We start from the raw sequence: 72089 nt of genomic DNA, 5'->3' as shown, positions 1-72089 counted from the left end.
AGTTGGCATATTTTAATTTTCATGGTTCCCCTATCCAGTTTCTCCATCATAATTTATTTTACTATGATGAATATTATAAGTAATGGTTATTTGTGCCTTGTGTGGCTTCAAAGACAGCAGTATCCTTCTAGCTTCTCTCTGCAAATTTCCTTATACTTTCATATACTTAGATATTAAAGCCACCACCATTTTTTCCCTTCATCCAGATGGAGGCGAAACTAAGGATTTTTTAATTCACACAGCATTTTTCTTTAGGGATCTCACTTCTGCGCCTTTGTTTCTGAAAAAGCAAACTGCAGTGTAATGTTCGGTAGTAAGCAGAACATCAGGGGAAAAGACTTGACTGGGGTATGAGTAGAAGGATGGCATTAGATATTTTTATTTTAATCAGTTATATTGTGCAGGATGATATTTCCACATCTGCTGTGATATCTGCTGTTCAATCACAGCCTGTCATAATCAACTCTTGCATACAAAACAACAGGGACAACCTTATTCCGGATGGCTCAGAGACAGAATTTAGCTGAGATCAGAATTTAACAGAGGGAAAAAGAAAAATGTAGTAGAAATTACACCATTTATAATAGCTGTCACCCTCCCCAATTTCAATTTAAATATAGGGGATTAGTTTGTAACAGCTTTAAACTCCATGTTTATTCTTTTGTATTATTAGCCTTTGTCCTTTACTTAGTTTTTCTGTTTTATTTCATTTAACACTTGTTATTTCAGGGTTTTTAAAACATTTTTATAAGATATACAATGTGTTATTATTTCATAAGGAGTATACATTTAAAAAAGCTCTTCAAAGCCCTTCTCCCAAAATGCACTGAGAAGCTTGTGACATATACAGCCTTCTTCTCTTAAAAGCTAAGTACAGTCAAGCTACATTTGTGCATTTTCATGAAAACAAAGCAATGGTTAGTTCATTCTGCCCAAGGCATATTTCTGGAAAGACCATACTGTTATGGAAACACCAAATGTAGTAATGAACTAGTTATTGAAGATCTTATTTAGGCCTAGAAATTAGGTATAGCTCTCAGGCTGGACTGGTCCTCCATGAGTGCTCAAAATGTCTGTGCCTAACACCACTGACTTCTCCCTTCGCCAGTCCCCAGGCTTTTGTTGCAAAGATAATTTCTGTGATTATTTTCAGTGATAAAGTTAAAGGCACCTGACTTTAAACAAAGCTTGCTCTTTTCACTAATTCTTCCCTCCTGCAGTGTATGAGTGGCAGTTACTATGGTAATTGCTTTGTATTAAGTAACAGTGAAAGTACATGCATTAAACTGATACTACTTATAAGTGGCTGTTGTGGTTTAACCCCAGCCAGCAACTAAGCACCACGCAGCTGCTCACTCACTGCCCCCCTGCCCAGTGGGATGGGGGAGAGAATCGGGAAAAAAAAAAGTAAAACTCGTGGGTTGAGACAAGAACAGTTTAGTAGGACAGAAAGGAAGAAACTAATAATGATAATAATAACAATAACAACATTACAATAATAATAAAAAAAGAATGGGAATACACAAAACAAGTGATGCACAATGCAATTGCCCACTACTTGCTGACTGATGCCCACTTAGTTCCTAAGCGGCAATTCCCTCAGCCCCACTCCTCCCAGTTTAGATATTAGACATGATGTCACACGGTATGGAATACCCCTTTGGGCAGTTTGGGTCAGCTGTCCTGGCTGTGTCCCCTCCCAACTTCTTGTGCCCCTCCAGCCTTCTTGCTGGCTGGGCATGAGAAGCTGAAAAAGCCTTGACTGAGTCTAAACACTACGTAGCAACAACTGAAAATATCAGTGTGTTATCAACATTCTGCTCATCCTGAATCCAACACATAACACTGTACCAGCTACTAGAAAGAAAATTAACTCTATCCCAGCTGAAACCAGGACAATGGTTAAGTTACCTAGGCCCTGATTGTGGTAAACTAAGTGGTTACATTGGGACAATAATTACAGTCTTGAATGAATAAATGCATTTAGTGTATTAGGTGATTTCTCATCTAAAGGTGTTCCTTGATAAGGAACCACCTTAAATTCACCCCTTTGCAAGACAGGGAAAGAAAAGATTTAAGGGTCTAATAAGGCAGTTTTCTCTGGGATGGAATTTAGAAACATCATAAAAACACCATGTAATCTCCACCAAGCCTGAATAAGCAGAGAAATAACTAAGTATTTGAGTTCCTACATGAAAAGGCAGAATTAATCTTACAGATAGACTAGCAAAGTGAATTTCTTCAGAGGACATGCATCTTCCTATTTACAGACACTAGTGGCACCAAGCACACTTCTAGAACTGGGAGAGTATTGAGTTAGGGTTAGAAGGAGACACATGAAAGCAGTAACAAAGCTTGTTCTCTTTCAAGTAGAAACAAAAGGGAGTCTAGGCTTGAACCATCCTTCAGGTTTCTGAACAGTGGTTTGGACCAACAGAGACGTTTATGTAAAAAGGAAGATCATAGAGAGGTGTTACACTCAAAATCTTTCTGTAGGCTGAAAACATACCTTACATGTAAAGCCAAGAATTTACTGTTATTATGCCTGAAATGTTAATAGTTCAATCAATGAATTATTATTAATTCACACCTAATTATTACAGAAACAGAAAAGGAGAGAATACTATTATGGAAAAAAGTCTTAATAATAGAATTAAAATTGCTACATGCACATGCCTAGTATCTATGCTTTTTTTCTGGTGTCCTTCATTACCCCTCTGGATACTAAAATTAATCACTTCGATTTGTCAGGCGGGAGGCATACTGTGCCTCCTCAGCATCCTGAGTCCCCTTCTCTGGGAGGAGTACGATGTCAATGACTTCTTCTTCCTCCTCAATCTAGGATATGCTTAGGGTCATTTGGGGGTATTTGCTAACACATTTTTACACCTCGATCTTTCTTCATTGGTATGCAAGGTGACATTACATCCAAATGTACTATATAAGTCAGCTTTACATAAGTTGGATGGTAGTCTTTGTTTTCTTTGTTGTCCTAAAACTGATGCTACTCGATTCCATATCTGTATTTCTTTACCTGACCATCGCTAACTACAGTGCCAGCCCGTTCCCTTTTCCTACCATCCTATGTCTGTACTCCTCTACACTGTATCTTATATCCCCACTTGAAAGGAGTTGGCTATAATATCAGAACTGTATTCCTCCAAACTATGTCATTATCATACAACCATAAATATTTCACTCTACACAGAATAACTACTTATTGCTACTATCTAAGTAAAAATCATGGCTATACCACACTAAAACAAGCAAAAGGAAATGCAAAGTCCTGCATCGTGGGAGGAAAAAAACCAGGCACCAGTACATGCTGTGGGCTGACCAGCTAGAAAGCAGCTCTGCAGAGAAGGACCTGGGGGTCCTGGTGGACACCAAGCTGACCATGAGCCAGCAGTGCACCCTTGCAGCAAAGAAGGCCAACAGCCCCCTGGGCAGCACTAGAAAGAGCATTGCCAGCAGGTCGAGGGAGGTGAACCTTCCCCTCTGCTCAGCACTGGTGAGCTCATGTCTAGAGTGCTGGGTCCAGCTCTTAGCTCCCCAGTGCAAGAGAGATACAGACATACCAAGAGAGTCCAGGGACAAAAAGATGATGAAGGGACTGAAGCATCTGTCATACAAGGAGAGGCTGAAAGACCTCGGACTGTCTAGCCTACAGAAGAGAAGGCTCAGAGGGGGATCTTATCAATGTACATAAACATCTACTGAGAGGTGTAAAGAGTCAGAGCCAGACTCTTCTCAGAGGTATCCAGTGAATAGACAAGAGGCAATGGGAACAAAATGAAATACAGGAAATTCCATTTAAACGTAAACCAAAACTTTTTACTGTAAGGGTGGTGAAACATTGAAGCAAGTTCCCCAGAGCAGCTGTGGAGTTTCCATCCTTGGAGATATTAAAAACTTGACTGGACACTGTCCTAAGCAACCTGCTCTAGCTGACTCTGCTTGAGCAGGGCGTTGGACTAGGCCACCCTCTTCCAATCTTTATGAGTCTGTGATTCTGTGAAAAGTAAAACAAATCAGGCATAGCCTGCTGACTGTTAGGAAAATTGCTATGACACCTTAACAAGCCAAAACAAAACTCCAGGCAGTTGAAGACAAGTTCAAAGTAAGCTTGACAAACTCCAGTTTGGACGGTCTGTGACTTCAGTACAAAGCCTATGGTCTGTTCCTAGTATAGGCAATACTGCATTTACTGGGCTACTGAGGTGTTCCTTTGCTGTCACAAAAAACCCAAAAATTGCTGGTGTAGGTGAATATATGAAACTCAACTCACAAATTTAATTTCCTATGTATTTATCTTCACTGTACCTGTAGGATGCTACACAAAATGACCTTTGCGTCTTTTTAATTAGTTTGTTTATTGCCACGTGTTTATCCTATAACTTATCCATTGTCAGGAATTATCTGTTTGCATTGGATAAACTCTCCTTGGAACAGCAAGAGGAGTGTAAAAGATTTGGATATTAACATATCAGTATTTTTTTATTTATAGTTGTTATTTAGCATTCAGGCATTGCCCTCTTCTAGGGCTTTTTACCCACTTACTCCAAATCAAACAAAATCAGACTTCTGAATAAGGAAGAACTGATGGATGACTGTCCTGTTGTTCTTTAGGGCAGTGTCTTTCTATCTGTTTAACAAAAGAAACCTAACACTGAGACATGCTAAAGGTCAAAAAACCACTTGTACAAAACAGAGCTGGAGCAGAGTTCTGACCACAAGCACAAACCCACCCATTTTTCTCCTCAGTTACCCTTTGCCTAACTTGTACACTACTACCACAAAATGGAGAGGCTAATTTATTGCGACAGGTATGTATGGGGCAGACACTTGCTTATGACCATTGTCCAGCTGTGTGGGGCCTTCTTCCTTGCACTGCAGAAGGCCAGAAATCATTTACTGTAAACTAGACAAGGGATGGGTAACTAAAAAACCAGTGTTAACACAATCATATGAGATCATCTTACCACACCATTAGAAAGTTCTCCAGTATGCATATCATAATCCTGTGAGCATTACAGTTTGATAATGGAATGCCTCCTGCAAGATTAGCTTTTTCATGCTGTTTTACAGTATAAAAAAATGAATTATCTTAAAATAATTTAAAATTAATAAAATATTGACCCCAAAGTACTGAGTTTCACAGTCCTCAAGAATTTCACCGTGGTTTGCATTTCATTTAATTCTGGAAAGTGAGCATTTCTTTCAGTGAATTTAAGCTGTTTCACTATATGTAAAAGCTTAAACCTACTATGTATTTTTAATGTCTACCTTCTAAACAGGAAATGGTCTAATTAATTGTTTGCTCCAAAGTACCCACATTAAATAGCTTTTTGAAATCTTCATGTATCCCTAAGCAACTCTAAGTAAATAATCCTGAGATGCATGTAGCAAGTTAACTACAATTTCTCTCTGTGGTTAGAGGCAAAGCAATGAAAAGATGTAATGATATTCACCAATTTGCTTTTTTCCCCCATTAGACTGAGATAAGGTAATCTGAACTTGCAGATAATGAAAACACCCCTTGCCATTTGTCATCATTAACGGAACCAACATTCTAAACACACATTATTAAAATTTGTTATTCCTGCACTAACCTTAATTTCCCTTCTTATTATTTTTTCATTTTTCAGTTTAACCTACACATCCCCATTAGCTGATGCACATACTGCCCATCTGAAATGTGCTTTTGTCGCTTTTTTCCCCAGTCTTTAATTTACATATGTGATAAAAATGTGTTCAGTTGATAGACATGCACCTACCAAATCCATTTGGAAAAATATGCTTACAGCTCTCTTATGACAATGACAATATAAAATTTGTGTTTTCTTGTTTTGTTTTGGTTTTTTTTTCAAAATGAATACTGTATGCACCTGATAAGCAGTGTATCATAAAAGCTCATGCCTTTTGCTAAAATAGGATATATTCGGAGAGCATAACAGAATTCACGAAGTCCATATTTCTGACTTAAGTATAGCAGTTGCTAGAGGTCATTGAATAATTTTAAATGCAAACTTGTAGCTTCTACAAGAGAATGCGGCATATCTAATATGTACCTTATCTAAATATTCACAGTCACTTTCTAATTATTTTCAGGATCTTTTCTGGCATGACAGATCATGCTAACAGCTTCATTAACTCTGCTGTGCAGTACCACTGTATGAATAGTATGCACAGCCTAATCTATTCAAGAAAACTATGCAACTTCCTAACTTCAACAGAATAACTATTATTCTCTTTCAGTATGTTAATGAGATTGGAAGATCATTTCATGTGAAGCCTTGAGAACACTAATACAAACTGTACTGGTTCTTTATAGGGTTACTTTTTAGTGGTTGTGTTTGTGCACAGTACTGCTGTTTAATTAAAGAAGACAGATAATTATGCCCTTGATAGGGTTCCTTCATCTACAGATTACACAACAATGGAGCTTGGTGGTCTCTGCTGGTAGCCATAAAAATTTCATTCAATTCATGTTAGCTGTGAAATATCTGATTTTTGAAGAAAAATTTTACCTAAACATTCACTGAAAGATGTACTAGATAGCATACAGATAGCATATTACTTTCTTCCAGGAACCTTTGAATTTCGAGTAAACTCATTCATATAGTGAGACCTTTCCAAAGCTGAACTTCCGTGGCTATGGTTTATCACATCAGTAATAGCTGTTGGAAGGAGCCACAGTTACTCCTAAGTCTAAAAAAGCCTTATCAAATACTGGTAGCAGGTAATGGAAAGACTCCCTGTGATGAAGAACAATGAATCTTGGAACACAGCCAAATCGAAGAGTTAGAAAACGTGTAACAGGCCTGCCAACAGCAATACAGAGCAGCAATCCTCAATTCCAAATGCTCCCTGCTCCTTTAAAGTCACAGAGGATTCTCAATTTCCTCCATACTACCAGAGAAATTTGTACTGCAAATAAACATGAAGGATCTTCACTAAAATCTTCAAAATGCATTTCCATTCTCTCACTACATTAAAAAAGTATCCAAATTATACATGGGATAGAAAAAAGGGAAAAGCACAAATCCTGAGAAAACCAGAGTTGAGCATGGGGGACTCTTAGAGGGCACTCAGGTATCATTTGCTGAAATTCCACAGTCACATGAAATGAAGGCTTGGGACAATATGTTTCCTACTACACAGGGTCAGTTCCTTCACTCAGTCTTCCTGAATCATTACCCTTGCTGGTGATTTTGTCTGGATTCACAATAAATGTGTATTTCAGAGCTAATTTTATTTTTATCTATCTTTAAGTATGGCCAAAAAGTCACCATAAAAGACTGCACTCAACATCCCTCAAAACCAGTTTTTTGACCAAAAATTACGCAACTAGTTGCATTAAAAAGCCCTTAACAATTTATTGGAAAGTAAAATTAAATGCATAATTCTGCTCTGTTATTAAGTGCTAAACACAGAAGTTGTGCTTTTTACATTTATAAACAAAATTCACCATAGAAAAGTATTGCTGAACCACCAGTATATCTTCCTTCTCCCTATCCAAGTTGGATTTGGGACTATGATTCCAAGTTTGAAGAGTTTCCTTCTTTCCTATTTTCAAGAGAGGTAATTGTATCTACATTTGAGTGTCTTAACTGATCATGCAGATCTTCCCTTAGGGAATGGGGTGGGCAAGTTTAGCATATGTCAATCTCCCCAGTATTACTTTTTTGTGGGGAGGTGGAGGGACAAGGAGGAGATCTACATTCAGAGAGTGACAATAATGCCATAAAAGCTCCTTGATCTGAAGTCTAACCCGTATGCCTGCTGTTTACAGCTGCAAAATGCAGGACATATAAGACAGCTTGTCAAAAATTGGAAACATCTTTTGTGATAATAGGTTGACAAAACGTCAGTTTTTCTGAACACACCAGTGCCAGCCAGTTTGGCTTGTACAACAAACTGTCTGTCCTTCCCTTACCTCCACTTTTCCCTTCACTATATGACCTAGATTAGTTTGCCTGGAATTGTTTTGTCTGTAAAATGGTAATAAATAGTGTCCCTAAATAGCAGCAATCTATATTTCATGCTTTAAAATCATCAGTGGGTGCCCATCTGTATTAAAGTGTTTTAACCCAAGTGATGAGTTGTTCAAATGTTCAATAAAATTAGCAATTTAACAAGATTAAAAAAAAAAAAACAAACCCACAAACAAGCCATTAGACATTTGCCTTGATAAACTACTTAAAATCCATAATACTACGGAAAAAGCAACACAACACAAAGCTACCCGTTCCATGAAAAAATGTTTATATTCACACACCTTTTAAGAATAAAGTTGATATCTGAGCTGATCGCTTCTCCAAAGCAGTTGTTTTTTGCCAGCTGCTAGCAAAGTGCTATGTCAGACTTAATTATCTAGGAAAGTTTACAAAACCTCGGCTCGACTCAGTTCATTTTGTGTGCAGTCTATGTATTGATGCATTGCATAATCAAACTGGGACCTTTGTGGCAATGTCAAAGGGGAATCACCTTCTGGCCAAGCCTGGGAGAACTCTCTTCGGTTGTCTCAATCTAAAGTCACAGAACCAAATTTAGCTCTGGCAGAAACAGGCACAGCTCCACTAAATCAATAAGATAATCAAAGCTTTATAATTAGATCAATGCAAAGAACAGCAACAAGCCCTGGCAAAAATCTGCAGTGGACCTAGGTCCAGATACATCCAGGGCTGAGTTCATCCTAGGAAATTTTCATACCTCTGAACAGTGGTACTGAAGCAGAAATTCAGATCATCTATGAATCCTGCTGTTCCCAGCCAAAGAATATCAAGAGAGGCAGGTATATCTATAAAAAGGAACATACTTCATCGTTACCTGATACTTCAGCCTTCTCTGTCTAATGAGAAGCATAGAAACCATGCAGCCCATTTCAAGGCTAAGGAACTCGCTAGGTGTACAATGTTATTTTATTTGCAGACAGGTAATAACTATTCGAAATTCAGTCTATCAAGACATATCCATCAGACAATCCCCAATGTCTGCAGGTTGGACACCCTTTTAAGGAAATGCTATACAGCTCAGCCACAGCTTCTAAATTGTGAGGGTTTGTGCAGAAATTCTGAAACCTTGTCAAAGGACTGTATGTTGTTTTGTTTTGTGTTTCTTTTGGAGACTGAGGGAGAAGGAAAACAGTGACAATACTAAGCATGCTGCTTTAGCCCCAGTTTAATTCCCCCAGGAAAAAAAAACAAAACCCAAAAGGAGTCTGACTTCAGAGAAGCCTTCACCAGAAAAAGTAGGAAATTATATACAGAACTGTACATTCTGCCCAGTATATACGCTTGTGCTCTCTTTCTCTGTCAGGAAATATTCTTTGAATCACAAAGGCATCTATCTTCCCCAGAATCAGAGTCCCATCGTGCTGGGACCTATGTATTAATGGGAAATTGCACATTCCTTGATGTGCAGAACTACGTATGAGAAGACCAACTTCCAGAGTTACAAAATGACTCAGCGGCCTGTGCATAGATCTGGGATGCCTTCACCTGCTATAACCAAATACAAGTTCCATACGGCAAATCTCACCTGCACCATGGCAGAGCAAGTGCCTTGGGAGCCTTGTGAAGGCTCTGTATTCAAGGAGTCAGTCATCTCCAACATAGATCGTCTGCCAGTATGTTATTAATATAATCTGTAACTTATAGTATCTTTGGGAAAGGTAAACTGCGGGCTAATCAAGCGGTGGAATGTGTCGATCCTGACCAGGAGAGTGTGGCACATGGGGGAGTTAGTGCTCCAAGAAGTTTTAACCTGAGCATGCCCAGGCCCGTGCTGTGCTGCGCTGCACAAACCTCGTGGCTGCAGGATAAGCCCAGTGAGCTCGCTGTAGCTGAGGGGCCTGTGGGCAGCTCCCCCTCGCTGCTGGTGGCCATGTCACCCACATGGCCTTGCTTTTGTCTAAAAGTGCAGCAAGAAGTCCTCATGCAAACATCATTTACAAACAGAGTTGCCTTCTTGTAAGAAAATGACTTAATAGCTCAAATGACCAAAACGGAGGAGCTTCTCCCCACAGAGATTTTCTGCGCAGCGTGCTGTGGGAAGAGATCGATCCAGGGGCCGTCCGATGCTGTGCGAATGTAGGGTGCCCAAAGTCTGAAGGGACATAAGATTTACTTGCTCTCTGTATTTCTCTTCTTATTCTGTCTTATTAAAACAGCTGTTTTAGTAAGATGTTTTTTGTCAGGCCTTTCTTACTGAGATCCAGAAAGAAACACTGCACCGCCTCCCTCTCTCTCTCTCTCATGTCCCTGAACTCTCCCGTGCAGAATACCAAGTTCTCCTGCAATGTATCTATACTGCTTAGTACTCTGTATACATATGTACATATTTAAGTTCTAGAAACAACTGTATATAAAAATAGTAAGAACAAGTATTTAATTCATATTCCTAGAATTTGCTTGAATTAATTTTCTTGAAGGATGAATTGGAACATCCTTTGGCATCTGTGTTGGCAGTGAAATGCGGAAAGGGAGACTTTGATCAGCAAAGCTTCCGCAGGCTCAAAACAATGCACCATAATGGATATAACAGAAAATCTCACTAGAAGCAAAACATTTCACATTAGAATATTACTTAAGTATTATTTCTGCTACAAAAAGAATACTTATCAATAAGAAAACAAACAGCAGCAAGTTGTACTATGTTGATCATCTCATCTGAAAGTTATTGTAAGCATGTTGATTATTCAGCTCAAATTTCCTCAAAATCAAAAAAGAATAGTGTTAGGAGTTTCACTCCATTTTGTATTCCTAACCAGTGAAAAACGTTATGTAAGTTATAAAGTATGATGTCTATTTGGTCATTTAGGCTGAATAAGGGAATCATGTTGATAGCACGTGGAATCTGCAAATCACGTTACATACAAAGTATTCATACCACAAAATGTTATTATACTTAAAAGCAACTTTTTCTGTTTCCCAGGTGTGAAAATATCAATGCTACTAATGTACTTATACTCTAATATCAGGAAAAGTCAAGACAGAAAATTAGTCACCTTGTGTGGAAACCTGAATAAGCCCAAGGTATATGATTTTGCTGGGTTACTGTAGAATTTGAAGCTTTCAAGGTTTGGCTTAAGAACTGTTGCTTGAAGGAAATTGAGACAAATGGGCTGCTCTGCCAATACTATTAAGATAAAAGGAGGCTTGTATTAAACAAGAGTGTTCCACTTAAATCAGGCATCCAGTTAAAGTGGGTCGTCTTAACCTACCCATCTAGCAAAAAGGCCACCCTGATCCTTTTCTCAGAAGTCTGGCTGATTTGAACTGTAGCAATTTCTGTACTACAAATGTTCTGAGTTGATTTGGGCCAGCTGCACTGTAATCAAGGCCAAGAGGCATTAACTACTTCACTGCTGCTTCACCAACTTCTTACACTGTGCACATTCATCTCAAGTATGCCACCTCTTGTGACAAGATACAGTGGACCTGAAGTGCTAATGTTCCAGTGGAAAATTGGCCTAATCAGCTATTATACAGAAACACCAGTAAAAGCCATTAAAAGTAAAGGCTAATAAACAGAAGGAAAAAAGCAACCACATGCATTTTTTTCCCCTTTGAACAGAAAAAAATGTTTACAGCTTTTTCAAAGTGCTAAGTTACATACTGAGACATATCAAGCCAAGCCTTTTATAAGCCTTTTAATTTAGGACGTGTAAGTGACGATACATGGAGTCACAGTGAGTGGTAGCAATTCAGTTCAGTGGGGCTTCTCATATGATTAAGAACTTATCAGTGGGCTCAGCTCTGATCACTGTTTCATGTTCCAGTCAAAGGAATCAAGAGAGCAAGAGATGGCTCTGGCACAATGTACTTGTACAGCTAGATACTGTTTGGAGATCAGCATGACAGGTCACCTGCTGTGAGGATTATACTTCCCCATATGAGTGGGCAATCGCAGTGAGGCAGGGATAGAGAAAAGGAGAAAGTGAGAAAGCTTCTTCAATGAACCAGCCAGCCTAGGAAGGGCAGGGTGAAAAACAAGGCTGCTCATTTAGTTAGGTAACTCGTCATTAAAGTGACACAGTTTAAGTTTTTATGAAGGTCTGTATGTGTCCAATCAATATACATCTTCAATGTGCACTGTCAGCTCACGCCTTCCCACAGTCCCACCCCACTGAGCCCTCTTTCTGCTGTCATCCTACAAAGGAAGAAGCTCCCCTAGGTATCGTAACATCCCCCAAATATATCTGGAATATGAAGAAAGAGACTCAAAGATATACACTTGGGAGCATACTGAATCCCAAATATTTTTGCCTTTTGAAAAGATAGAATTTTTCTTCTAAGTTTTATCAGTGGAAAAGGAAACAGGTCATGTGAAGATTGCCTGAGGAATCTAAAACTTTTAAGAGGAAGCTGGCAAAGGTGTCAACAAAGGGATTACGATGGATTAACCTCACAAGATTTCATTCTTCTCAGGTATATGTGTGTTCATAGTTAGGTATCACAGATTATCTATTAATAGATGTACAGTAAAGCCAGAGAATACAGTAGTAGATTTTTCAAGATACGTGGTTATTCTTGGCCATCTATCTAAGAGGAGAATCAATCCACTTTTTGTATTAACCTTCCTTTCCTAGGAAGATAAACTTCCCTTTAGCTCTCCTTCCCACATCGTTAAAAAACATGGAAGGAACACATAGCAAGAAGTCTTTTAGCATACCTATATGCACACACACAAACACATAGGCACACACACAAACACACACCCTTCATACTGGCTTTCCACAGCATACGTTGAATTCTACTGCTATAACTGAGAGGATACACTGCTACAGCAACCATTGACTATATAACTTCACACATCTTTAATTATTATCCTGGGCTTCTAGGAGATTGTCAAGCAGAGTACATCAGTGGAATAATGATTTATTCTAAGCAGACCCAAGTGTGTAAGATGTTATCAGATTTGAAATTTCAGTCCTTCCTCTCTGTATGAACCAAAGCTTTTAAAAAATTTTTTCATTAGCAGAAATAATTTGCTCAGTTATTTCTACAAATGAACCTTGGCTATACTTTTAGGTTATGTATAATTAGTTTGTCTTACATATTCAACATTCAAAACCAAACCTGTTTTGACAAAACACAATGTAGAGGTTCATGGAGGCCTGAAACACTCCCCAGAACCTGCCGATTGTTAGTATCTCCACTGAACACGGTGACCCTGACACACATTTTAACTCATAACCTCAAGTGTTCAAATTCAAATATTTTGTTGAGTGACGACAGAAAAGGAATGCCTTTATGCAAGAAAGTGTTTATGAAACATGTTCACAAAATTTTCAAAATACCGCCTTGCATTAGTCAATCCCATGAATGTTCTTGCCAATAAACTCATTCAGGAGACTACTCACTGATAAAAGCTGCATGAATACAAGAGAAGAAAATGTAATTAGAATTTGGAGCAACTGTTTATTATATTACCTTCAATCACTTTATAATACACATCCGGCTCTTGCTAATAAGCCCATGAAAAACAATCATGGTGAAGAGAAATGAAAACACCATTTTAAAGCATTGCAATTTTATCACTTGGAATTAAAATCCACATGAATGTGAGGTCAGCAGTGAATGCAGAATGAGAAACCTGCAAAAATGCTTCTTGGCCTACGTGAGAAACAAGAGGTATATGCAGTGAGCCCTGTAATAGCAGACTGTCTGCTGCCATGTGTCTGTAGGGTTTGTTCTCATTATTTCACCTGCCCTTTCAGTGCAAGTACTCTAACAGACATTGCAGCTAATTCTGAGTGCAGCTGTTGAAGTCAGGTTCCTGTGCTCTAAACAGACCTTGTCAGATGAAGAAACCCCTGCCTTCTCCCATACACATTGCCATTTGTTACAGTGAATCTACAGAAGCCTCTTATATTCTCAGCACCAGAATTTAATTTCTTCAGTTTTCTGATACCCTTGTTAAGTTTTACTAGCCAGCAGAATTGAAATTTAAGCTTTTTCTAACAACTGGCACAACATATAGATGAAGATAAAAATATTCGGCCCCCCCTCCCCACTCCCAGCCAAGCAGATTGGTTGCTAAAAGAATTTAAAATCTTGTTAAGAGGAATTTATGCATGCAAAAATACAACTGTTATGTGCAGTTTAATTAATCACCTACATAAAGCTCAAGGCCATCTGTTCAATATAGGGGGAGGAAAAAAAGATGAGATGAGATAAGATGAGATGAGACAAGATGAGATGAGACAAGACAGCAGAAGACAATTATTGTGATAGTGCTTAAGTATACTTAGTGTGGCCACTGCAATACAAAGATACATGGTTAGTACTACTTTGCAGAACATTTAGGAGAATATCCCCATAATTAAAAGGGAGCCTCACAGAGAATATGAACATTTTTAGGGGACTAAATTCCTACAGGAATAGTAGGCTCTGTTGCAGCTGCAATCAAATTCTATTTCTATTTGAAATGCTGACAAAACTTTGAGTCCTAAATTCAGCTCTGACAGTGAACACCTAACCACTGAACCTGTGCCTGACACCAGAAACTGTCTCTTGAAACCTGCATTTTCTTCCAGTTTGACAAACTCTTTGCAGGTAAGTACAAAAGCACAAAAACCAGTCCAGGTAGATACAAAGTACAAAATGTCACCAGGTGAGAGCCCTCAATCCCACCTGAAGTAGTATATTACATGCATTTAACAGAGGGGTAACATTTGGATTATATAGTTGCATCCATTTGTGAAGGCTACTAATTCCAGCAGCAAGCACAGACATATTATCTTAGGGATTTTTATTTGTTTGTTTGTTTGAGGAACAGAGCTACAGAAAACATAAAGAAACTGAGAATCCAGTCTTATCTTACCTTCTTCCAAAATGGTTAACTCATACCCTGAATAAAATTTGTCATAATAAATTAATTCATCCACCAAGATTATATTTAGAGACTTGTTACTTAAAACACAGTTTCTCAAAAATAACTGTATACAGCCAAACTGCTATTCCCATTACATAATTTGTTATTTCAAAGCATGTATTATTCTTTTTTTTTAATCCTTTACAAAAAAAAAGAGTGCTCTACTGCACTTTGCTGGCAAAATTGTTAGTGTACATATTAATGTAATTGACACGTTGAATTGATACTTGAGACAGCTCACGGCTGGTAGCTTGCCTAATTTTTTTTTTTTTTTTTTTCATATCACACGATGCCTTCTCAGAAAGACTATTTTCTTCATATGTGCATTTTTGTTGTTGAAAAACTAACAACTGGTAGGTTTTTTAAGTTTTCCACGATAATTAATGACACTGATTTACATGTCTACAGTATCTCACACAGACACATGTCAGGCTGTAGTGCTGCTGAGCACTTAAAAGCTGTGATTCCCCCATCAATAGTATTGGATTTGCACATAACAGACACCAGCAGTAGAAATTTTTACCCAGCTCAGTGATGGCAGGCAACATGACAGACTTTCTACCAAAATATCTCCTACACATGATAGGGAATCAGCCAACTTACTGCTTGTAGTGGGAAGTCAGACACCACCTGATGCATTTTTAGAACAAAACCAAACTGACAGAGGGTGCTTACTGCAGATCAACGCTTTTGCACTGTGTGGTTCCAGTACCTGTCACTTGGTACCAGGAACTTGAAAGGCCAAACTCCCTGTATTGTTGAGCCACAGCCTGACTTCAGCTGACAAAGCATTCCAACACTGAAAATCTCCTCTAACTTTAGTTTTGAGGTAAAGCCACAAATGCATTAATTTTATTCTTTCCTATTTCACTGTTTTTTTGTTGTTTGTTTGTTTCAACTCCTCCCTTACATCTGGCCTTTATTCCTTTCTCTTTTCTAAACAAATGGAATAAACTTAGGACTTACTTACCAAACCAGCTTGACAGACTTTTTTTCCTCAGGACAGTTCTTTCCCATCTTGCAGCAAATTCATCCCAGTTTGGAGCAGTCCTAACTCTTTATTCAGCTTTCTTGCGTAAGATTTTAATACCTTTTACCTGAAAATAAAAGAGGGTGAAAATATCAAAATTGGGCAGTCATCTTCAAGCTTGTATTTTAGAAATAGCAATCAGAACTTGTGGGATTTTTGTGTATCTCTCCTCAGAAATGTCAGATTCCTTTTTTGCTTAAGAGGCAGCTTGGGAAAAACAGAGTGTACTGGGTAAAGCACCCCTGAAGTCTTGCAGTTTTTCCACACATCTACTCCTTTTAGGAATGCACTTTCTCATCTATACTATTAACAATATACTTTGAGTTGCAAATGCTACTGTGAAATATTCACTTTTTAAAAGGAAAAATTATTTTCAAAGAAATTTGAGGAAAATCAAGCATTTTAAATATTGCATTTCAAGTAAGAGTTTTTCCGAAAGGTATTTGCCATTTCACAAATAAAACAGTATCCCTAAAAGCATGCAAACTAAATCTGGTGGGTGAGTCACAAAAAGCTTACAAAAGTGTGTTTTTACAGGTCTATATTTGAGATGAAATTAAACTTGACAGTTTCCTTTAAATTAAATTACTAAATTAGAGATCATAGATAGTGCTTGATAAAAAATAGCTTTCTTGTCCCCTTGAAATGTTCAAAATTAGGGAAAAGAGATCTTATTCTGCAGCTGAATGAAATAGATCTATCAACATATTTTCCCTACCTCTACTGCTCCAATGTTATGTGGAGCAGAGCACTTGACGGGGTTTCTGTATCCCATGCTCATGGCCAACTAACTCTGAATGTGTAGCTAACAATTGGCTTTATTACTAAAACAGGTGAGAAAGCAGAAGTTGATACAATATGAAAGCACAGCTATGTATTGATTTACATGCGACTTTCTAGGAAGGTAAAGCCAGAGACTAGCCACCATGAAGGTGTTTGTGAGCTACTTGTGCAAAGTAGCCTTCAAGACACTTGGGGCAGGTATGAAAGGATCTGAGGGCACAGGGGCAGGTCCCCCAAAGGCAGACAGATTCTCTCTTACCCCATGGTCAGACACCTCCATGGGCTGACAAAGCCTTGTTTCTGGTCTGCCAAGGTGACTCCTTGGTGTGCACTAGGGCTGCCATGAAACAGTAGCCTTTGGGCTGAGCAGTCATGATGCAATGAGCCACTGGGGAATTGCTCCGCAAAGAGCCCTTCTGCCTATCTGGCTTTTCCTTGACTTTCTCTTGTGCTATACAGGCCAGTTCTAAGGCTCTCTCCCGCTACATGTACCAATTTATTTTTTGCAATAACATGCAAAGGAAAAAGACACACTTGATAAGAAAAGGGGAGCAACAAAACCCTACGACATCAACACTGTTTCAGAACCAAGGACAAGAAGCAAATTATCGACAAAGAATCATATAGCAGGTTTTCTCACAATCTCTTCCTCAGTAAACACCTGCACAAACTCCTTGCTTAAAGCAAAATCAATTGAGCTGTGCTTATCTCTCAACATAATTATCAATTAATGAGTTCTATGTGTTTATAAGATTCATTATTAGCATGATATTCTTCATTGTATTAACTTCTTTCCTAATAATTAAATGTTTGTGTATGTCCTCAAGGCTATTAAAAAGATACCCACAAAAGTAATTATGTGGCCATTCACAGTCCCTTTTACCTCAGAATAGATAAGAGATTTTCATGAAAGTGTCTTTAAGTTCACGATTTCAGTGCTCACAGACTTTCAATTAAAAAAAGAAAATTATTACAGCTAAATGGGCATTCCAGTTCTAGATGTTTTAAGATTTTAAAAAAAGTAAAACAGGAGAGAATGAGATCCCTAAGATCATGTGAAATACTGAAAGAGACAACAGCAGATACTTTTTTAAGCCAGGTGTCATGATGACAGGAAAGCTAAAATCAGTCATAAAACGTTGTAATGAGACAGAGAGGACTTCTTGACCTTAGTACTGGGTTGTAAACAAGAAACGAGTCACTCTTGCAGGGAGCTCCTCTAAGCAGGGTCTATATCACCTCCTGGAATAGTTGGATAACATTGATGATATACTAGAAAGCCTGCCTATCAGGATTTCAAGATGCCCAGTTTCAGCTTCGCGATATAAAATGGGACTTCAATTCTTTTGGTTTTTGTGTAACATTATCCGGCAGGCATAGTATTTACTTATGTCAGCCCCTTAACAGTTGCTTTCAAGACACTACTGGAAGGGAGGATGCAGTAAGGGAGACTGCCCAGAGGCATGGTTGTGGTTGGGCTGGGGGTTTTCTCTTGCCTTTGCGTGTGTTTTAAACATTCCTGGCTCTTTGTTAGCTCCAGCAGAGAGATTAGTTGCCATTAGTTGATATTAGTGTTTTTTGCCATCGGTCTGTGGGGCAGAGCTGCAGAACACGGGACAGGAGGTCTCCTCTCCCAGTGCTTGCCTGTTCTTACAAGAACCCTGGGAGAGGTCACTTACTCCTCTCACTAGTAAGACCTTTTCCTATTTAGTTACAGCAAAGTCAGCGCAAATGTCCTGGCAGTCCAGTGACAATACAGTAGCTGACAGGCTGAAGATATCTTTTGGGAATGGCACTTGGACTTGCACTTCCTCTACAAAGGCTGATTAATATGGAAAGTGAGGGAGGAAACAAATCCATTTTCAATAACTCTCCCAGTTCTAAATCACTTGTCTGAAACCTGGAAACTGTAATGTGTAATTCTGACACTGGAAGCCTCCTTTTATTGTAAATTGAGGGCAAGGTGGACAGCTCTGGAAGTGTGATGACTTAACTAATCCTTGCTGTCCTACAAACCCCAAGGGATCTGTGATACTGGAAGCAGATTCTACTGCCTTCCTTTAGGAGTCAAATCCTTTTAGTCTTAGAAAATACCCACGCAGCATGTCAGCAAGGGGACTGTTCACGAGATGCAGTGATGAGTGAGTGGTTCCAGTCTGTCGTCCCTTCATGCTGTTCATTTGGGGGCATATTCTGTTCTCGGTCTTTTCAGTTAAACAATAGCCTATCTTCTTGAAATTAGCATTGAAATGTCATTCCCCCCCCCCCCCCAAATACTTACTGATTTTTAAAATACATCACTTTCAGTTTCATCCCCAAAATTAATTTAATTAATTTATGTTATAAATAAACATATATTTACATTATATGTTCTTATATTCTGGTGCCTTTTCCATAACAACTTGAGTTATTTAGTACTTGTGGTACAGTACATAATGTGTTGCATGAAACAGAATTTCACATCAAAATAGGGAAGTAGATACAAGTCTTTTATTAACAATCTAACCATTGGATTGTTCCATCAAAAATAAGTATACAAGTGACAGCATGAAAATTACATGAGCCTATATAAAAGAAGAGAATTAACGCATATTAGACAAATAAGAGACTAACATATCATAGTAAAACAGATGTAAAGGAAGATCTCTATTATTAAAAGCTTTTCAACTTAAAGAGGATGCTGTTGTCATTGCCTGTTGACCTTATAGTCCCTGTGAAGCAGTGAGATGTTGCAAGGTCAGAAGATCAAATGCTTTAAGTGACTGGTCTTCTCTGTATTAACGGATACTTAGAAAATAAAACTCAGGGTTTATATTCAAGAATATCTCTATTTATGCAAGTATTACTAAATAAGAAGACAAGAAGACAAATAGCAGGACAAAAAAGCCATTATCAGAACTAATTCTATTTCTTACTGTAAATCAATTAGGTAACGAGTTATCTAAAGATCAGATAAAGAACCAAGCTGAAATGCTGTGATTATAATCACGTGGCCCGACTAAAGCATGTACACATGGCAGCCATACAGAAGAGAGGTAGACCCATTCTCCCTGTCCGTATCCTCTATACCTGAAGGTCAAACTTACAACATGGAACAACCCTGTGGGATCTTCTTCTTCACCTTCTTACTTCTTCCTACCAAATATTCTTAGCAAAATACTTCTCTGAAGAGTTGTTCTCTGATCATTTCTGCTTTCATCCACTTAGAAAGAACCCTGTAAATAACATACAAAACTTCCTCCCCGCCCCCAATTAAGAAACAACAAATGCATGTTATTCCTAAGCAAATATATTCCCTGATTAAAAGCAGAGCAACTCCATCTGCTCCATCTATGTGTAGTTACTGCATTCAGATAGAATATATATGAGAAACCTGTCAACACTCAGAAAGAGTGGGAGGCATATGGTATTATCACACAATTTCACTAAATTTCATAACTAGGCATACACAACTGAGTCTAATGTCAATAGTAAAGACAACATTACACTTTTATTGGGTATCTGTTTCGGCACAGAAGCACCCACAACAGGAAGCACAGCTGAACAACAGGAAATAAACTAGGATGAGTAAATTTTAAAGATGTCATCTCTCGCCTGAAGTATCAGATGCCGCACAAAACCAGAATATCAGACTTGAATAATGCTGTACGTGCTTCTCATTAAGCTACTTCTGCAGCCAGAAGCTTTGAACTATGTAGACCAGAGTCTGTTCTTCTACTCCAGCAATTCTGTGTTAAAAACTGTGTCCTTATAAACTCAGGAGGGAAGAAGCACAGCTACTCAAAGTCAACCAATCCAGGACGACAGCTGGGCAAGGACACTGGAAGATAACAGTCAAAATTATATACACTGGTGATATGGTAACTAAACAAAAAGGTGAAATAAAGCAGTAGGAATTCCCACATTGAGTTACCCTGTTTCTCTTGGATTTAAAATGCCTTTTAAAAAAGATTATCACAAGGTTGCCACATTCTTCAAAGTTTCATTTCTTCTGAAGGAAAAGCTTATGAAGGGTCAAATGGTCATTTACCTGGCAGTCCTTAAGCCAAATACTTTTTTACACTTCATGGTGTAGAAAAAAATATGGGTTGTCCCATGTACAAAATACTTTATCTGTTTGAACGGGAGTGGGAAGGAGGGAGATGTTATAGCTTCACCTTTCATTACCCTAGGGAGCATGAAAAAAACATGTAATCAATGACACACTTGCTCTGCTGTTATCTATTCTACATTACACATACAAGGTTTCTACTGAAAATATACGAGGGAAACAAAGGAGTTGGATGTAACAGAAACCACTGCTTGGGATATGACAAAAGAAATGCCTAATTCTTGAGTGTATGATGTAAAATTTTCTACTGGTTGAATGGTTCCATGAACCCTGGTCTGCTCTGAGTTTTTCTTATGATACTTTAGGATGATAAATATTTAAATTGATATAAACTTCTTGTTCTCAAGTTATGGAAATTAGGCTTACAATATTAGGTAGTCTGATTTTCACACGTTCTCAGTACCTGAAGCCCTCTCTTCACTTTTCTGTAAAAGTATTTACAGAGCATTGTACTTTCCCAGTATTTTCACAACATTTTTTAATTATGAACATCCTGTAATTCTTTTGATCAGAGATACCGTACAATAGACTAACAGTCATATTAAGCTACACTAACCTCCATTACAGCAAGAAAGAAAGCATGCTGTACATCGCCAGCTTTCAAGGACAAATCTTCAAGGCTTCTATCTGTCCTGCTTTGAGCCCTCAACTTATCATTCATAATGAACTTTTCTGCCAACAGGCACAACTGTCAACAGGTGACAAATCATTGTATCAAGTGGCAATTTTTCACTTTTGTTGCTCCACTTTCCTTTCTGGCATCCTCTTATAGGATATATATTTGTTATGGAAATGAATGCACTGTGCATTACCAGCCTTTTGTTTCTCCAAATTCACTCTCCAAATGAACACAACGAACTTTAGATTTTTGCTATTGCTTAACTACATTTTAACCACAGACCGAGATAAGCAGTTTCTTCCAGATCAGACAAATACAGTGGGCATATATTGTGCAGGCACACAATTAACTAATTCAAGACCTCAAAAAACATACACATTTTGAAAGGCACAGGGTTGCCTTCTTCAGAAAAGGCTGTGAGGTGGGGCAGGAGATGGGTAACATTGGTGTTCCTTATAGAAAGGCTGCTGACATTGGCTTCCAGGATGATCACGGATAATATCCCAGAAGAAGAAAACTCATGGTGTTTCCTTATACTTGTTTGGTGTTGTTTTTTTTTTTTTGAAACAATGCTACCAGAATCTCAGCGCAGTTGCCTAGCATGAAGGCACAGCTCTGGAGTAGTAAATCACCTGGACTCTCTGGTAAGCCTCAGGCCTACTGGTGCAACTGAGGGAATGAAGAAGTATACAGGAAGGCTGATGACAGTCGCTCAAGATCAATAAGTCAGCTGAAAATATTTCAAAAGGCAATGGCACTCAGGTCACACACCCAGGAAGACCTTAACACAAAAAGATGGGTGCATATGTGTTTGGCCATGACAGCACTTGGTTCCTAATGCTTTTGTTTGGCTTTTTTAGACCAAAGTGACACAGCACTCTCTGGGCCCTTTGAATTCCTATATCCCAGAACCTGCCATTCTTCCAGTCTGCCCCATATTGTATAGGGGAAATCCCCCCCAAATTTTGAGCTGTACGAACACTAAGTGGCCTCCACCCATCCACTAACATGCATGAAATTTCATACCCTCTAAACCTCTGCTTTCTGTTGAAGTGGAAATCTGTCAAAAGGTTCAATGTGTATTGGGAACATAAAAGAACTAGCAGACAGACGGACAAAGACAGCACATTCATACACGACTACTCTCCTTAGAAACCAAGTTAAAAATATTTCTCTTAAAGGTAGAATGAAATTCATATTTGGGAGCAAATAAAATGGTTTAATAATTCTCAGTCAGTTTTTCTAATCAATTCACCCCACCTACTTTACTTTTCCTTACTAATTTGTGTGTTTACATAGTACAGGCAGAAAGTCTTCCAAATTCTTAGTTACTTTAGCCACCTACGTTCTCACCATACGTATTTCCTTTCTGCTGTTAGAGTGACCTGTAGACTGGCTACACTTAGGAGGATCATTAAAGACCACATTTTACCTAACTCTTCCACAGGTATGAGAGAATTTAGGGGGGTAAGCATAGTGCAAGAAGATGTTCTTCCTTTTCACCCAAGTGAGGCAGTGACTGGGACACAGCTGTCCTTTTCAGCACTTCAGAAATGCAAGGGTGCAAAGGTGGCCTCAAATGCCTGTCCAAAGAAATGGAGATGGCATGGTAGTGCCACATAGATGTGACGGTTGCACATTTAGCAATTCTGTTGAGCATTCCTCTGCCCGTATGTAGCTAAGCTTTGGGGAAACAGCAAGCAAATATCTAGAATGCACGTTGTTCCCAGAAACGAACAAAGAAGGTGCACAAGGACCTTTTGAGTATGTACCCTATTATGCCTTCCCTTTCCACTGAATTCTCATTGTCAAAACACAGCAACCTACCTGCTCTGACCATTTCTCTCACAATTTTTGCAACTTCCTGGTCATACTACCAACATAATTTGAGGAAGCAAAACTGAAAGGCACCTGACATCATTTTAAGAGATAGGACAAGAGATGAATAAGGAACACATCCAGAGCTACTCAGCTGCATGGATAGTAGCACTTGTACAGACTATCTTAAACTATCATGAACAAACAAGCCCAGAAGTGCTAGTTGTTTGTGCTTAATTTTTATGTCTTGTCATTAACAGTGTTTTTAAGTGGGACTTCTTTTTTGATGTAAAGATTCATACATCAAGAAATATAGTTAAGCAATACTGCAGTGTCCTTCAAATGCACTGGGCCATTATGCTTGCTGAGAAGACAGATAGGCAAACTGTTTCAGTGGAATTAAATACTAAATTTTCCACACTAAAGGACTTGCTGCTATCTTGCAATGAAGGGAAGCAAGAGAGGAATGGAGGACTCAATCAGAAGAGAATTCCACATATGATTTACTAACATAATCACAGTGCATTTGCAGCCATTAAGGCAATCCTTCCTCCACAGGTACCCAAGAGATTACTCTAATGCTTCCACTGGTATTGTCAAGACTGAATCCCTGCAGCTTCACACGACTATATGCTTTGACTGTTTGCACTGTCATCTCTCTCTTCTGCATATAAAAGTAATTCTCATTACAGCTAAAAGGGTCACACAGAAGCAGCCAAAGGAGAGAAAAATTGCAGAATATTGGTCAGATAAAATTAGCTGTTTACTCCATGCTATGCAAAGATTCATAATTTACAATTACTTAGTTGTTCAGAATCATGAATTTCAGAAGATCATCTACACTTAGGAAATACTATCTGTCACCACATGAAGCTGATACGCACATTACTGAAAAAATGAGAATTAAAAATGAGACCAATTAGTTGGTCCGGCCATGGCCCCTTCTGCTCCACCATTGAAACAGGAATGGAGAGTAAGGACTTTCTCAAAGCCAGCTGTAGCTGCAAGGGCCCTGGTGGCTAGCCTGAGTGACAGTACTGGCACAAACGCTCCACGGGACCTCAATTGTTTCTCCATGTCCCCTAAATCATGTCAGCCTTCATTACTAAATGACACCAAACTGTGAGCTTGTTGCTGAAGTAAACATCACAGTGTCTGTATCAGCATCTCTGTTATATTTCTGGATCCAGAGGTTTCTCACACAATGTCTAATGCTATGGTAAATAGAGGGAAGCGTATTGTGAGTACCTGTGTAATGGAGGGGCCAGCTTACCCACTGATTTCTTGCCTATTTCTGTTACACCTGCAGATTCTTGCATACAGATACACACTACAGTACAGATTAATATCTACCCAATTATTACAAAAGCATTGGAAACAGTTTTTTTTTTTGAAACGGACTTTCACATTGATCAAATAAGGTATTGAAAGACATATTCTTACTTACAAGTAAGCCCTTCAAAATGGGGTAATGTACAAGCTGACATTTAGGGCACATATTCCTCTAGCCAGTAAAAAATGAAATTCAGGACTAATAAAGCAAAGCAAATTACTCATTTCTCCCAAGTCCAACTCAAAACCTGTATTTTCCAGGCAAGACAAAGAGTGTACATGGATCACAAATGAATAATTGGTCATAGTATGTAGCATTCATTTAGAAACTGCCTTGGGCTTGCTAAATTATATATAAGGCTAACAAGGGATGAAATATGTGAGAAACACAGGTGATTTTTATCCTCAGAAGCTGAAAAAAATCCCTTTTTTCACACTGCAAAAAGCCAAATGCACCATCAATACAGACAGAACAGTTACAATGGATGTTGGGTTATTATCACATATAAAAGAGCAATCCACACTTTACAAAAAACAGGTGGATAAATGGTTTTCCTCCCTTGGCCTGACAGAGTCAGAGCTGGTCACCTTCTAGAGTATGTTATAAAACTTCCTGAATACATCCCCACCCCCCCCCTCCCCACCACACACACACGCTTACACACACACACACAGAGGTCTAAAAGATGAGGCAGCTTGAGTAGCAGTCAGTTAGGATATACTATCTGGGGACATAACTAATGACCCATGGTCAGTTGTGGACATTAACCATAAAGTAATTGACAGGCACATGATTTAAAAAAAATTCTATTTAATAATCACAGAATACTCTTTGATAGATCAGTATCACATTGTAATACTGATGTAAATAAATTACACTGCAATTGCTGATGTAAATGATACTTAGGTAGGAATTTAATTTTCTGAGTTGCAGATTGAGGTTGTGGTCATATGGTCTCTTTTTTGTTTGTTTTGTTTTTTAATTATAATTCTTGTCCTAGAAGTGACATGAGAAATGCATCTTAAAAGAAATGAATTAAACATGTTTGTGCTTACTTGACAGGAGTAGCTAGTTACCAGATACAGAGCCTTCCCTTTTTGGGCACTGGTAGGAGTTAAATTTAGTCAAAGGTGAAAAAAATACTGCTACCCACTAGTTTTTCAGTGCTTTACATGAAGCAAGGTAGTGCCTTCATTCTGTTTATAATAGATAAATGCTGATGTTCAAAGGAAAAAAAAAAAAAAAAAAACAAAACCAAAAACAGCCAATGAAGATACCATTATTGCCAGTTTTAAGAGAGAATCTAGAGAAATCCCTGACTATGCACATCAGATTTGTATCATATTTCCAGAGCTGCCTTTCCCTCTACTTCCTCAGCTCTACAGATGCAGAAATTACACATGGGTACATCTTTATCTACGTGACAGTCTACAGTTCAAAAAAAAAAAAAGAGAAGAAGAATGCTTCTGAGGACTTAAACGTAAATGTGACACACTTCAGTCATTCATCATTAAAACTAAGTAATGTCAGAAAAGTCATCTAGGGAGAGGACATTGCCAATATTCTACTTAAAGAAAAGAGGGCTTTCATCAGTGATCCAGTCGGAGGAGTGTGGTGGGGGTACAATGGAGACCACACACAGACTTGTTTTTAGGAATAAGTGGGGAGATGGAGATAGAATAGAAAGACCTCCTCACACTAGTACCACGTACAAGAAGGACTTTTTCTGCTTTGCCTCCATACCGTCATCCCTTCAAAGCGTATAAACCTAGGCCTTACAGGCAGAGGGTTTCGATGCCATTAGCAGCACAAGATCTAGCAGAAGGTGGTGGGTGCTGAGCACCATTTGGGATAGACTCGATCCCATCCCTGTGGTGTACAGTGTGAGAAATGCAACACTGCAGACCTGGCTGGTTAGAGGCCATTAGTACTTACAATCCCTAAGAAAATTAAAAAGAGCTGCTAGAGATCAGCAAGAGCTTCTAGAATCTAATCCTTTTTTTCTTAGTAGCTCCACTTGTGAATTTTACAAATATTGCAAATCCAGTCTCAGTTTAAGTAGACCAAGAGCTTCTTGTAGATATTTTTCATTGCATCTACCTTTTGAGACTGTTTTTAAGGAGTTTATGTGATGTCTTGAGCAAAACATTAAGGAACCTGCAATGCAGTTAAACATTACATCTCAACCACTATGCAAAGCATATAGATCATGATTTGTTTGATTTCGGTGAGCCCTAAATAAGACTCTTCTCCACAGTCATTTAAAACAAGAAGACCAATCGCTCCACCTCAGCAGCACTCTATATTGAATAAGAAATCTGCACCATTTGGTTGCTTATGCTGCATCTAGTACTCATTTTGCTGCTGCTACTCAGAAATTCAAACTCCTGGAAAGCTTTGTGCACAAAATGCCTAGCATCAATCACTTTTTCCTCCTACCCTACTTTCCACAGGTTACCTCCATGACAGAATTAGCGTTCATCCCCAGACCCCCAAACTGCACCATATAGTAAAGTTCCTACGTGTCCAACTCTGAAATATCTTGACTTCAAATTCTGCTTTCCAATGTGGAGGAATTCCCTGAAGAAGGAAGGAATGGGTTCTAAAAATTCTTCTCCATTTGGAGAAAATTAAATAGACATTTCCCTTCATGATATAAAAACCATTTTTTACTCTGATCAAATGTATTTCAATCATATTAAAACGCTTAGCATACTACTTTGTTATATATACCCCAATGTAATTTTATAATGTATTATTTATGCAAAGAGATTAAATTATTCTGCTGGGTATCTGAAATGCTTAAGTGTAGAATAAATTCCATCATTGCTTCCACTCACATGCCTTTTCTTTTTTTTGGCACCTGTCAGGGACTGCAATTGTTTTGAAGCAGTTGTTCTGGAAAAGTATTTTCCAAAAGTTTGAAGAGATTCAGCTGTGATTCCATTTCATATTAACTGGGGTTGCTGTGAAATATTTTTGAAGTTTCACAACATGAAGAGGGAAGTGCTGCTGCATTTATTTGGACGTGCCAGGAAAGTGTTGAACTGAGGAAACAGAATTCTGACTGAGTAATCCTGAACAACTTATTAAACTACTTCCTGCAGAATGAAAGATAATGTTTGTAATTTCAAAAGCCAAGCAACACAACTTTTGATAAGATACAAGCTTTCATCAATTAAGATAGTTGCACACAGACATGTGGATCAAGGGTAATGAAATGTATGGTTAATCATTAGTATTTTTAGATTTCAGTGCATTGCTTGCAAAGATCAGGGGGACTGAATATTGAACAAAAAGTATTACACCAAGAAGGACACTTCAATTCTTGTTTTATCAGTGGCAAACTATTTTTTATCAACTCAACATTTATGCCTTTTTATCAGCACGTAGACTCTAGCCTGAGCTAGCAGGTGCTTTACAGTTTGCTCTTTTGTAAACTTACACAAATGCAATTTTGCAGAAGTAATTTATGTTAGAATATGTTAATTCTAACGCTAGCATTTTTCAGAGTCTGAAGACAATGTGGAAGGAAAGATGTGAAAAAAAAAGACTATTTATTAGAGCCCCAGCAGTCTAGACACATTTTAGAACAAAAACATTTCAAGAGCTTCAAAACCTTTTGCATTGGTAGGGGACCAAATTATGCATCTGGCTATGCTGCTGTAAACTTAAGGAGACACTAGATTAGATGTAGTTTAAGCAGGTGTCTGCCTCCATGAGAGTAAAGCTTAGCACCCCAACACAGAAAGAGAATATTCTTTTTGCTTTTAAACTTTGATTTCTCTGATTTCTCAGACATGAAAAACATACTTACAAAATGCAGATGGAAGAATTTAATAGATAGCCAGTACTGTGAAAAGTAATTTTCCCTTGATATTAAAAATCACATTGTTGACATTTTCCAATAAACCCTCTTTTATGGATCATCTTGCAATTATCCAAGTCATGGAGATGACTTTTACGATTCTATTTTATTTTGCTGAATGGTCATCAAATGTGTCAAAATATAGAGATCTTGTCATCAAAGATTTTCCATACAAGCAGGCAAATTTAACTACAATACTAACTTCTGACTATTGAAAAGGATTTCTACCTCAGCCTTAAGCATGTATTAGCTTCTTATAATACCTTTCTTTCTATTATAAAAGATGTCTGTAAAAAGTGAGCCTGAAGTCCTGAACAAAGCATACAAGTATTTTAAGGCTCTGGAGAGCCACAGCTGATCTGTGGGCAAACTATTAGCAGGAGCTGTAATTCAGCTAGGGATCATGGTTCCTATCTAAAGCACTTCCCGAGGCAGTCAGCCCTGAGGGGGTGAAAAACAAGAATAAGCTCTTCTGGATGAAGTTGCAGAGCAGCTGACAGCAGAAATATGGTCTCAGCCCAGTAATTCTCTTTCCCACACCTCCTTCCCTCCCTAAGGAAAAAAGAAGAAGCTTTTAGATGAAAGGAGAATGGAGGGCAGGAAAAATAACAATTAATGGCATCTTAATAATTTTATTTTGACTCTCTCCTTTTGTGACACCATTTCTAGGGACTGCCTATCAAGATATCTGTTGTATTTCTCACTGGAAAATAAATTCACAGTTCTTTGGTGACTTCAAGAGGTACCAGCAGCACTTTATTTTAATGAACATTTCCTAGGTTCTTAAAAGCTCCACAGCAGCTTTTAGGGATAAAGTTTCTTCATATGAACAGTTATGTTACAGCACTGTATCCATTTGCGCAAACGCATCACTGTATCCAATCAAGCAAACAGAACTGAGTAAGTGTAAGTCTAATCTACTTTGGAAATATCTGATGATTTTCTAAATGGAAAATGGGATTTCTTTCATCACTGCTAAACATGAGAATGACCCTTTTACTCTCCTCTTAGCAAGAGGCAGGTACACCTGTGGGAGAGGCTGCCCATTAGGCAAGGCAGGAGGATGACTGGAGGCTGGGATCCTTCCTCCCCTCTACCTGCCATGTGATCTTGAGCAAGTCATTTCATACCTCTGAGCTTCTCTTTCAAAGAAAAAATGTTCAGCCCACCATTTCAGAGAATTCTGTCCCTTGAAATCAACCAGATTAAGGAGGTAGCACATCCACACGTGGCTGTCCCACCAGGTCTAGCAAGCACAACTCTAAGATATTGTGCAGAATAAGCGAGGGTACTGCAGCTGTGTAACACTGCTTTTGTAGGATTTGCTGTAGAGACGGTTGTGTGAGGTTAAGCTTTCAGAGGACTCTGTGTATGGGCTTCAAGCGCACCCCCCCTGTTGGGGGTTTGGCTGTGGGGGCTCAGGGCCAGCCCAGAGCCATTGCAGCCCCAGGGAGCCACTGGCCCCTACAGCACCCTGACACACCTTTTATGTGCTTGTATAGCATGCAAATATGGCCAGAACCTGTCACCACTTTCATACTCAAAATAATATCACCATGGGACCTTCACATTTAAGGCAGCTGCAGAGGAACTCAGAAAATTCAGAGGATATTAGGCTCTCTCAGCCTGATTGGTGTTGAGCTATCAGTTCACAACACTTTGAAATCATTTATTGCCAGTGGACAATATTACAAAAGACAACGGAATGAATAACTTACTGATTACATTATTTTACATCATTTTCACTCAGAAACCTGTTTGTTTTCACCTGAATTTTTTAGTCATCTAAATTCTTTCCTCTTCTCTCCAAAAGTTAATTTCAATAAAGCACTTGTCCATTCACTTCTGCACTGCCACTTCCCCCTTCTGTGACTGAGCTATCAGTGACCTTCTGAATGCAGCCATCGGCTTGTCAACTGAAGCACTGAGAGAAACATGGCCTGTAGCAAACAATGTGGTTTTTTTCTAGCGGAACATGAGTAGTGCCTATCAGGTAGCTGTGAAGTTTCTTCGTAAACGCTTATAATGAGCCTGCTACACGTCTCTTGTATTTGAATGCCATGCATCCAGGATTGCAATGACATTTTGGATAGAAAATGTCCATGTTAGCAGACTCAGCAGGGCTCTGATCTGGATCACACACACAATGCCAACCTACTCACAACTATTTTGGCTATGAGCATCTGGTGTCCCTAACATGCAAATGTGGTAACTTCTGCCACCTTGAGAAAACATCTGTGTCTCTGAAATGAACAGCACACCCTGAACCAGCTTGTGAAACTGAGGTGAGAAGATATACCGGGCACCCGCTCTGCATAGGAATCTATCCCAGCTCTGCATGGTGGTATAAAGCCAGAGGTTGATATCAACATTTTTTTAAAGAACTAGTATTAGTCCAATTTCCAAACTACCACCTAGTTGGAAAAATTAGGGCACATTGTGTACAGAAGGGTGTCATCAAGCAAGTGATAATATACTGTGCAAGAGTCATTAAAATAAAAGGTATATATATCTACCAGTTGCACCTCACAGTAAGAGCTGTTTCATACCAGTGATCTTCCCAGTTTAAAGATGAGGAAAAAGATAGCGAAAAAACCTCATATCCAGCAAAACATGTTAGTGTGTACACACTAATAAACAAGCAGAAATAGTAGTGATTCTAAGCTAAAGAACACAATTTGGTAGACTCTGACATTGAGGCTTACAGACTTGCCGTCGGCAAATCACAGTAAGGTTTCATAGTATGACTTCATAGGACATCTTAAAGCCAACGCTAAGAGAAGTCCTATCTCAAAGTCTCCCGGTTGCTAGGATTATGTGTAATGCTTCCACAGCCTCTTCCTACTTTAGTCCAAAAGAACCAGTGCAGGAGCACAGGCAAGGGAACATACCCACTTTTGCCTGACCACTATTATACAACAGAATACTAGTCACAAGACAAAAGCTGATTTTATTAAGCTGCTTATGACAAGAACAACAAGAAATTTTAGGAATAGTTTAAACCAAGGACAATGAATTGTCTCTGTGAACATCAATATGGAACTTTGCACCCAGAAGGGCCACACTGAATAAAGTACAAAATTTATTCTAAGAGAAACTAACACAAGCAGGATAATAAAGCATGTATTTACTAAAGCATGTAGAAACAGGTCAGCAAGAAACCATTCTACTTGGCTGAGCATTACATGGGAACATTTTCTTGGAGAAAACAGAGTTGTAATTACAGCATGTTTTGTGAACAAGGAATTCTGTAATCCTTCTAGTGGGTGAATAATAGTTATTTCAACTTACTTAAAACTCAAGGACTGAAACAGACACCATAGTACTGGCTGTACTGAATAGATACTAGAAACTGCACTTCCTGCCCTTGACAGTTATTTAGCACTATGACAGAATAGGATGTAGTAAAGAAATAGGAGAGACATCCCCAGGCAGAATGGACCAAACTGGAGGACACATCACTAATCCCAAATAATGAATGATATGGGCTCTATCTGCAAGGCACATGTGACACTGGCTCCATTTGTTTCAAGAGATTCATCCTAGCCACTTCCCTGCAAGTGGAAGGAGGGCATAAAATCTAAGCAGCTCTGAAAAAATCAGAAACAAATTCAAGAAAATCAAAGTGATCTTTCTCTCTGCTCACACCCCCCCCCCCCCCAAAAAAAAAAGAAAGAGAAAAACATAATTAGAAGCCACCAGCAATAGGATAAAGGATCAGATATTGTCAAGAAATTCCTTCCACATTATTGTTACTTCTTCTCCCACAAAACATTGATACATCCCTTTTTCCCCATTCCTCTCCACTGGCATAAAAGTTGTGATTATGATCATCTGCCCCCACATTTGGCAGGGGGAGTTGAGGAAAAAGAAAGTGAGAAAGGCTGACTTCAGCATATATGCAGAGCCACAGAGTTTTTTTAGAAGTAAGGTTCTGCATGTGGAATTGGGGAGCAGAAGCCTAACTGAGACATGAAAGGAAATAAAACAAGCAAAATAAATAAATAAATCCCCCCATAAGGAAGAAAGAAACTTGCGGTGGGAGATCGGACAATAAAAACTAAAATAAACAGATTTTTAAAAAATATAACAGAAGACAAAACCTGGTTATCTTCAGAAATGTTTCAAGTTTTTACCCAGCGTCTTCTGTGTTTGCTAGCCCATGGCAACCCACCAGACTTGCAGATGACTCAGAGCTGTCCTTGGTGCTAGGCAGGAACATCACCCCACCCCCCAATAGTAACTGCCATGTAAAATAGCTGTATTCAATATGTAAGAGTCGTCTTGGACATTAGGAAAAGGTTCTTCACAGAGAGGGTGGTTGGTAACTAGGACAGGCTCCCCAGGGAAGTGGTCATGGCACCAAGCCTGTCAGAGTTCAAGGAGTGTATGGATGATGCTTTTAAGTCATATGATTTAGTTTTATGCAGTCCTGCGAGGAGCAGGGAGTTGGGCTTGATGATCCTTATGGCTCCCTCCCAACTTAAGACATTCTATGATTCTTGCAGGGCAGGGCCACATAGCAGTTGGGTCCAGGGAATATTCAGGGGACACTCCAAGCACCCAGCGCATACAATGCTACACCCATTACACTAATTTTCTTCTTCACATTCCTAAAGAAACAATTACATGAAGAATCACGTCTCTGACTAAATGAGTATAGGATGCCTCATCCAGATAAGGTTAAAATAAAATCAAAACTGAAGTTTAGAGAGGATTCCTGTGCTTTCAGAAGAGTCACTGCAGAGATTCGGTCCCCAGGGACTGAGAAGATAACCATAGGTCTGCTTATCCAGAAACCAGACAGTGCCGCCTCCTTAAGACTACTGCTCTCCAGTGCACATCCCTTAGGGGACCCAAGGTGCCTGCACCGCTCTCCTGATGAAGGATCCTGTTTGTCTCAGCCCTGTGAGAAGCTTGGGAAATTCTGTGCCAGCAACAGTTGAAGGGTCTGCCCCACAGAGAAGAAGTCTTCCTTTGTCCAGATTCCCAAGACTTGTCATATTTCAAAGCAAAAAAGGAGCCAGGGAGAATCCTTGTCTTTTCTAATCATCTGGCTCACAAAAGAAGACTTGACATGAACCATACCTCTAATCTTTGATATACACTGTAGTGGCAGCTTGACTAGCTCTTTCACATCCTGGCTAAGTGTCATTAAGTAACTGGCCGGTCGCTTCATTTTCTCTATTGAAGCTGTCACGTTTTGCAAAAGGAGACAAATATTAACTATCAAGAAAAGCATGAAGTCAACTCTACAGTTGGTGAAGTAGGGGATTCTGTTTGTTTGTTTCTGTTGTTTTTTTCCTCCGTAATGGTCAACTCCATCAATGGGTGAGGAACAACTTGCTACTAATGTTTATCTCAAAACCATCCCTACCTTAAAGCCTGATTCAGGCAAACTGCTAATGCAGCTGTCAACAATATCCAGAATAGACAACTCAAATTACAAGGGTAACATTATTATTAAATCCAAAAGGTCTCTCTCTCCCTGTATCCAGCTCATTTTTTGATATTAGGTATTCTACCAATACATATTTCCAGAGGGATTCTGTCTTCCTCCTTACTCTGTGGCTCCGGTTGTTCTGGGAAGAACCCATTTCTGAGGGGAACACCTGAGCTTTTATAATTTAACTTCTTCTAGGAGTGATGTTGATAGAATTAATTTATCCTTAATTCTTTCCCTGCAAAAGTGGCTTGCTTCTAGGCCTTTTTCTATATAGGCCTAAAAGATACACACCTAGAACAACTTTACCTAAAGTACTGTGGAAATGAAAACATCAAGTTGCCATTTTCTATACATAATTCGATAATTAACAATTCCTTGTCTGAATGACAGGTAAAACTCCTTTGTCACTCACCTTAAGATTCTGATGGGCCAGTCTAACACATGAAGGTTATAATCCTGGTTTATCACCTTGCTGCTGCTCTCTGCTTCCTCACTCATCCCATCCCTACACCTTCACCCTCTTAACCCTTGTTTCTGGTTCTGATACTCATACAATCTTTTGCCGATCTGATTCAAATGAGTAACTGGCAGATAACTATTCCACAAAAAAGAAAGTCACTGAATTTGGTTTCTGTCACAGCAGAAAAACAAATTTATTCAGGGAATGGTCCAAACATCTCAACAGAATGAATCTGTACAGCTCTTCCCTCATTCAAGACTGAAACTTGACATGAGGTAATAAATCACTTCTGAGGGACAATGCGTTGGAATAGCTGATCCTCATATATATAGGTTTTGGTTTTGTTGGTGGGGTTTTTTTTACCTTTTTTTTCTAGGGATACCATTGAAAGCCATCAAATTCAATTCTGGAGGTCTTTTGTAAAAAAGGCAGTCCAGCCTGCAGGCAGTCTTCAGAGCCCTTCACAGCTCGGACAACTCAAAGCTTCTGACATCTTGTGCTGGACAGTTGCCTTAGGGAATCTACTACACAGTCTCCAGCCAATAAGGCATGTATTATTTTCTTCATATCGAATTCCTTTAAAACAAGAAGAGCTATGTAAAGCTTCCTTATGGGAGGACTTAAAAGTTGATTAAGCCAGATGGCTTCAAAGACTTTTTCTGCAAACTTATTTCTTTGTTAAGAAAGGGAGAAGGAAAAAGTCCTACATTAATTCTCCAAACCTATTAAGGAAACAAAGCTAACCTTCTTAAATACTCAATGGCAATGATACTCTCTCAAAACACTTTCAATTAAGTAGTTTCATCTCCTGAATCTAGCTATTATCATCCCACACAAATTTTACTCCAGCTTTAAGAACATATATTTTTTTCCCTTTTGTAATTAACAGTATTATTATAAATTAAAACCTATATTGGGTAAGAGGTTAAAAATGTTATGGTTATGTACTGATTCTGAAGCAGGAAACAAGATTATTATTTTCAGCCAACTACAGGCTTTTTATGATCCTCAGCAAGTTAATTAAAAAGCAAACAATAAGAACCCTTCAGCTTTTTCTTTTCACTCTTTTGTTTATTAATACATATTAAGATTTTGAGGACAGAAACCGTCTCTTATTAATTCTCCATTTAGACCTTGATAGAGTGGGAATTCCATCCACTGCACTGTACACAATACCTCATATTACCTCAATACAAACACAATATAGTAGTAATAGGAAAAATCTCCTAAAAAGTTGCCTATAGGAGAGAAATAGGGAAATTTAGAAAAGTAAAAGAGGACGATCCTTTAGAAGTACACCTTTTAGTTCATTTATCACTGATCCATATGAAAGTAGCCTATTTTAAGTAGAAAATTACAGTAAATACAAAGGTTAGTGGTTCACTTGCTGTTTACAACCATTCAATATATAATCTGTGAACAGTCCCTCTTTGTTAAAGACATGGAAAGTTATCAACCACAGGGTTTTGACTACAGATGCAAGGTAGGCAAGGGAGCTACGTTCTGGTTGACGTGTCCAGCCAGGACAATTTAACATGCAAAAGCACTGCTCTTGGCTAGAATAAAGTGCAGATGGGCCTGGAAGTGGGAGATGTTTACTTGGAAATAGTATGTAAAGGCTATGCAAAAGGATTTGGTGTGTCTGTTAGAGTAATGAACTGTGACTCTGAAAAGTATAAACAGTGCTGGAAGGCACCTACTTAGAGATCAGAGTCTGGCTCAGTGACACACTGTTTGGCTAAAGAACTGAAGTATAATAAAAAGGCTACATTGAAGAAAAAAAAACCATTCAGAAGCACAATACTTTCTTTCCCCACTCACAGCTACACATATATTTACCTACCATCCTTTCATTTAGTTAGAAGAGTGTCCCTTTCCTGTGTCAACATGGGACTTTGTAGGCATTAGGTTCCTGTTTAGGAATTTCACACTGTCGAGAAGTGAAACAACGATGAATGTTGTCAGGAAGTGAAGGAGGAATATCTGTCATGCCAAAGAAACTAGATAAATAATGAGAGAGATGATAGAACCTATTCTATGAAACACTGTTAGGAGCATGATCTTCATGAGCACATGGGATATGGATCAGAAACAGAAACCAACCTAAATATTCTCTTACTATGTCCTGTTAATATCAGCTACAATAAAACCATGCAGAAAATTCTGAAATTAATCCGTTACAAACATTATTGGAAAAGTTATTTGCAAAGAACGAATCTCTACTTCAAATTATTCAACAGACTGTTTAACAACTGGCATTTGCAAGGAAATCCTATAAAATTCCTAGTTATATCTTCACAGTTCTTGATTTGAGGCCAAATTAATCTCTTCTGTCTTGCAGACTGTCCTCTTAAAAAAAAAGAAAAAGTACTGCAACATTTAATTGCCAGACTGACTTGAACTTATTACAGTACTAATGGCTTCACCGTAACAGGAAAAAACCTGTATTTGCTAGAAGGCATGTAAAAATATATATATTCACCAGCTGTGTGATGCTGACATTGAATTCTCACCTCTGCAGTTGCTTGTTTTACAGTAAAATAACAGAAGAATCTTCTAAGTGTACTTTATCAGATAGCTGAATAGCAAAATTTTGGCTTAAAAAGACAGCAGACAATGTTTGCATTAACTGGATGTGTTTGGTGCAGTTCAGTTCATTAGAAATAAGATTCTCATCAGTAACTCCATCTGTCAGCCAGAACCCTAAAAAAAGGTAGTATAGCCATAGCAGAAGTTGCATTTTGGCCATTTGCATGGTAAGAAATTGAAGAAAATAATCAGAAAATCAAAGCATTATTACTAATAACACTCCATTTGTTACTCAGAACAACATACTCATACCAAATTCTCATAAAGAAAAATCCTGACCTTACCTGTGGCCTCTTCCCCTCCATTTAAGAACAGTGGGGCACAAGAAAAATGATTACTGAAGAGGCATAACTTCAAAAGGCCAGGAAGAACACACAAAGGACCTGATCACTGCTTCATTTCTCTCATCTGTAGGCAGGAGAGAACCACTCCTCGATGGGGCTGAGAGCATCTTTGTACATTTTGGGCTTCTCTCAAGCGTAGTTAGCAGCAGTGACTCTTCTCTGTGGGGTCATTATTCTTTTAGAATTGAAACAAAACATACCTGCTGTTCCCATTGCATCAGGGACACAACAGCTCTAACTTGCTGTCACTTTTCATTTTTGTTGTTTGCTTCCATTTAAAAACATCTTCTCCCCACCCTCTTGACAGACCAGCATAGCTTCAACTCCAGTGAACAGTGGAGGAAATAAAATGAGACACTTGTCTAACATGTGCAAGAATTGGGCCATCTTCAGAATGGTAAAACCAGGACAAAGTAGTTTCTCAAAATAAAGCCTATTCACCAATACCACAACAGAGACAAAAAACCCAAAACAACAACAAAAAAACCCTGCAGGAAATAAAAACCTGCCAGATAATTTTGAATTTCTACTAAGCAAACAAATTTTTATTAAATAGTATTTCCTTTGACTGTTCTCCAAGTCTGGCAGTAAAAATGTTCCAAAATAACACAGAATAATAGCTGAAAAAAACCAAGCTAGAAGAGATCCACCACTGAAATGCTCCTTGAATCTATTCCATTACTTCTAGTCTAAGACAAACATATTTCCCTTTCAGAATCATTATATATCATATTAAATCCATCTATAATGTTAGTCACAGGTATAATAAGGAAAAATAACCCCATCACCTTAATCAAAGGCAGGTTATTTCTACAATCTAAAGCTAATCTGAAAGCAGACAGATGGCTCTAAGAAACATTGCTTTTATCACACAACAGACAGATGTTTCTGAATTGTTTTTTGGTAATTGTCAGATAACCTCACGTGTCTTGTACACCAGTATGTGAGCTCTCTCTTAGCTTCTAGCTTTAACTGTTGCCATATGCCTCAAAAAAAATGAAGCTGACAGCCTGAAGATGGTAACGTCTTTGCACTGTGGAAGCTTCACTGTAGCCGTGGGAAGGAAAAGCAGCTACAAGAAAGGGAACGTGTAGCTGTCTGAAGTCAAGGAGGCAGTGCTGGAGCTGAAAGAACCAGCTGGTTTCAGGTAACACAAAGCAGTTTGGGCATTGTCCCAGTTCTTAAGTCTGCACGCGTTCACTGGAAATATATCCCTAAATAAGCCCTGAACTTTTCTTTTTTCTACTGGTTCTAAGGGAGCCAGAAATATTACTGCTACAGTGCCAGTCCCAACTTGAGATTTTAAGTAAAAATAGAAGATTAAAATTACAAAGTTAAAAATAAAGTTAGATGCAGCAGACCCTTAGGAAAACAGACAGACACATATGTGTGTCTTACAGAAATGTGTGAAAACTGGCGGCACACATTCAGATGCCATAGATCTTACAAGCATGGCAAAAAAATAATGGTAGGAGGAAAAAGCATAGTGCATTGGCTTGAGGACTGAAATGTAACAATTTACTTCTAAAGATCATGCAGGCCGTGAAAATTATACTGATGAGAAAAAAACTGGAAAGAAAAAATGAGATGATGGCTTATTTATAAAAATGCTAGGACATTCCAGGAACTATTAAATCACAGGATAGAATACAACTTAGTCTGCAGATGAAGATTTTGAAAGAGTTCACTTAAGTCTAGTCACATACAAATTTTGGAAACATTCAATACTACTATGTATTATTTATTATTCATCATAATGTGCTTTTAAATATTTGCTTAGCACACCTCCTGTAGTAGTCTTTATTTTCTGTACATATTCACCATAATACTGTAAAATTATTTAACTTACTGTACATAATATATATTTAGCAGTTATTTTTCATAAAGCTGTGAATTTTTAAATTACAGTTGTTGTTAAAAAGTCACCATTTAATAACGATGAAAACTAGTGTATCTGAGAGATTTCAGTTATTTTATTGTATGGTGAAATCATAGTGCCATTATGGATGCTGGCAAATATTAAACCTAACATGTATATCTTAGATTGACCCAGCCCGATACTTTCACGGTAAAACTCTGACTTAAATAGAAATCCATATACTACAAAAGTATAAAATCAGGACTATTTTTCCCTGGTGAGAAAACAGGTAGTCTCAGGTCTTTTTCAGTATTTGAGGGAGGTCTCTGACAACGTAAACTGACAGAAATTCAATCTAGATCCGTATTCTGAATTACGCCAACTGAGATTCCAGCCTGCTGACAACTATCACAGACTTCATTTACAGTGATGCTTCTATTTCTTCCTCATGACAGCTCCAAAGTAAAGAGGAGTTTGAACAAATTGGACACACCCCTCCTAGTACAGCCATTTTTTCCTTATCTAAAAGGAAAGATGAAGTCATAGATGCTTAATGAAAACAACAAAAAGGTTTAAGCTAAGATTTGCCTCACCTTGCTAAGAAAAGTACACATACATATACACACGTATTCTTTCCTTCAAATATATCTTCTCGAGACCTTAAAGGCTCTAAATCCAACCCAGTATCAGAATTATCTCTGAACTCCCAAGATTTATTTACATTTACAATTGTAGCATGCATTGAACAAAGACACAATTTGAGACCATGGTTTTCTTTTCATCTAGCATCCATTTTAAGTTTTAAATGCAGTTAGATGAAAATGGCTGTTATCTCTAAAGGGTTTTGGAAAGTATAAACAAAAATTAGTCAGGTTGATAATGAAAAGTACTTAGTCACTAATGGGATGACTTTGCACTGGCACACTAACAGCAGAAGGAACATTGAAGAGCCTCTGTTAGCAGCAGTTGTGCTTCGCAACGTGGTGTACATGGAAAGATATACAAAGAAGGGTGCCAGAGGGATTCTTCTGGGTCTAGTGCTATTCAACATTCTCAGCAGCGTTCCAGATGACAGAGTTGAAAGTAAGTTTATTAAACTTACAAATGACACCAAGCTGGGAATGTTTCTTGAGATCCCTGTCAGCAACATGATACAATAACGACACTTGAGTGCAGAATATTCTTGTTCTTTAACTGCTATGTGTTACTGATGAACCCACAGTACTTCAAGCTCAATTGCTGCCGTATGCCACGAAGGAATCTGATTTTGTGTTTCCAAATAGCCACCAACAGCCAGTTCAGATTTTTTCCTTTTAGTGAACTCTCTTCCTTAACACACACATGTGCATGTCAAAAATCACCTGCCTTCCTGACTATGAACAACTCTGTTATGAACACAAAGCACACCGCTGGACCATATCACACACAGCAACTTGCACATCAGGGATAACTCTTGACATGTTTTCAGTCTGACCACCTTTTCCTCTTTAATACAGCCATGTATTGCTTTGAACCTCTTGGATTCTCTTGAAATGAATGCTACTAGTGTAAGACAGTGAAGTGGTTCTGGTTTCAGAACAGGTTTTGCAGTCCATGTCGTAATTAAGAGCTGCTGGTACTAGCATACTGCCCTCTGAATTTTATTCTTTTTATCCTCTGTCCAATGGAGATATTTATACTAAAGTCTGTGGATATTTGACCAGGTCCATAATCCACTTGGTGCAATGGCCAGATAAATAACTACATTTACAAGAAAGAAAATCATATATACAAAACTTAAAAGTTTGTTTGTTTGTATGTATGTATGTATGTATTTTTCCCAGTATTTCTTAGAATCAGAAGCTATTATGAATACCAGACTATTTCTCGGCAATAAGGTAATAGCAATTTGGGGGAGAAAAAAGACATAGTAATTATTTCCTGTGAAGACCAGTTAACTAAATAGATGGGAGTGCAGTAACTGAGATGAAATCAGGCATTTGAAAATTATACTGAGTAGCAAGAAAAGCTCACAAAGCTCTTCTGTGGAGAGTCCTTTCTAGGCCTGTCTACAGCAACAGCTCCAAGGGTATTTGCTTGGCTTTGTCACCATTTCAAGCGGTAAGTTTCCTTTCTCTAAGAGTCAAAAGTCTCAATCTTGCTTAAGGTTTGCAGTGACAACCTTTACAGCGACAACATTACTCCGTCTGCAAATTATCCACCTTTAAAATACAGAGGGAACTCTGTCCCACCAGAGTTTCCAGCTGCTGTGTGACCCAGCATGCTGCCCTGCAGCTCCCAGCTCCGCAAGAGCATGTTCATGGCATCTCACAGACCTGATGCTACAGCTCTGACAGGCCAAGCTGGCCCAACACATGGCCAGACTAAGCATCTTTGTGCCACAGCCCAAAAATCAGGAACACCTCTCCAAGTCGGTGCCTGCCATGCCCAGAGACCTTGCAGGCAGGAAGGTGAAGAGTCAAGTCCAGCGCCATGCAAACACATACCCACCGGTCTCACACCACCCTCTGCCTAACAGCTCCCGTTGCGAACCACAGGAGAGCGTGGGGCAGACCCACCGCTTGTCTGGACCCAAGAGCACACGGAACTTGAATTTCTTCTGGCAGGTGATATTTATAATCATCTTAAATCGAGAATTGCTATCTTATCTAGGTTTCTCTGCTATCCATGGAGTCCTGTCTTCATAAGTAACATAATGGAAAGTAGACATGTATAAAATACATACTTTTGATAGACTTCTCACTAAAATTGTCACTCTCACAAAATTTAGATTATTAGGACAATTAAGAACTCAACTGATTTGAATTCATTGCATCAATGAAAACCAAGCCTTAATTATCTGCTGAATGTTGGAAATTCTCCCTAAGACAAGCACATCTTTGGCCACACAAACAAATGTAATGTAGGAACTGGGCCAACAACTACTTAAACCAAAATAATTGTACATGTTTCCTATTTCTTTAATGTAATCACACAGATCTGAAATTATGTACATTTAGGTTAAGGCAGAGTGATAGGACAGAATGTAGAATACTACTTAAATAACTAGGGCAGATAAAAGTTTTAAAAGTAAGGTCTTTTTCCTCCTAAGAATATTAATCCTTTAATTTTTTCTGAAATTATACTGATCCCTACATCATTGTCCTTCTTAATCAAATACAGAAATTAAATCAGTGGCACTGATGAGGAGAATATCAGCAGAAATGCACTTAAGCTTATTACATAATACTTTCTGATTAGAGCCCCAGTAACACTTCATAGATTGAGATACATGATTATATTTTCAATTTGCTATGACTGAAATGTTTTATTTTCATTTCAATAAATGAATTTTCTATCTCAAAATCAGAGCTGAACTGCAGTTTTACAGAAAACTGTACGGGTACAGTGTTAAATCTTCATGTTTGTATGTTTCCTATTCAAATACGTAAGTTGTTTTTTCCTTGGAAAGGTCTGAATAGATTTTGAGAATTCATAGAGAGAGGAAAAAGATGCAGATTATTCATACAGTGGAAGATACCTTCTGGGAACAAAGAACATCTTTGTAAATTACAGGATCCACTGTTTTGTTCCACTCGTTATAAATAAAAGTCTCATTTTTAAACACAAAATAATATGGTACGGTGATTTACCTTAGAGTGTGTTTGATATCTTTCTGTAGCTCTATTTGCATCTTATTTTTGAACATCCAAAGAGATTTTACCTATGAAGGTAAGAAAAAAACAGCTCCTATATTTGAAACATTTATATTTAACTTTTCCAGAAATTGTCAATCATACAAAAGACTTCTTTGTTTTGAAAATACAGTATCTTTGTAAGATATTGTTCTACCTTTAGGGGAAAAAAAGGGGAATTCTGTGTTAGCTGTGTGGAATATATGCAGAAATAAATATCCTTCTGGTATGAAGTATAGCTTATAAATCCATAGTATTATGACTGCCTTATTAATCAGTTATTCTAACTAGTACTCCTCAGTGTATCATTAAACAGCTTCATCATAATATGGATACTGCAAAAAAAATCCTTTATGAAAAGTAAGTGTTGAATGTTAGTTCGTTAATAGGTTAATTAAAAATTTTAGTTGATTAACCATTAGTTAATTTTCACTATGTTTTGCCACAAGATTGACCTACAGCATCTCATATGTAAGAGAAAACGTATCTTACAAGAGTCTTTACTATACTGTTTTGATCCCTTTTCCTCTAGTGAAAATGTAAATATTTTAGCCACAAGGTAAGTAAAACTACAGCTTTTGAACTGCAAAATGCTTACCATTTAATTCTGCAGCTAAAATGAAAACAGGCAAAAAAAAGCTAGACAAAACATATCCTCTACACTGATGCAATCTATACTGATACATGAAGAAAATCTAGCCTATTGCTTTTACGCTCTACAAAACTTTTAGAGATGTGACACTTAAACTTGCACAACCAACTTATTCATCTCCACTAGGACAAAGATGGTAGAATGTATTTGGGGAGTGGAAACTTCAGTCTGCTAAATTCTCTCCCAGCACTCATAACGCAGTGTGCAAAGAGCTAGCGTACCAAGTGGATCTGCCTGCTTCCCGAGTGTGTTGTACAGATTTATCCCGCTCAGAGGATACTGAGTTTCAGATGCCAGGTAACAGGCTGCAGGTACAGCCATCTGTTTGCTGTTGCATTTGGCCCTCACTTGTTCCTCTTCTGGTTTTCCGTCCAGGTCTTGCCTGATGAAAAGTTTTTCTGACCCTCCCTTCCTCTGGAAGGCTTGGCACCAGACACAGAGAAGGAACACACAGGAACACGTGCAGCAGTCTTACTGTGGCTTCGTTCTCGGTTCCAGCATGTGGCTGCCAGCTGGATGGTACTTTATGGGCCATGCATTAGGCAAACAGCATGAAGGAAGTCCACAAGTGTAAAATTAAAATGATCTCTTTGTAGGAGGACTACCAACTAACTCCAGCTACCATTCCAGTCACGTACTCACAGACAGGGAGCACTTCAGTGCTCCCTCGCAACACTTCCTTTCCATAACTTCCACACCTCTTCACAACTTGCATGCACAGTGCCATAACTGGCACTTCCTCACCTCTTTCTTTGCCCAAGATTTTTCTTTCAAAGCCAAATCAGTGGGTGCTTATGTACAGGACAGCTGGTCTACATGTCTGTTGTCACACTGAGCCAAAACTGCCTTTTCCACAAATCTTTCCAAGCAAACAAATGAGAGCAACAGTAAATCCAGTGACATTGCTATCCGCTTGGATACAATTAAATTATCATGAAGAAGACAGTGCATTTCCCAAACACAAGAGACATTATCCTTACCTGTGCATCTGATACTTTAATTGGGTGCAGCACCCAGCACAGTACTAGGATTCCTTTCCTTCTCCCAGGTGAGAATTCCTGTATAAAACAGGATAGAGCACTAAGTATCCAACTTATGTTAAACTCATAAACTAGAAAAATATATCCCTGTGTGGCTAATCCTCTAACTACTTCAAATACAGCTTCCCTAGAACAAATGATTTAAAATGGCTTCTGCATAAATTCCTGGGTACATCCTCGTAAAGAGACAATAATGGGACTGGAAGAAATTACCTGCAATCAGGCTGTGATGAAATCAGGCCTTGGCTGTGACCCTGCAAAGAATGACATGCCTGTGCCATTAAACATTACAACTCGTTTCCAGACTATGGCACCATTCAAAGACCAAAATCTTTGCAAGTCTAGGAATTAAACTGTATAGATAAAACCAGAAGGGACCTATCTGCTGACACCTTAATAACAGTAAAAAAAAAAAAAAAAGTCACATGAAAGATATTGTATGAGAAGGTGAAATTGTCCAATACATTAAGTATGAAATTGGGCTTGAAGTGTTTTGAATCATGAATCAAACACTACATGCAGCTCTGATTGTTACATTCTTTTTCATCAAACTGGCTGACCTCCAAAAGCGACCCTTAACATGACAAGGAAATCTATTGCTTCCAAAGTGAGAAGCGCTGAAGGACTATACATGAAGCCAAAGAAACCTGCAAGGTGATTGCTACCCTTCGACACTCAGCTGCTTATGTAAGCATCTGCACATGGAAACACAAGTCAAAACGGCTTTTTGCACCCACTTTGTAGGCAGAGGGAACAGCTTGGCTAGAAGATGAAATTCCTAACAAAAGATCTGCTATGAAATTCCTAGGTGTCAGATTGCAAGTGTAAAATGTGTGACACACACAACAATTACGATGTACCGAAACTGTTTGGGGGAGATGGCAAGGAAAGGGAGAAGCGCTGACATGCACACTCCCACGTGCACCAGCACAGTTGTCACCTGAGATGCTCTGGGGGTGGTGGTGCTCCAAAGGACCTCCTGAGGCAAGGCAGGGTGCTCACAGGCAGCCTTCCCACACCGTGCTGCTGCAGCTTCTGCACCATAAGCACATGTAGGATTTTGAAAGCTGCCTCAGTATCATCCCACATTGGCCCTCAGAGGCTTTAGGTCAGCTGTAACTAGGAAGAATGCACTATCCCTTCTCCCAGTTCTTGCTGTGAGAAGGTGGGATGTAATCCAAGAGAAGGGACACCTTCCAGGCAGAGCTTAACTAACACCCTCACAAGCTAGAAAACAAGCATATTGAATTATTTCTATGCTTTGCCAGATCAGTAAATTCCTCAAATGACAGGGCAGGAAAAGTCACAGCCTGGAGAGCAGGAGCACCCCAGAGAAACACAGACAGAAGAAACTTGAGCTGCACCTAAGCAGAAACAGGCAGCAGAATGAACAGGGCTCCTGGAGAGGCCAAAAAGACAGCAGTTACCACATGCATAACCTTCCCTGGGCTATATAAAGCAAAAGAGTCACAGGATCTTGCTGCAAGTATTCCTGCTAATCTCTGAGCCTGTACAAAAGTAGAAGGTAAGACACACTTTCAAGGGGGGACATACAAAACGTCTCCTAAATCGTCTATCAAATGGGGGTACATGCGACACTACACATAGCACTAGAAGGTACAGTACTCACACTGTTGCAGATGCATGCCTTTAGACATACTTAATGGCAACAATTCCAAGTGAGGAGATAATGAAGGTAACAACCCACTTCTTATTTTCTTGATGGCTTTTGCTTTTGTAAAATATATACTTCCCTCTCATTATGCTAGAGATATTATTCTATTTCAGCCACGTTGTATATTCTTATCACCAGATTGTCACAGTTTAGAAGTCTAGCTCACCCCTTTAAAACCATTTGTGTCAGAAACTGAAGTTTTATGAGGGTACCTCTAAAGAACAGCATTGCATTATTGGTCTGAATAATGAAAAAGTGGATTACATTCCTTTTGCCCATTGAAGCTGTTTGTCACATCCAATACAGATACTGCCAATACAATGGTTAAGTGCAATGACTAAAAGGTAGCTAAGGATGTTTTCTGATGCTTGGATGGTATTTATTGCCTTCCTAATGCTCCCTGAAAGAATCCTTATAAATGACAGACTCTTCTGATTACAAACAAAGAAAAAAAAATCCCTATATTAGTATAGGTATAATTTGGAAACCGTTCTTTGTTTTTCCATGGTTCACTGATAATACTGTTTTATACATCCTGCATTTTAAATCCTTTCCAAATGTGTTTACCTATTTTCTGCCTAGGGCATTAGAATACATGGCGCAATAAAAACAAACAAACGAATGGAGCCCAGGGTGACAGTCTTTAAAAAGCAGGCAATATACGATTACTAGAACTGGATCCAGATTTTGTGATAAAATTTATTACACTGAAGTTTGGATCAGGGCATTGAAATAAGGTATAAAGTAAAAAAACAGCCTTAATACTTGATGTACAAAAAATCCTCTGACTCGTGGGAAGACAAGATCTTGATTGCATTTGAATTCATACATTCTGTTTCAGAAAAAGTAACAACTCACCTAAAACCTTTTTTGGCTATAGGACAATTCAATAGCAAGAAGAGATTATAGTTACTTCAGGAGCATCGGAGCTAAGTTTAAGTCTGTGCTGGAAAAGACGATTGAAAAATGCTGTGAAGAATAGTGGTACTAGTAGACCGTGATAAAACTGTGATTCAGTTTTTGATGTTCTGCAATATAAGATAATACATAAAAGAAAATAAAGTCTACTTTGTGGAGAGCAGTAGGAACTAAGAGGCAGCAGGTTGGCTCCATCCTGGAGTGACTGAAAAGTGAAATGAAAGTAAAAGAAGGAGCCCTACTTAGTGGGCGTGGAGGGTCTTTTATGCCAGAAGAAACAGATGAAATCAACCGATGCAAATGTGTAAAATATCCCATGAAGTAAGACAGGCATGGAAACACAACTCAGAAAATTCTTCGCTCAGCTTCTACAAGTCTTGTCTAAACTGATCCCTTGGGTTACAGCATGCCCCATTTAAACAAAGAAGTTCAATCCTGATCATGCAACTATTCCCTGTCTACCCTAAAATTTCAGTGCTGAGTGTCTTGGTTCCTTTAACCCGTTCAGTTCTCATTAGAGCTTCATCTTCATTTTTAGAATTCAAGCAGAGGCAGGATTATCTGGGCAGTGGTAAGGAGAAGGGAGAGCCTGGCAAGGAGCAGTGGTGTGGTGGGAAGCTACGGAGATCTGCAGGTCCTGCAGAAAACAGAAGGGCAGTAAGAAAGGCCATCAGGATTGGGGCAGTCACAAAACCAGAAAATGGTAATATTTTTGCTGAAGTTTAGATAGTCCTCATTCTAAAAGACCACAAGTTTGTTTTTGTTTTTGTTTTTTTTTTTAACTGAAAACTCACTTTTCTTCAAGGAAAATCTATTAATGAGTCAACTACCAACTAAACCGAAGACTGACTCTGTGACCTACCCCATCGAATATGCCAGTGGCACATTCTGATGCTGGCATTTCTTAACTTGATTCTTGACTTAAATGCCCTTTTAACATGCTCATTAGTGAAATTTTCTAATTAAAAAATGCAACAGCTAAAAAGACACCCTCTCCTACACAAGTCACATGGAACCAACCTGAACACCTACACAGTTCATTAACTGAACTGGCAATTTCAGATCCCAGAGCAGTTCTCTACCACTTCTGCTAATTGAATAACTTGTAACAGAAGTAGGTTGTTATTTTTTTATACACCTGTCACAAAAGGCAAAACATAATTCATTCTATGGAAATAAAGTTTTTGCTGCCTAGAAAACCTCAGGAATCCAGAGGCTCAGAAGAATTTGGCCATTTTTAAGAACTGCAGAGGAAAGTGCTGTTCTAAGATTATCTGTCTGCCCCCTTCCAGACACCTTCTGCCTTCTCCTTTTTTCACCCTTCAACATCACCGTCTGCCATGGTCCCCTGCACAGTTAGATCTGGCTTCATATCCTCTTCTGTCTCACTTTTCTTGTGCCATGTTCTCACCCCTCTTCATTTAAATCACCCTCTTTCTCGTCTCTGTCCTTCCCTTTCTGTTCAGCAAGGTCAGGATCCTACAGACACCAATACCATTCCCACATGTAAGTTATTATACATGATCCGCAAGAGTGATCTGCATTTAATTACATTACCCCCTCATCCACTTCACACATTATTTCTATAATATGTCCAGTGGTGCTGTGTTATTTTTCTGTATTTTTCTGATTTGTGGCAGTTTCTAAAGCACCATCACATCTTTTCTAAATGACCTGGTTCCAACATGAACTACAATACCTGCAGGACAAAGCAGATATTGTAACAGTACTTTCTACCTTCTCCATATACTTCTCTATGCTAGCAACTCCAGATTCCTTTGTCAGACTTCTCCTAGCTGCAAAGAGTTGAATATCTACGTGATGAATCATCATACATGTATAATCTCACCTACAGCAAAAGAGTATCTTCAGACTGCTGCCGGTGTCACAAGACAGCCACACATCACAAGGCAGCAGCAAGCCATTCGCTCTTTTAATGATGATGATGATAAAAATAATAACAATAATCTGTAGTGAAGAACTGAGAAAAAATGGTAGGCAGATGAATAAGCTCTAGTCACTGTTTGCATTCACCTTCTACTTGAGCTTGTGCCATGGCAATCCTTCAGTGCTTGTGGTCAGACATCAAGTTTTCTCTCTTAATAGCTCCAGGAAACTAAAACATTTCTTGCATATCACTCGTGGAAACCTCTTCAGGAACAGGTCACATCACATGTAGTGACTTTCTCCCAAGCAGCTCAATAATACCTTTAAAATTCAAACCTCAAATTGTACTTCAGTCTAACACTATGGTACAAAACCATGAACCACGAGGTAACCAGCCATAGTGTTTGGCATTGCACACAGCTGCACCTGTGCTACCTGCCCTGGGTGCTGTGAACAGAAAAGAAGATCAGGAATGATTCACCCTGATTTTCACAAAAGCAACTTTAAAAGGATATCTATCCTAGCTACTTCTAGTGAGATTTAAAATACACATAACTGTACTAGGTACAGGTGCCCAGGCGCTGGCAGGGTGGGCTGCGGGGCGGCCCCCGTGAGGAGAGGCCGGGGCTGCCCCGAGCCGGACACAGCCGGTTCCAGCCGGCTCCGACCGACCCCCCGCAGGGCACGGCTCAGCCCTGCAGCCACAATGGCGGAGACTCGGGGAAAGCCTGTGTAAGAAAGGGCAAAAAGCTGCCCAGCAGTGAGAGATGAAGGGAAAAAGTGTGAGAAACAGCCCTGCAGACACCAAGGGGAGAGCAGGTGGAGGGTGCCTGAGCAGGGATCCCCCTGCGGCCCACGGAGGACCCATACTGGAGCAGGTTTATCCTGAAGGACTGCAGCCCACAGGAAGGACCCACACTGGAGCAGTTTGTGAAGGACCGCAGCCTGTGGGGAGGACCCATACCAGAGCAGGGAAGACTGTGAGGAGGAAGGAGTGGCAGAGATGAAGCTTTATGGACTGATCATAACCCACCATCCGCATTCCCCTGTGCCACTGGGGGGTGGTGGGGAGGAGGTAGGGGAGTCGGGAAGGAAGGAATGAAGTTGAGCCTGGGAAAAGGGGGGAATGGGGAGAAGGTGTTTTAGTTTTTGTCATTGTTTCTCACCATCCAAATCTATTTTAATTGGCAATAAATTAAAACAATTTTCATTGAGTCGAGTCTGTTTTGGCTGTGACAGTAATTGGTCAGAGACCTCCCTTGTCCTTATCTCCACCCACAAGCTCTTCCATTTTATTTTCTGTCTGTCCTATAGAAAAAGGGGAGCGAGAGCATGGATGGTGGGGCCTCCAGCAGCCGGCCAAGGACAACCCACCACAATGCCTTCAGAGGGCACTTCTGCCTCAACTGCAGAAATACAACCTCAGTGAAGACTCTAGTTCCAGCAAGCACAGCCATATCTTCTTCCTGTTTCAACACCACCACACGCTTTGAGAGCCAGAGGATCAACATTAAATACTCTACGTAAATTGCATTGATTACATAAAGATTGTAAGGGTAATATTCAAATTAATTACTATTCAGTCAATAAAAAGGATATTATGGCATTCAGCTATACATAAGTTTATATTTCATGTACAAAGTGGTCACTAAAAACAAGGAGACGTCAATATTTCTTGTGATTTAAAATTTAAAGCATTATTGATGCACTTCTATTTTAAGATGCAGTTTCTTAGCCACTGGAATTATGAAAAAAAATTCCTCCCCATATGATACAATTTGGCGCCATTTTATCAGTGCCACTGTTTGCTCCAGATCTCTTTCTACTGGTACAGAAACCGCATTTTAAAATAGATGTTGACTCCCCTATTCATACCAACATGCATTTGCTGTGTGGCCTATGACAGTAACAAGAACACAAAACCTGATCATTTACCACTAATAACTATCTTCTTACTCAGGTTGTGTGATGTACTTGAATGTCAACATTTTTTTGCCCTCTGCCAAAAATAAAGCACTTACGGTTATATAAAAAGGTAAGCTCTCAGAAAGTACTTCAAAGACCTAAGTATCACATTGTTTCTATTCTCATAGTTAACAATACAGATACAATCTGTCCCAATAAAGAACTTTGGTACCTACAATGTTGGTGCCCTAAGGTCTAGTGTTTAGGTACAGAGCAGCCTAAAGCTTGTTAGCAGCAGATAGTCTTTATGCAGGGTATGAAGGGATTATGCAATTCAAAAAGGCATTTCTTTCCAACTCCTAGACAGCTAAGTAGACACTAAGCAAGCACAGGGGTACTCCTGAAATCCTGCCCTCATCTACAGCTTAAACACAGGGCTTCAGGAGACATTCAGCTGCACACCAAGTAGCCAAAGCCCAAATTAAGCCATTTTTTGAGTATAATCTGAAAAAAAGAAAGTAATCACCACATAAATAATACCTCACAATGAAAAACATTTGCCCAGGCACTAGAAGACTGAAACCAAATGGCTTTCTCAGCCTGAAGAAGCTTAAACCAACATTGCTCAGCCTCCTACAAGAGTATTTACCATCAGGCAATGTACAAAGGTGAAAGAGCTACCTATGCTCCTCTCAGTGAAGCTATGACATATTGCTGAAAAGAACTGAAGATGTGTGAGCAAGTCAAGTCTGGGAATCTGGTCTCTGTTGCCAAGACTCTTTCTCTAGTTTGTATTTGAGGATAAAATGCAGCAAACCTCCTCTCCTCCCGCTGCAGCAATTTCATACAGAACAACCACAACTGCACAGTAGTGCCTGCTCACATTCAAGTCACTCTGAAGCTATCATGCCTGTTAGGACTTGTCAAGGATCCCTGCAGAGTAGCCTATAGCTTCAGATCCCTCATTGGGCTTAAGTAGGATTTAGGTGCTGAGCTGATCAGATGGAAGCAATTACAGCTATAAACACATGTAAATGTAGCTGTTTTGAAAACTCGTATGTCAAACAGAACTGCTAATGAACTGAGACTGACTTAGAGTTCATCGGCAACTGATCGGAGGCTTTCAGGATCTGAAACTTCAGTTTAGAAGCTTCCATTTTGTCAAATTGCACAACTAGATCTTAAGCTAAATCCACACGTATTACATAGAGAAACCTAGCAGTGGAGTTGCTTATTCCCTGATGGCCATGTAACTCCTCAAAGTATTAAAACCATCAACAATGATGAGTACTTGACTGCCAGTTTATCCTCACAACACTGCTATATCTTTTATGGAGATACGCTCAGAACACTATGGCAATAATTCTCATACTCCTCTTTGTCCTGCTGCAGCGAAATATGCGTCCCCTGTGACAACGATGGTGTATCTTGTTAGGTAGATGCATTCTGTATGTTGGTGGCATTCTCCAGTGCATTAGAAGACATATTCTAAACACAACAACAGAGCAAGGCTTAGGTTAGACAGCAGTAACTCTTCTTTAGATTATAGCAGGGCTTAAAAGGTTTGTTTGATGTGCAATAGGCTATTCCTCAAAGCCCACTGGAAAAAATGGAGGATTTTCTAAGGATTGCAAGTACTTTGGCCTTGGCTGCATTTTTGTTCCATTCCTTGCACGTACTTTGACTTAAAAACAAGATGCGTAGCTAGCAAAACAAAGGGGAGCCAGAATCAGTCATATAGAACCCTCTAATATCATTTCACCTCAACTCTGTTGAAAATACTTACTGCTTAGCTCATCAGAAATGTGACATTGTTCTTGGACATAATCAAGAAAGATGAACATCTGTCCAACTTTATAGCTAATGGAACTATCAGCTAAACAGAAAAAATTTCTATTATTTAACAAAGTTTTGCTTAGATTAAAATACTGACATGAAAAATATATCTGCTGTTAACAAAATACCTTACAGGCTTCATGAATTAAGATGACACTGAGCGCAACAGTCAGTAAAGGGTCTAAAAACAACCATACTCTTCACCAGCCACCACGAAATTTGAATCACCTGGAAAAGGAAAAGAAACTTTGCTTTTAACCTATCTTCCTACACTTCATTCAGCTGTATTCTGAAAATAAGTTCTATTCCCTGATGTGAATTTCCCCTGCCCGTCCAACATTTCAAATCTACATAACTTAATCTATACACTAATGGACTCCTAATTTTCTGGGGTAGTCAACCACACAAAACACTAACACAGGTCGTTAAAAGAAGTGGAAAATCTAAACAAAGACATAACAATTAATTCTGTGCAAGCAATAGCTCTACCACAAACCTATGAAAAAATATTTATAGCGTTGTTTTTCCAAGCAGGGTGTAATTTAAATAGCTAATTCTTCCACCAGTTTATTTTATGACTGTCACATCCTTAATGTTTTAAAGCAACAGTCTCTAAATCTGTCTGTCCAACTTTCAATTTTTTTTTTTTTTAATTTTTTTTTTTTTTTTTGCTTCTGTTTCCCTTACCCAGAATTCAGGCTGATTATTCAATCAGTCATTTGGCCTTGCTTCATTCCTGCTTAGTGCCTCTGAAGTTAACTCCCAGTGGTGCTTTATTTATCCTCTGAGACAGAATTTCATTACAATATCCCATGCTGCTAAGGGGTTGGGATAGGGAGACTTCATCTAGGCATAGCAACAAACTTTACAGGAAAAATGAAGTATTGCATTACAGCATTTCAGTCCACTCTTGGCTCAACTGCCATACTAAAGAGCAAATTTAGCAATGATTTAGCACTCTTTGTGCTTAGTTTTACAGTGTAACCTATCTGCTCAGCTATTTTCTCTCTCTCTCTTTATATAAAAAGCTATTTTAAAAGGCAGAAGTCATTAGTGGGATCGTGAAAAGAAATGCATTCCACAAGTACACTCATTTCAAGCTAGGTTTATATTTTAAATATCATAACTTACTAATTCCTGTAAAGAATTAGTTTCATAGTAAAATGAAACATATTTAATTATCACTGATTCTCCTGCACAGCATCAGAAACTCAGAAGATAGTGTTTTAGTTTCTCAACTGTTTATTTATTCAAATTTTGTGGGGAAACCTGTCTGGTAATCTGAGCAAACGGTGCTGGTGTCTGCTGATGAAGCAATCACCGAAGAAGCTAGATGGGTCAAGTGATCTATTGCCACAATCTAAAACCAATTTACCAAATGGCTGTGGATGAAGAAAATTCTGCTGGAATTCCCTTTTCCTCCAAAATTCAAAGATTGCTTCCCAGCAAAGGCTTCTATGTTGTGTGTTATAAATTAACTTCACTGTCAATACAATACATACGTTGGAGTACAGGGGTCAGAGTCAAGAGAAACACAGTGACAGTCTAGGATTACGTGTTCAGCAGTTAGTGTGGGGTGAGGACGCTTCTGCCCAGCACATGTACCTGAAGAGCCTTATCAGCTGCATGTTTATGGAGTCCTATCTGACTGTGAAACTGGGAAACCTTGAACCTGGACTGCTTCAGAACTTCCTACAAAGGCTGATGATTTAATTACAGAGCTGTCAATTTTATTTCTAGTGAGAGAACTGGTTGTTTTTATTTATTATTTTCCAGAAAATCCCTGAGATGATACATATGCAGTGTGCCGTATTCAGTAGAACAAACAGAATTTTGTTGGAAGTACCAATAAAAAAAACCACCTAGGCCAGTGGTATCTGGCTCTTACCACTACACTGTTCTGTAGCATAGGCATTTTTCACCTAAAGGAGAACTAAAACACTGCCATGTGAGTGACACCAAGGGAGGTTTTCCTGATGTATGAGCTACTGTGTTTCCTAGAATTACTGCCAGGGTCATGTTCACAACAAGTGTGCCTTTAATCTGAGAACTGTCAACAAAATGGCTTCTAGATTTGCTTTGTGACTTCTGTAAACTGCTATTATTGGCTTCTCTGTTAATAGGAAGCTGTAATTTGTCAGTAGCCAATTAGCCCAGGAATAAACATCTGTCTCTTCTCAGATACTCTCACTCAACCGCAATAACAGAAATAGCACAAAACCAGGAGACTTGTCTGTGTGACCACCTGTGTAATATGAATGGCATCAGTAGGACTTTTTTAATGGGAGGGCATGAAGGAACACAGTTACAACGTTATGTCAATAAGATCACTGTCATATCTAAGGCTCAATGGAAAGAAAGTAACTTAAAGCCACTGCTAAATCATAGAGCAAAGAATGAAGCAGAAGTGTAGCAATACATATAAAATGTAATATTACTTGGAACAGAAAATGTGGTTTTGATTAATTTTAACACTGTAGAATATGCAATACGAAAATGTCAGTAGTTTTCCATTTACCAGCTAAAATCCAAGGACCTGAAGCACTTCCACTTTGTTCTTTTTAATAGTTTTTTTACACAAATGTGTTGATTCATCATCCCTGGCCACTCTGTAACATTCACACTGGCTAAAAAATACTGCATTATCTACCTCTGGTGATCAAGGTTCTTTCTTTTTGATAAGCAATTCTAGATAACTCATGAAATGTTAACCCCAGCAAAAGAATGAAATATTTTCTTTTTTATTGCATTGCTTTGAGGCTGTCATGGTCTAGAAAGCACCATTAAGGCATGCATATGACTTAGCACCGAAGAATCTGAATTGCTTTGTATTCATTACCGCAAGCTCAATGTATGTCCCAGATATTTACGGAGGTAGAGAACATTCTTCATGAAGAACAGCATCAATTTAATCAATACAGGACTTCCAATACAAGCAGATTGCTCCACTGAATTTTGAATTTGTAAGATAAAGTATGTTTCCAGAGAGTCCTTTTTTCCCTGAGGGCTTATTTTCTTTAATAATTCAAATAAATGTATATGTGGTACCTTCTAACTACTTTGTACAGCACTCCTATTTCTTATCTATGTTTTAACCAATTTCTCAAATAATTACCATTATTGACAAAAAAATTAATTTAAAAGCTTTACTAACAAAAACAGGGACCAAAAATCCCTAAATATAAACAAAATACTGTGGTTTTTTTTTTAATAAATCACTTTGGTACAAAATTGTGACGTTAATGGGAACTAATACTCTCTAGTTTGTCCAGATAGTCCACAAATCTCTTGTAAATACACCAAGTTTCTTACACACAATATACTTTTAATTACATTAATTCTTGCAGCAGGCAAAGTGTTTGAAATGAATAAACTAGTGAAAATAATCATTATTTATAGATGTCCCATCTCGGAGAAAACAGTATAAACAAGATGTTGATCTTGAAGATACTTGTTTACATATTGAACTAAAAATAATGCATGTTTCCAATTATTTCAATACCCAAGGTGAGGAAAATTTACCTTGAATCCAAAACACTTTCAGGATTGTGATCTAGATGCATATAGTGAAAAATTAAGCCTTTATATTTAGTAATTGTTCCAGACTCACTGGCAATGTCACCATACTTGGAAATTTGGCCAAGAAAATAACAAGAATTGAACTGTGAAAAGTGGTTTTGAGAAAATCATGTTTTGTGAAGTTCTGGTAAGACTGTCTACTGATTCTCACTGATTGGCAGCTCTTCAAATGGATGAAAAGTTTGACTGTTCTCAAGAAGCAACGCATCCAAGCTTTGCTTTAGGAAGCGAGTTTGTAAAGTTGGTATAATTGAACTGGAACATCATTAGAGAAAAACTGATATTCATGACCCCCTGTTGAATTTGTCATGGCTCGAGCAAGATGAAAAAACAAGTTCTGATTTCCTTCCCTCTGGTCACAAGCCTCATCTATACATCTTGAGAACAGATCTGAGTTGCCTCATGCTTAATGGATGTTTGGGTCTGTGTATTTCTGTGTGGAAAACAACTTTTCCATCTAATCAAAATTTTTTAGATTTCAAAGGGAAGCCAGGCTGGAAAGTCAAAACAGCTCTAAGCCAAAAAAGTATTTAAAATTCATTTGAATATTTTTTTCATTCTTAGCAAACAATGTGAACTCAAAAAAAAAAAAAAATCTGTTTAGCCTATGTCAGAGAAACAGAAATAAAGAAAATCTAGAAAATACTGTATTTCATTTAGAAAAATTCCAACTTTTTGTATGAGGAAATCTGTCAAACAGCATTCCAACAGCGAACTACATTTTTTGTTAGAAAGTGGAGTTTTTGTCAACTTTGTCAAAGAATTCCCTTCTGTTTTGTGAGGTCTGTACCGTGGCCAACAAGCAGTAGTAAGCAAAACCTAGGGATTTTTTGCACTGGCCAGTCTCTGGTCCTCACACGATGAATTTCTGGGTGTTGGCTGCATTCATGGCAGGGTGACAATCAGAAATACCACCATCACAGTCAGAATTAACAGGCAACTTTGTTGGCAATCTCTCAGGAGAAACACCAGAAAGTGAATATGCCTTGTAGTTAAGCAACAGTTTTATTCGGGAAATATTTTGTTGCCATGTTTTGATGCCACTGTTGATTGTCTTCCAATGTGTGTGTGTGTGTTTGTGTGTGTTTCAGCAGATACCTCCTAGACTCTACAAGTACAGACATATCTTTTTCCACAAAAAAATAAAATTGACTTAAAAAAGCACATAGTCGAGTTACACAGTTACACACTAACGTCCAGGTCTTAAGTCTATATTAAGTCAAAGATTTGGTCTTAATAATGTATTCTTGCAGAATTTCACCAAAAATATAATTTCCAAGCAGTACTGGGAAAAAGAAAGAATGTGCTGAAACGTAAAATAAAAGTGTCTCTTGTTTCCTTCACAGTCCTTTCACTCATCTCCTTGGTTAAACTTCTTTCAGTGCCTGTTAATTAATTGCTGTGATTAAGGTCAAGTTTGAAGATGATATGAGGTTAATTTTAGACTCTCTTGAGTGCAGACTAAGAAACTCATTACTGTTACTGATGCTCAAGTGTCAAGTTAGGTAGACCTATAATATCTCAGCGTCTCAACGATATTGACCTTTCTATAAAGAAGTACTGCCTTGGCCTGTGTCATAGAGGGCTGCTCCTAGTACCTTTTTAATTTCTTTGATTCTGTTGCCAGATTATAAATTACAAGTGAGAGCTCACGATTTCTAATTAGTCTGATGTTCTCCAAGGAGGCTAGTGAATATAATGTAGTAACACATGTAACTAACCACCACCAAAAGTGCTTTTAGCAGAAAACCAATTAAAAAGAAAATGAAAAAGAGAAAAACTGCTCTGTGCTTACTACTTTGTGCTCACTACCAACTGGCTTACTAGATAAGTCTGATTGTTGACCAGCAAGAATCTTACTGATTATAAGGTAAATTTATACTTGGTAAGTTTATTACAAGGAAAGTGCGTACTTAACTTATAATCTGTTTGTATTACAAACATTTCATAGCAACTCTGAAATGATTACACACTTTCCTACATCCACTGCTTACAAAGTGATAACCAATAAGAGCAACTACTTCAGACATCTTCCATACCACAGTTAGAAAGTGAGGAGAAGCTACTCAGGGCACTGGTTAGTGACTAAAGCTTGTTGATTCCCTTGAAAATCACAGCCCATTCCTAAGCTGTATTTATTAAAATAAACATTTGTCTTTATTTCCTCTAGCGGAAATAGAGGAATGACTTGAATTATAGACAAGAAGGAAAGACTGAAGTACCCAAGAAATAAAAACCCCACAGTCCAGCATGCAAATGTGGTTTGCACAGATGTGTCTGAACCGCCTTTAAACTAGCTAGCTTGACTAGTTACAATGATCCACAACTGCTGAGCTCAGCAGAAACTCCCCAAGTGTGGGAAACTATTCAGCCACCTTCAGCTAAGCTCTGCGGTACTACAATTACACCACCATGTAACACAAAGTCCCATGGTAGAGTCCTTTTGCATGTCTCTATATAATGGGCAGTAATACTATTAGCTGTAGAACAGGCAAACCCTAAACCAATTTTAAATTTAAAAAATGGGATTTAGCCAATTAATCTATTAGGTCTTTTAGGCACTGTTTCGGTCTGGGTTAAAAGTGCTTCAGAAACACGGGCCTTAGTCTCTCTTGTCTGAAAACTTATGTGACCATAAATAGAGAGATACAAAGCACTATCAAAAGCCAATTCTAAAAGAAAATAAATGGGACAATGCAAACTGCAATTTATGCTCTGTTCATGACACATAGTTCAACATAGTGCATTTGTGGGTCAAGTCTGCTGTGGCTTGTGTAAAGAAGGTGTCTCTTTCAACATGAATTTTCAGTGAGCAATCAAGCCACTAGTCCCAAAACCTGTCAGTGACATTCTCTCTTTAACCTGGATTTTGTTTCCCTCTGATTTTGTCAGAATTCAAGGTTATACATGCACTTCCACTGTATTTCCCCAGAAAGTCATCTGAAACAACCAAACTTTAATCCCATGAAATTCCTATAGGCAGGCTCAGCAAAATACCAAAAAAACATGTGCTCAACATGGAATATGTTTTATTCTCACTGAAAAGACTTTTGACACTAGCAGCATAATTGAATTTAAGAAAATCCTTGAATACTTTGTTAAATAGGAGTCCAGTTTCCTCAATAAATGTAGGCTCCAGCTAAAAACAACATCATAATGGCAAATAATTCAGATTATCCATCCCAAGATAATGAGTTTCTTTAACACTAGCTATGCACAGAGAATGATTCCTAATCTGGTCAGAGTACAAACATTCAAGAGTAAAACTAAGCTTGATTCCAGAAAGACTGAATGGCAGACTTTAAAAATAAGATGTCCCGAACTCCTCTAGATTATTTTTTTTTATTTGCTTGTTCAAAAGGAATTTAATTCAAAGCTCCACATTTCTACAATTTTTCTTGAGGCTATTTCAGAAATTAAGTAAATTAATGATTTCAGCAGTGCTTATACACTTGACACTGCTTTCCTCCTCCCATATGATGGTTTGGTTAGAGAAGCTTGTCTTAAGGTTCTGAGTGCCAGGACCAAAGCTGTCTTTGAGGTTGCTGGCTTTTAAATTGCTCCCTTCTCTGATATGCCAGGACATTTAATTAGAAGCAACTGCAATGACAATTTCTTGAGCATTACTGGTTTGATATCATGAGTCAACAAAAAAAAAGAGAATGGTATGGAAAGCAATTCATGGAAGTCCTGAAACATTTGATTGAAAGCTATTGTAAGAAAATGTAAGTTTCAATGTACATAATGTGGACATACAACTACATAACAATCAACAAAAGCAGCAATGAATAAGTAAGTTTAGCCCAAGTTGGAATATCTTGTCTTTACTAAGTTTATATTACACCTTGATGACTAGGTTTCAACATTTACATTGGCTACAAACAAGGAACTCAGATGTTTATAAAACATCAAAATAAAATGGAATTATATTTAAGATCCTAATCATTGTTCATGTTCTTTTGCCTTAAATTTTAAACTGTTTAGACATAGAACTATATATTAGATGATCTCTCTAATTTTCCTTCTCAAATGTGCATGTGTTTAAAGAGAAAACATAAAAAGAGAACTTTTTAGAGAGAAGGAAGGAAGGAATTCAGGTCATCCTAAAACAGAGCTGCAGCATCACTAAGATGCTTCAGCATCGCTAAGATTTTTATTTCACTACATGAATTCACTGCATGAATAAATAGGATCCCAGATGCCTGTGACATTTCCTGGAAAAAAGATATTCCTGAAACAGCCCTCCTCACTACTTAGGTTTTATTTCTAAGGGAATGAATTGCTTGTTTGGCAGAACAAAAGAAGCTTCTGTTGGTTTGGGGTTTGGTGTTTTTTTTTTAAAGATTGCTTTAAACTGGCTTCAAACACATGTCTTTTTGTATTCAAATCAATACATTTTTTCTTAATACTTGTCTGCCTCAGTGAGGACTCACATTAGAGGGGACCCAAATTAAACTCCCTTAGTAAGAGGCAAATTGACTGGGCACCTCAGGGTACAGGTTTAGCTACATCTACAATACACTGGTGGAAAAAAAGATAATCTAATACTACTGATACTAAAAGAAGTAAAATGAAATTAAACTTGATTCTGGCAGTCCGACTCACACCAGCAACACATCCACAGGATAATGAGGCTCCTTTTTTAAAGAACTGATTCTAATCAGATACAGAGAAATTATTTATGACTAATACAGTAGTGGTTATCCACTGTGTTAAAGTTCCACTATTTCATTTGTTGATACAGTAGCTACATACACTGCAGTGGAGACAGCAAGAGGTATTTGCCACTAGAAAACCAAAATACGGAAAGAAGATCCAATATTTATAAACCAAAATGATTTAAAGTCCCCAACATATGCTATCTACCTCCCCAGCAAGAGAATCTGAAGCAAGCTGTCAATCTGGGATGCAACAAAACAAGGCAAAGATATTCTCTAACGTCATCTCAACTGAATTTACAGAGAAACCACCACATCAGTGCATCATTACTCCTCAACCTGTCCATTTATTAATGCCACACAGGGGACAGGGCCTTCACTGTTGCAGGCGTGACAAAGAGCTTAATAGCCTTACTTCTATTGTGAGGCAAACAGATAATATTTCTTTCAGAGTTAATCCACTAGGACATTGCTTCCCTACTCCCAGCGCTGCTTTTCTTCTCTGCCCACTCAAGACTTACTCTGCTGGCTGGTTTTGCATTTGTAATGTGCTTAGGAGCAGCTGTGTAGTCAATTACTTGATTGCCCTTACTAACAACATGTTGCTTCAGTTCGTCAGGCAGTTTTGGAGTGTGCTAACTGATAAATATCAAATGTACCCTGGCTCCAGAAGGGGATGTAAGGCTCTGAACAAACTCCTCATCTTCTGGACAGCTTAGACAGCTCCAGTGGGGGACGTCTGATCCAGGAAACCAGACAAGACTTACTGTAAAGTAAATTCCCTGAACTGCATGTGGAAGAGTTCTAGGGGTCTTCAGCACAAACCTTCCCCTACAGCATTTAATTAATTGTTAACATGGACACAGCCATTATGGCATTGAATTCCTACCAGAAACCTTTTGAAGGAATCATAAAGTTCACCTTTTCTTGACAGTCCCACCAGAGTTACAGGGATATATTTTATATTACCCAGAAATAGCAGAAGTATCATTTGGTTTTACTGCCCTGCAACATTAAGGTATACATGTAGACAAGGTTTTGTTAATGCATGTTTAGGGCCCCATTACACAACCCCTATTCACAAAAGCAATCCTTATCCTTGCGAGTATCAGGCAGGCCACACAGATGATTCGCCTGAGCGACGATTACTCACATGAGTTAAATGACTTGAGTTTACTATAACCAGCGTTCATGAAGATTACCTTTTTATTTAATTACTTTTTAAAATGTTAATTAGCTCTAGCACACAAAGTCACCAGAGAATGAAAAATTTTCCTACAAGCAGTTTTACAGTCGGAAGAACCAATTTGGATCCCATTGGTTTCCATTTCAAAAGTGATTATTCTGCAGCTTTACTGCAAATTGCTACTTTGCAACAACAAAGCTGAACATTTGCACTTCTTTCGAAGTGCAGTTGTGAAAACAGAACTGTAGAGAGACTGCTCACAGCTGCTCAGCTCTTCTTTTTGCTCACCATTTTGAGGGGCAGCTGAAAGTAAAGCAGAGTGACTGGATGTTGTAAAGTGCTGAGGGATGGGAATGGCAGAACAAGAAGCTCAATTCTGCCACCCCGAATTTGTCAGCCCTGAGCTGTAAGCATGACTGTACAGCAGCTACACTACCCTTGAAGGGCAGGACAGCAATGCCAGTTCTGCCTCCGGTTAGTAGCTTGGCCTTCAGCCCTGCCACCACCCTGTCACTTTGCTCATTGCCCAGCTAGTGCTGCATCCATAGGCAAATTTCCGTCATCAAGCAGAGGCACCCCAGCCATCTCAAGGAAGCCTTAGACTGTCCTATTTAACACATCAGTACTTCTTATGACAGTGTTGCAGGTTGCATCTTTGCAGGCACGCTTTCCGGATATCTCTTAGCTCCAGCCAAGCCTCCTCTATGCAAACAGGAGAGCACTTGAAGTCTTCCATGTGAGCCTGCTTCCCATCTCTAATAACCACACAGAGCAAGGCAGGGCTCACCTACTCCTTAACTCTTTCCTGACTCCTACCCTTCCTGAGAAAGACTTATACACCTCTTCCTGACAACAAAACATTGCATTCAGTGGATGTATTTGTATATTCCATTTAAACGCATACATAAAACTGCCTCTTCAGCATTCAGATGCAAGATTGCACCTGAAAAAAATCCCAGCAGTTTTACAGACTATAAATTTGGATCCTGTACACTGACTCATTCACTATTGCGATCTGTTTCCAAGAGAAACCATATGCATCTGGGCTCTAATTCTGCAGCTGATACACAGCAGCTACACAGCACTCCCCTGGTTTCAGCATTGCCTGCTGTCCCAGAGACCTTCCCATGATGAACAAGCAGTAGGATGACAGTAGAAAATTTGGTTTTGACCTTTTCTTCATTTCTAGCTTCAATATCATCATCTCCAATAGTAACACGAGCCACTTTACTTATTTTTCACTGGAAAAAGTCAGGAAGCTGACTGTGGACAGGATTAATTTTTCTTGTAACAGGAGCTCATTCCCAGTCAGTGTCTCTACCTGTGATACCTTCCCTGTTGCTGATAGTTGCTGCGATTGAACTGATGTTACCACCAAAATGATTCATCTAGCCTTCAACGTGCTCTCTGCCACAGGGGTTGTTGAAGAAGGCTGCAAACCAGAAGCACTGTCCTGCCATGGATCCCATAGAATGGCCATGTCTGCCTGAGAGCAGCTACTGCCCTAAAGAAATTTGAAATGTAGAGTTGGAAGGATCTGAATCTTACAAGGCACAACAAGAAGAGACACTTTTGTAACACATTAAAATGGTCCTATAACCTGCTTCTATTAAGGACACTTCAGCACTTCATACATAAATCATTTGATATTTTTTGTGAACTATTTTGAACACTGCCTTAAATACATTATGATTGGTAATGCATCTACACAATGCTTTGTTTTAGAGAAGACAACATTAAACCAAAGAAATCAACTCAAATAGAAAAGTCTATATCTCAACTGTGAAAGCCTATAAAACTATTTTTACATATCCATAATTTGGTAGAAACTCCAAAGGGCTGTGCTGCAACATAATTAAGGTCTAACTGGGGATGTGAGGCACTGAGAATTGCAACGAAAATAGCAGAAGTTTAAGGATAAGAATAGCAAGCATATACATTGGCCCCAATCCAATCATGCAGAAGTACAGCTTAAGGACAATCCTGCCATATGAGACCTTCTTCCAGCAGTCAGTGATCAGGGTCTAAGAAGAATATACCTGTTTGGCACAGGTTGCCCAGAGAGGCTGTGTAGTCTCCATCCTTGGAGATGCTCACAAAAGCCATCTGGACATGGTCCTGGGCAACCAGCTCTAGGTGATCCTGCTTGAGCATGGGGGTTGGACCAGATGACCTCCAGAGATGCCTTCCAACCTCAACCATTCTGTGGAATATGTAGAAGGTGGAGGCCTTAGTTTTGACATATACACATATGCAGATTACATACTATTACTTGGTTACAAATTATATCCATTGACTTTATAATTTCCAGTCTCCTTGGTGAACTTCACTTTGTTAGGTTGTTGAACTTTTTAAACAGAAATTCAAGACAAAAAACCACTGTAGCAACAGGAACTAACAGCACATCCTGTGTTCAGAATTAAAAATGTATAGAGGGTGGTGGTGAAAACTGGATGTAAAAGAAAAACAGAATTTTAGCATTTTCGACAACAATAGCAGCCCAACTGTAATTGTTTGCCTTCAGTAGAGGACAATCATTGTATTATCTATTATCACAGATAATAGTCTACAATAATAGCTAACCAAATATTATAATAGTTTGTCATCAGTTGAGAAGCAAAGGCTACAGAAAGCAGGTGTTCTCACTGCATTAAAAAAACTTCAATAGAAAAGAATTAACCTCAGCTGCACTAGAAAATACAGGTAATTTTGAGCATTATTTTCTGTCAGTACAGCAAAGTCTCTCATTCTGATTTTCAGATGCTGCAGTAAAACTAACTGCACTGATTTCAGAGTGCTGCAGAATGGCTACCATGGTATGTTTTTATACTTAGCTACTGATAAAGCTTTCCAAAAAGAAAGGGCTCATAATCAAAACTGTGAGAAGAAAAAAGCATTTTCCTAAAACTATGATATTTGGGGAGATGTAGGGAATGTGATCATTAATCAGCCCTGTTTCTAATGAACATGTATATTCTTTTGAATCATTTTACTATGTTGATTTTGTAAGTAAGTATGTAAGTCCAGAAATATCTTCTTTGATGTTAGTGTAAACCAGAGTGTAGGAAAAGATGGTTTTAATGCTACTATATTAAATGCTGTTGTGCTGTACATTTCTCCTTGAAATTGTTAAGTTTTGGTCACCTTCTCTCCATTACATTCCTTCTAGGGTACAAAGGGTTCACTGATGGATGACAAAACCGATTAGAGGCATGAGACGACTTCCCCCACATGAAATGAGCATGCTAAGATTGAGATGTTTATAGATGAGACAAATAAGAGAGGACACACTACAACTTTACAGAGTAATGAATGTTATAAGAAAGACAAATGGAGTGGAGATGCTCCTATTTGTCATGTCTCATAATAGAAGAAGAATGGTTACCTCAATGGCACTGAAAGGCAACAAGTTGAACAGATAAAGGATTACTTTTTTCTTCCCTTAAACAACAGGTAGGAGTAAAGAGAAGATTAAATTTTATTCCATTAAGGGATTTGAAATGTCAGATTTGATGCTGAAAATGAAAACCATGAACCTTCTGAAGTAATTGCTCAGAAAAAATGAAATATTCTTCAGAAGAATTGAAAATCTGGCTTCCATTTACATTGTCATTTAGCAAAAAGAAAGCATAATTTTAAAATTGAAATTGTTTCCGATCAAAAATCTAAATGTTTCACTGAGAAAAAAATGAGGCAGTTTCATGAAATAACTTTTTACTTAGACTTTTCTGCTAAATAAAATTTAAACTGTTACATCATCAAATATATAAAATTTGATGCAACTGAGTTCTATGGAAAATAGTTGCCAACTGTTTTTTCTTCTAGATAGAAAAAACTATTTCCACTATGTACTATTACGATCAAAAGAAGAAATGTAAATAAAAGTGAGATAGTTTTTTGGAATAGTTATAAAAATAGTGGCTCTAGGTAAGAAAACAATGAGGCTTCTTAAATCTTTCTTAGGTGTGTCTGGTAATCAGATTAATTAGAATATTGAACTAATACTGCTAGCTGTTATTTTAGTTTATGCACACCTGAATTCACAGCTCCTACATGTTCTGCTATTGTTATTTTTTCCCCAAGAGAATTAGAATTCATTTTATAGTATGGAAAAAGGTGCAGGACACAGGGCAAACTACTACCTGGTGAGAAGAAAGGTAAGATATCTTAAGGGTTATTAAAATTCAAGCTATATGACTCATTCACTAAACTTACTTTTCCATGCTTACATCGAGTTTACTATTAAGATAAGAAAGTAACCTTAAAGACAGAAAATGCAAAATGAGCTATGGCATTATGCAGATTCATAGTTTTTTACTTCCTGAAAATTCTCTCTGTGAAAAATGCAGTATTAAAACCAAACCAAAACAAAACAAAAACCCCTACACATTCAGATCTATTTCTCTTCTTTTGTGGAAAAACTAAACTTATTTAAAACTGTCCAGGTGAAATGCCTGTTTTTCCAGCCTGAACAATTTACCAAGTTTTCACTAAAAATTATTTTTAAATGGTCAAAATAAAACAGAATTGGTTTAGCTTGTGTCAAAGGAAAAACATTCCCTTGGTGTGGTGGGTTAACCCTGACTGGACGCCAAGTGCCCACCAAAGCCGTTCTATCACTCCCCCTCCTCAGCTGGAGAGGGGAGAGAAAATACAACAAAGGGCTTGTGGGTTGAGATAAGGACAGGAGAGATCACTCACCAATTACCATCATGGGCAAAAGAGACTCAACTTGGGGAAAATTAACTCAATTTATTACCAGAGTAGGGTAATGAGAAATAAAAACAAACCTCAGAACACCTTCCCTCCACCCCTCCCTTCTTCCCAGGCACAGCTTCACTCCCGAATTCTCTACCTACCCCCCACAGCGGCACAGGAGGACAGGAAATGGGGTTTACGGTCAGTTCATCACACGTTATTTTCTGCCACTTCATCCTCCTCAGGGGCAGGACTCATCACACTCTTCCCCTGCTCCAGCGTGGGGTCCCTCCCACGGGAGACAGTCCTCCATGAACTTCTCCAACGTGGGTCCTTCCCACGGGCTGCAGTTCTTCATGAACTGCTCCAGCGTGGGTCCCTTCCATGGGCTGCAGTCCTTCAAGCACAGACTGCTCCAGCGTGGGTCCCCCGTGGGGTCACAAGTCCTGCCAGAAAACCTGCTCCGTGGGCTCCTCTCTCCACAGATCCGCAGGTCCTGCCAGGAGCCTGCTCCAGCATGGACTTGCCACGGGGTCACAGCCTCCTTCGGGAACCCACCTGCTCCGGCGTGGGGTCCTCTCTCCCCAGGCTGCAGGTGGATATCTGCTCCACCGTGGACCTCCATGGGCTGCAGAAGAACAGCCTGCCTCACCATGGTCTTCCCCACGGGCTGCAGGGGAATCTCCGCTCCGGCGCCTGGAGCATCTCCTCCCCCTCCTTCTTCACTGACCTTGGTGTCCACAGGGTTGGTTCTCTCACACATTCTCACTCTCTCTCCGGCTGCTGTTTCTGTCTGTCCCAGCAACTTTTTTTTCCTTCTTAAATATGTTATCACAGAGGCGCTACCACTATCGCTGATGGGCTCGGCCTTGGCCGGCAGTGGGTCCGTCTTAGAGCTGGCTGGTGTGGGCTCTGTCGGACACAGGGGAAGCTTCCAGCAGCTTCTTACAGAAGCCACCCCTGTAACACCCCCCACCAAACCTCGCCACACAAAACCAGTACACTTGGCCAATAATTTTTACCTACTGTTTCAACTGACAACCAAACACAGAAACAAGCACTATGTACCCAAGACTACAACCTTCTTCCACAACAAATTTCTAATGCTCTCTAGCCCCTGTTTAATGGTGTTATTAACAGCATGTTATGCCTATAACTGAGTGTGGTTCCACTTTGTTTTGACTATCCTGTCATTATTAATTCATTTAGAATCTGCTGTAGTAATACTGATCATAATGAATTCATTTTATATTAATGTGCATGTCATACTCATTATCATGGGGATTTCCACTATAATTTTGCCTGAATGAAAACAAAACTAATTGCAAAAACAATTTGTTTGTTGCGATAATATATTAGAAGGGAATAACCTGCCTCCGTTTTTTATAGCACCAAGTGTCATAGGCAGTGTGTCCCTCCACAGATTCCTTCAAAGGTTTTTTTTCCTAATCACATTTGAGCTACCCTGGTAATCTACACATTAGGGCCTGCTTCTTCAGAGAGACCTAGTACAAACATCCAGTCCCTTATGCAGTCCTCCTGACTTCAGTGGGGCAACTCTCAATGCATAAAATTCCAGTACACAGTTTCTTTCCTTACCTGGCCCAGAAGGATTTTTTTCTACATACAGAATCGCAGACTGCTAATGATTGCTGGTACACAGGGAGTGTGGTCTTGCCTAGAGCTTTTCCTTGCGCTTCCTAATCTTGCATCAGCGATGTCAATGAAAGAAGAAACAAACATTACTGAAATCATGGCAGGTATTATGGAGAAGTTAACCTTGCACCTTGCAAACCCATGCTGCCACAACTAAGCATGGGAGACACACCTACCTGATAACTGATGTTGCCTATGTACCCTCTCTCCTAGACACAGAAACCTAGAAAGGTTTTGGTTCAGAAGGATGCCTGGAGCTCTCCAGTCCAACAATGTGTTCAAAGCAGGGCTAACTTCAAAGCCAGATCACATTGCTCAGCATCTTGCACAGTTATGTTCTGAACTTCTCCAAGCATGGATAATCCACATCCTCCCTGGGCATCTGCTCCAGGGACTTCACTATTTGCAGTCTTCTGGCAAAGAAGTCCTATTCTTACAAACAGGACGGTCATTAGACTTTCAGCTACTTTCATTCGATATCAAAATTCAGCATAAAAATGCAGAAAGGCCCATTTCACTTTGTGCTCCAACTGGCCTTTTGACTTTTGTTTTGCAAAAAGATAAACTCAGCAGAAACTTTTCCTTCAGTTTGACTGCCAGGCCACTGCCTAACCCCAGCGGTGTGGAGTTCCACATCTATGCTAAAAACCTCTTTTGACTAGTAATGGGCAAGCTTGATATGGTTTAGATTCTCCATTCAGATAAAAGTACTTAACAGTATGCGTGCTTATCCTGACCTTGTCTGATCTGTGGAGGTGAGCTCAAAAACTTGCAAGAACAGCATTTTGTATAAAGCTTTTTGCACAGAGGAAGGAGAGGTCTCCCACTGATCCTACCTTGCAAATATACAATGAAGAAGTGAGAGAAAATAAATGCTACAAAAATAAAGCCTCTTTCCCCCACTGGTTTATTATTTTAATTTCAAAACCAGTTTGATTTTTAGCGAAGCATGAGATGTTTATCTACGTTGCTGAGTGTTTCCCACTTATATTGAATTGAACACACCATTAGTCCACAACTGAAATGCTGTTAAACTAAAATTGTGGTGTAACTAGTGCTTACACCCATACAGAACTCTCCGAAAAACAAACTAAAACCACACCAAATACCGCTTAGTAAACTACTATCCATGAATTATTTTCAAAAACTAAAATTCATTTCTGCAGCTGCCTAACAATGCATGGATCACAGCACATGGTATGTGCTGTTTCAAGGCTGCACAGGTCTCTGTGATCTTGTCATGTTAGACCAATTAAGGCCAGCTCTTTCCTATCAGCCCTTTACTCATATTGACACAAACAGAGCTGCTTATATCTGCCTCTACCATTAATCTGCAATTTGCGCTGCAGGGGACAAGTGGTTTGACCCCTTTCCCTGGGAAAATCTTGATTTTCATCATTGTCTTATGTTTTTCTGCACACATGGCTTGTTCAGTTCAAGCTGCCACAGTTTCAGCTGTCGGTATATCTCCTTTGTATGGTGGCCCATCATGGGGTAACAGAGGACGCACACGTCATGTTAAAAAGACTTTCCCAAAAACTGGGGGTCCTTCAGATGGTCAGTGCCTCCTTCAGTCACTTACTGTAAAGGATTTCTCTGAACTAATCAACCACATTGTGAACATGTTTAAGGTCACAGTACTACAAAGTTATCTGCTTTTTAACTGAAGTAATCCCACTGAAGCCATTAGTGGCTTCCCTGGAAAACTCACCTGAGGACTCCACATGAACTGCACTTGGGAACACACAGGATTAACACACTTTCCAATGAGAAGGTAACAGCTTGAGTCCTCGTGAAGATTTTGGATCTCGGTTAGGTTCATGAAAACGGACAATTTTAAACAACAAAGTGCTTAGACTTGTAAAAGAAAAGTAAAAGAGATGAAGCATACATTCCAGCCCCACGCAGTCTTTATTTAAAATGACTGCATCTTAGCGACAGCTGTCCTTTGTAAAAAATTATTTTTGTGCCAGCTATTTTTGCCATCATTTAAAAATGATTTGGATTGCTGCAGTTACTGATCCTCCACAGAGCTACCACTAGGATATGAAGTCTTCTATATGGAGCTGTTACAACACATAAGCACTGGGAGGATGAATTTACAGATAAGCAGATGCCATTAACATTGAAAATTTTCCTTCAAAATAAAAGGCTCAGAAGTTGTATTGTAAATTTTAACCATTAATCAGCAGAGAATTAAATTGCGTTTTAGAATCAAATCCCTGTCCAAAATCACTGGAGAAGTTGTATAAGTTTCCTATCACAAGTAGTTTAAAAATGACAGCAGCAGTGGCCTAATGCCTACAAAAACCTAGGTCCTCTTGTCCTGAACACGTACAAGTGGAGGAGTACATGCTCTTTGAATCCAAGAGTTTTGAAGATCAGTCAACCTTAATTTACACCAAAAATAACTCACCAGGAACTCTGAGGTGAACTTTAGCAGAGAAAAGACAGGTGCATTTATAATTGATATGTAAAAGAAAAAGTCAAGAGCTTTATGCTGGAAATCTTAAGTCTGTCTTCACTTTATACTCCTTGTTAGTTCAGGCACATTTCTACACAGTAATTCACCCAGAATGAAAACCACCTCTGCCTCTTACTGCAAGCTGATACTTTTATGTAAGACTGATTCTTATTTAACCTCTGGCTAAAAAGCCTATTTACTGTCAATGTAATCTCCAAAATAAAATGAAAATAATCAAGGAGATGAACAAGTCAGTACCCACTCCCAGCCATATCCAATGATGCATTTCACACACAGCCTAATATATCGCTGACGTGCTCTCAGCCTCCTTGGTACTATAGCAAAGTCGTTTTTAATCCCAACATTAACCAGCCTGTACTGCATATGGGCAATTACTCACATTCAAGGGCCTGACCTCTACTGTGTCAGACCATGCATCTTTGACTGTAATTTTCTTAACTTGTTTAGAGGAACCTTAGTATTCAGAAAGCAGAAACTAGGCTTGTGTGGAGAACGACAATTCCACTTCACGGAAGATTTTGGTGGGTGTTTTAGGTAGAAAGGTGGGCCCAAGTCTGGGCATGGGGCTGCCCCCACCCAACCTCCTTGTTCACAGCAGACAGCATGGATACCCGTGCAACTCAGGGAAAGACCAAAGGTTATCAATATTAAACACTCCCATTCAAAAAACCTTAGCTCTTCTAAAGGACAGATTGCAGCCACCCTGGGTTTGAGCTATTCCTAGGTCTCTGGGTTTGGATCGGTTCAGGCTATTCCTTGATCTGTGGTGTTACTCAAAATCCTTCAGCTGCGACTCTGTATGTTGATCTATTTCCCAGTACAAGTCGAGAGCAGCCCTACAGCTATTTACAGCAATGGGTCTGTTTCTTCAACACAGCTCCTTGATGTTCTTTGCTAATTTAATTAATCCCTCCCAGCTTTCAGTTTTTGCATAGCTTAGAGATACCCCATCCACTATCCACATCAGAAAGGGCAGTTCATGCTTACCCTAGAAGGCTGGTGTCTCCCAGCCTTGGACTGCCTGTAGGTTTCAGAAGAAGCCAAGAGCATGGATAGCATATGAAACTATAAGCCTAGGTTCTGAGTTGAGCACTCACC

The sequence above is a fragment of the Buteo buteo genome, chromosome 8 (genome assembly GCF_964188355.1).
Source record: "Buteo buteo chromosome 8, bButBut1.hap1.1, whole genome shotgun sequence".
Classification (NCBI taxonomy): domain Eukaryota; kingdom Metazoa; phylum Chordata; class Aves; order Accipitriformes; family Accipitridae; genus Buteo; species Buteo buteo.
This window is presented reverse-complemented; position numbering follows the sequence as displayed.